Source organism: Sylvia atricapilla, chromosome 3 (assembly GCF_009819655.1).
Source record: "Sylvia atricapilla isolate bSylAtr1 chromosome 3, bSylAtr1.pri, whole genome shotgun sequence".
Classification (NCBI taxonomy): Eukaryota; Metazoa; Chordata; class Aves; order Passeriformes; family Sylviidae; genus Sylvia; species Sylvia atricapilla.
The window spans coordinates 42,378,842-42,450,930 of NC_089142.1; positions in this window are offsets into that span (position 1 = coordinate 42,378,842).

A 72,089-nucleotide genomic window follows, 5' to 3' on the forward strand; every position below is an offset into this window, starting at 1 on the left:
ATCTGTCTCATCATGTCAAATCAAAAGTCTAAAGTGTGTATTGAGAAATTTGAGCACTTTTCAGCTCAGTGCTGATTAAACAACTGCACAAGACACATCATACATAAGACACTGAAATCAGCAAAACTAGTCATAAAACACAGTGAGAAAACTCGTTTTATTAGTTATACAGAAATTCAGTCTGGCTAGTTAAAATGCTCAACAGGTCAAAGAAACGTGGAAATGCGCAAGGCAACCCTTTTTCAGTATATTTTCCTTTTTAAAAATTATGGGTAGAGTTCAAGAAAGGGGGCACAATGGGTGCAACATAAAAACGTATAAGAATTTCCCAATAGAAACATTGAACATATTTCTTTATTTGCCCTAGGCTAAAATTTATGGAACATCAGCAGTATGTTTGAGTGTTCTATAAAGAGTTTCCTTTATAAAGTTCTGAAGTAACATTATGGTAGAATATTTTAGGACATTAAATATAAATGTAAACATAAAACACAAATATCTCCTGCTTGTTCCCATTTAAATGAGATCTTGAGGAGCTCTATAGCAGAGCTGAAGACCAGATCCAATCTACCTTTTTGAAATTCTCATAGATGCACAGTGAAGGCCATATTCCCTCCACTTTAGATAAGAGGAATATTTTTAGGAAGTGTTAAACTTTCAAGATTTTATAATCACACAGTAACCTTGAAATGTTTTTCCCTCTAGGGTCCCTGACTGAAATACAGATTTCTCTGAAAGTCATGTGTGAGTTAATTAATACATTATCCTGCAATACTTTAAAAAGTAGGTATGCACATTTCTAAGACAATCTAGCTTCATTTTTATTTTTCTTAAAGCTAGACTAGACAACAGTTCAGTTTCTGGTCTGTCCTTATTTCAAGTGTAACAAAGAAAGCCATAAAGTATTTTTAAAATTTCTTTTCGTTTAAGAAATTCCTTTAATGCACTCAATACTTTTATAATGAGGAGAGGAAGGGAGAGGAGAGGATTTTGGAATTTGGCCTTTGCCACAACATTTGACTCTCCTATCAAAACCAAAAATATAGACTCACAACAGGCAATAAACAAATCCATTTTTCTACTAATCCAGTCTGTTTCCATGCTTAAGACCAAAAAGTACTCTCTGTGTATTCATTTGCACATTTTTCATGCTATTCACTCCACAGGACCAAGCCCTCTTTCCTGGGCTTGTATAGCCTGTATAAATAGTGTGCAATTAAGTGGCAGCTGTTCAGATTTCACATTGTCCTTTTATTAAGTGTACAGGTTCACATTCCATATAGCAAAAATATTCCCTTCTGCAGTCACAGACTCTCTTATATTACCCCTTCTGTGATACTGTTTTCTGCTACTACATTTGAGAATTTCACAATAATAATAAGTATGTGAGGTGGTTTTTATTATTTTAATATTCTGTTTAGAGAATGAATCTGCTCTATGTCATCATCTATATTCTGATCACGATTTTCATTTATGTCAGTTTCATATTTGAATACTGAATATTTATGTTAGGGTATAGGCAGACACTTCAGGCATACTTTAAGGCACTGCCCCATTCTTTTCCTTGATCTGAGTTCAGCTCCTGAGCAATTCTGCTTGCCTCTGCCTGTCTCATACAACTGTGAAAGAACAGGGAAGGAGTACCTGTGTGTGAATGTGCATGTGTTTGTGTGTGTGTGTGTGTACTGAGAGGAAAGAGGAAAAGAGGTCTGGCTTGAGAGTCCTGCTCAGCATTTCATAGGAAATTTACATCCTATTCTCAAGGATAATAGTATGTAATCACAGAATCACCAAATAATGAAATCATACAGGTTGGAAAAGGCCTTTAAGATTACCAAGTTCAACCCTTGTCCTAACACTGGCAAGTCCACCATTAAACCCTGTCCCTAAGTTCTACATCAACATGTATTTCAAACACCTTCAGGAATGGTCACTCAACCACTTCCCTGACAAACTTTTTCTCTTGGTTTAAGAGAATTATATGGGGTGGAGAGTCCAAAAATTATTATCTCCCCTTTTAGTTTTTAACCACTCCTCTTCACCAATAAGGAGACGAATGCAAGAAGATATAAATAAAAAAAAGTAGGAGCCACAACCAAACTAACAGTAATAACCACTAGATAGGAAGGTGCTGAATCTCAGGGACACCCTGGCAACAAAGAAAACCAGCTGGCAGAGAAGCCCCTCCCCCAGGATTGTGGCCTCCATAGGCAATTCTGTGGACCAGAAGACAAAAAGATATGGCTTTCTCTCTGGCAGAGAAGCCCAGACCACATGGTAGAGAGAGATAACAAAGGAAAAACAACACAAGAAATTACAAAACTGCATTCTTCCTCAGACAATACCCAAAAGGGACCAGGTGCAAAACAAAACCTGGAGACCAATTATCCTTCCCAAGAACAAGAGTCAATGCTGCCTGCTGTCTCACCTGACAGGGGCTCTCCTGGTGAGGGCAGATCCAGCAGCAGTTGGATTATGAAATACTGTTTAAGAAGGGTGTGATAGTCAGCAGGAGTGGCTGGAACTGGCACCGCAGCTGAAAAACTCATAGGGAGTTTGATATCCTGGTGTAGCTACCCCAAGCAACAACAGCAGTGAAAAAGGTCTGAAGGAAACCTTTTCCCTGCTTGCAGAAATGGGATTACTATGGCAAGAGTGACCAGAAAGGTGTCACAAAATTTGCTCATGGGCAACTGAAATGTAATGCTGCTGCCTCCCCCAGCAAGGCATAGTAAACATTTTTTTCACTTATATATTCTCCCATTAGTCTCCTTATTGGTTAAAGGGAAGCAGCAAAATACTAAAAAGGGAGGTAATTCACTTTGGAGTTTCCACCCTATATAATCCTCTTAAACAAATACACCTTTCCACAAATAAATATTCTCTAATATTGAATCTAAACTGACACAAGCCCATTTGGTCTTGTCCCATCCTTTGTTACTTGGTAAAAGAGACTGAGCCCCACTTGTCCACAACATCCTTTCAGGTAGCTGTAGACAGAAATAAAATCCTACTGAACTTCCTTTTCTCCAGGCACTACCCACTACTCTCAGCTGCTCCTCATAAGATTTGTGCTCCAGACCCTACACTAGCTTCATGGCCCTTCTCTGGATTTGCTCCAGCACCTCAATGACTTTCTTGTAGTGAGGAGCCCAGAACTGAACACAGGATTTGAGGTGCAGCCTCATCAGTGCCAAGTACAGGGAGACAATAATTCCCCAAGTCCTGCTGGCCCCTATTTCTGATACAAGCCAGGATCTTTGACTCTTTTGGCCACCTGGGCACACAGCTGTCTTATGCTCAGCTGCTGTTGATCAACACCTCCAGGTCCTTTTCAGCAGCTTTCCAGCCACTTTTCCTCACACCTGTGGCAATGTATGGGGCTATTGTGACCAGAGTGCAGCAGCACCTGACACTTGGTCATGTTTAATCTCTTACAGCTGGACTCTCTCCATTGATTCAGCCTGCCCAGATCCCTCCGCAGAATCTTCCTACCCTCCAACTGATCGATATTCATGTGCAATTTGGTGTTGTCTGCAAACTTGATAAAAGTGGACTCAATTCCTTTGTCCGGATCATCCAGCTTGTACAGTAGAGGTAACAGAGATAAGAATCTGCTTTATCTGCTTCATTGCTGTTGAAGGAGCATGTTGTGTATCAAATAACAATGAGAACTGCTGCATAAAAGAAGAAAAATGTCATCAGAGTAGGTGCATTCTGTATCATGACACAAGGATAAGGGAAATATATAAGGATTCAATAATGTCAACATGTCATTAAATATTATAAGCATTTAATATGTGAACAATGATAACACAGATTACTTGTGTGTGGCATTTATCTACTAATTGATATCACTACTGGATTTTCTTTCTCTGCATAGACAAGTTAGAATGGGTATACATATCAATAAGCAAACTGTAAAGGAACACTAGATCAGAGCTGTATTTTATGTCCTAGAGATCAGGCTATAGTAACTGTTCCTTTTTTTTCACCTGACCCTGAAATAATAATTTTTTTTAATGCCTATCTTACCTTCAGGCCTAGCTTTCTTACTAAGGTTTCATATTATATCTAAAATCCTTTTTGTCACTTCAAGTTCTGGCTCACACCTTATCTCCAGCTTGCACTGAATCATGCCCTACCTCTCTCAGGCCTCTGGTTTCATGCACTTATGTTCTCCATATACGAAATACTTTGTTTTGTCACCTCTGCATGACAATCTTAGTGGTGATGGGCCACAGGGGAATGTTAAAACTGCATATTCAAAATTTTAATTTTCCTTTCTGTTACCCTATAGATCAGAGCAACAGAAATAACAGTTATGAAAAAATTCCTATGCAACTACTTGCTTCTCTCATATGGAGTAAGTAATATGTGAAAATAAATCCTGGATTTTCCTCTGAAAATAAGTTTCCACTGAAGAAATGCAACCTGTATTTTTCTTGAACAGAATGTAATTATATAAACCAGATAGATTATTCAGATTAATGGAAAAGAGGATTACTAAAATGTTTTCAATTATTTTTTTTCAAAGTATGAAGAGTATTTTCTCCCTTTCAAACAGGTTATTTTATTTTCTTTTACTTTAATCTGGTTCACAGGTATAAACCTTATTTTCCTGAAATTTGAAGAGATGAAGCATCTGTAAATAGTATGAAAAGATTTTGGTTTTTCAGGACTGAATATTTGAACAGAGGCACAGTGAAAGAAATAAAAAAGTTAGACACTGCCAAAAACATCTTGGAGTAGGGGGTTCTACAACACAAACCCACAGTACAATTATTGATAAGCAAAGTATCTCTACACATATATTGAAGTTCATTATAAATGTCATGATTTTAACTGAAAACCTAAAGAGCAAATTAAAAAGCTGTATCTTTTTTGGTTATAATGGGAATTACACACATCACAAAAAGAACACCATCCAATGTGTCTCATAGCAATGGAAGTAATAGAAGTTAGTTCTCCTCACAATAGTTTTCCTGCTTCCTTCTTCAGCCCCCTCATGCACTCCTTCCTTCCTCTAGTTCTGTTGAAATCTCCAGTTCTACTCTGATTCAAGGGTACATTTCCATTGCAGTGGTGCTTCTGCAAGTTTTTCACCAAAGGGACTCCTTGGGAAGTATTCCCACACCCCACCTTTGCTATCACATATCTGCTGTATTGGGGATGGTTTGCAGTAGGCCAAAACTGGAAATTATTCTGGCACAAAAGCAGCCAGGATCATCAGGATTGGTGAGCTACAGTTGTACTTTTTAGTGCAGCATTAAACTATTCTGATGTTAAATACAGCTTATTCAGAGCCAAGTCGTATCCAGCTGAAGTCAGCAGGAGTCTTGCATGGATTTCAATGATCTTCATGAAAAGTCCAGAGAAAGCAAAACCTTTTTTTTTTCTTGTGTGAGCAAGATAACAAAAAGTGAAAGTGGCAATGATTGATTATGTAGGTCATTGTCAGTTCTGTGAGCTATGTGTTATGTATAATGTATTAGGCTAACCCTAAGGAAAAGTAGCTTATGATGGGGAGTAAAAATGACTAAATTCTAGGTCCTAGGCTACTTGTTTTGTTCATCTTGATGTGAATAGATCTTGTGTTTCACTGGGTCTTGGTAGGACAGAGATAAATTTAGAAGCAAATTTTGCCTTAGACCTTTACTCACAGTGTCTATTGACTTAAATTAAAACTGATTTGACTTAGCTAGGCCAGAATTTCATATGCATACTTTTGAATTTTAGTAGAATATATATCTATGTCCTAAGGTACTATGTTCACTTTTCTGATGTTGTTTTTAGTTGCCATTTGTTATTTTTAATGTTATTTAAAATAAATACGCAGTGCCAGAAACAAAATAAATTTAAAAATGCTTATTTTCACTGTTCTTCATTTTTTATAAGTATGCCTGGACTACTCTATAGTGCATGATTAGACAAACAAGGATTGGTTACTAGAACTTGTGGCTCTTGAAGTCATTAGGAATAAGGTTCACAAAAACAACTTGGAAGTGCACCTCAAATGACTATCAAAGCATTAGGCACAAATCACACAAATATATCTCTGTTGCATTCCTGAAAGATACAATACTCAAACAGCCGAGGAGAAACTAAAAAAAGCCAAAAGCCTGGAGTTACTGTAGAGTTTAATAATTCACTTGTGACTTTTTTGTTTTTAAATCTGCTTCTAGCAGTTGGAAGAAGTAAAGCGCAGAGTGAGGAAAATAGTCTTCCAAGCATTTAGGAGAACTTATATCCTCTCCAGAAATGTTTGCTGTATTTGTGGTAGCACAATGAGCTGTTCCTTTGGCAAGAGGAGGTACACTAAGTGGCTGAGGCCACACAATTTATTTACAAACTGCAACAGCTGCGAATCCTTTTTTTTTTTTGTTCTGAAAGATAGAGGGAATGCAGCCGAGTGTAACATAAATATGCAGCTCTGATGTGTCTGTGTCAGATACCAGCCTCAAAGACATTTCACTTGGAAAGAGTGAATTGAAATCTCCAGATTCTACTTCACACTGAGAAAAATATAAAAACAATGCATTTAAAAAATAGAGGGTCTGATTATTTATTTGATTATTTATTTATTGTGGAATGTAGCAGTGTAATATGCTAAACCACCTTTTGATGGATATAAATAAAAATCTTTGGAACTTTTATTTCTTTATCAAAAATTGTATCCTTTCTGTTTTGCATGGCACCAGTTATGCAGTCAACATCATTTTTTTAATGAAAGGCAAATTGTATATGACTGAGATTACTGAATATTTGTTTCATTTTAATGGTACTTAATTATCAAATATGTATTCCCTCATGACTAGGTTGATTCCAAATGCATCTCAAGGAGTTCTTACATGTTAAGCTGTTTTGGCCAGTCATGTTGGGATGAAACATGGCAAATTTTATATCTCTCACAAGAGATATGCAAAAGGAGCACAGTTTCTTTATGATACTTTAGTAAATCCCATCTTAGAGCTAGAAATGGGAAATTGCTTTGGTTCCATTCAGTGCCCCATCCCACAAATTAACATTTTTCAAGATAAAGGATTTGGCAAGATTATCACCCATTAAGCAGCTGCCAATATAACCAGAGCCATGAAATGCTCTTTCTGAATAAAGTAATGGGATGGGCTCAGCTGTGCAACCTCAGATTTCCCCCTTCACTTTTCTCTTGGTGAGCAGATTTTTGGAGTAGGGGTGTTTCCAGCATTCCTTTTTCCCCATAAAGAGTAGTCAATTAAGGAATCATCCTTACAGTAAAATTTAAACAGTGTTAATCAATGAGTAGATGAGAGTTATAGAAACAAATGTGATAAGTAATTATTAATTTAATATTTTCCTCTTTTGAATTGCTCAGTTAATGGAAAGAAGGTGACAGATTGTGGGGATTGTTGAGAAGCATTTCAAGATTTCATCTCTTGTTGTAAAAATAAGAAAAAAAAAGATGTGTCACATAAATATTCATGCTAATAAATGCAAAGCTGTTTTATAGAAATATTTAATAAAATTCTTTCAAACTTTGAGTATCTAGGAGAATATTCCTCTTGCAACTTTATCAAATATTCATGTACTCCCAGTTTACAGTAAAAAATATAATTAAAATTTGGAACAAATATTTGAAGAAAACCTCTGGCAGCATTTTTGCGGCTCAAGTTATTTGTGATGATAATTGAATAGAGCTAGAGTGAACTGATAAGTGGAATATCCACAAGAGAGTGGGAAAGATGCAGCAGAGGAAAAATGTAAGAAAATATGTCTTACATGTATATTGTACTTGCTTGATAACATAAGAAAATGCGTCTAACTTGTATATTCTACTTGTTGGAAAGTTTTGCCTGCAAATTGCACATTAGCAAAAAATTATTAATTAATAAAGAAGTTCTGTTGATATTTATCAATGTTTCATGTAAACTGAGTGTGTTGTAGCTATTTAAATTTAGTAATTTTTTTCCATTCTTTCCACTTCATTGTTTGGTGCCTATGCCATTCAGAATTAATTTTATGTCAAGCTGTCATTCTCTATGCATATCTATGTAACTAAAGAATTTGTAGTATTCATGATCCAGAACCAGAAAAAAAGCAAATACCTCCCCTGAAACAAAACAAAAAAAAAAAAAAAAAAAAAACAAAACAAAACAAAAATAAAAAAAAAAACAAAAAAAAAAAAACAAAAAACCACCAAAGAAGATAGGTACTATCACAACATTTTTAAAAATAGCATTATATTACCTATAATGGGCTATATCCAATAATGCAATAGTATTATGCACTCTATATCATTTTTTTCACACAGGTTTAGAGGTGTGGAGAGATATAATTCATGTACCTACTGATGTATCAGTTAAAAAAAAAAAAAAAAGGAAAAAATTACTTTCACAGATTTCGAAATTCAGAAAACCATAATTACAGCTATAAAACATGGTGTGAGTCTATGCTGGCACAGACAGGCTCTTCATGTCATCTCCCCATGGACCTGATCCCCCACGTGGCCCTGGTGGAGCAGAGAGTTTGGGGAGGCTCACTACCCATCACCATTCTGCCTGCCCTGAAACACAAAGACCTGATGCTGGGGCAGAGGCTGAAAGTGAAACAGGACATTGTGGAGCAGAGAGGAACTGACTGAGAGAGCCAAGCCCCAAGGCCTTTGGGGAGTTATTCTGACCCCTGATACCCAGCAATGGCCTTTCCCAGCCACTCTTCCCTCCTACCCACAACACAAGTCAGTGCCTGGTACAATACACGTTCCTACAATGTCCCTTTCCTCTCCAAAGCTACAAAGCTCCCTTCCAGCATCACCATCCCTGCCTGCCATCCAACCTGCCACCCAGAGTGGGTCCACTTGGGGAGTCTCTCAAGGACACATCCCCAGGGCCCAGAAAGGTGCTTGGCAGGTGACACACACCCTCTGCTCTCCAGCAGACATTCTGTGCCTATGGGTAGACATTGACCCGGATATTTATGGAAGAAGAAGCCAAAAGAATCATATTCTCACCCACAAGGAGGGTGGTCATTATAGCTGGGCAAGGGGCCACAGCCAGATGGCAGTTAGCCCTCTGTTTGCCAGTTCCACCCCAAGTTTAGCTATCCTCTGAGAGTCAGGCATTTGGGGAGGTGTTTTGCCAAAGGGCCACCACTTCCTCAAATTATTGCTTCCTAATTTAGCTTGTTGGCATAAGCCACAGATAAATGGCTAATTTATCTCAGAGCCTCAGGCTGATCTCTGATTTTCTCCCTACCAGGTCACTTATCCACTGTTACCTGGCCATTACTAGGCTAGATGGATGCTGATTTTATGCCTACATACTAAATTAGATTTTCTCTTTGAAAAGCAGATAATATTTCCTTATTTATATATATATATTTAATCTGTCATGTATACTTTTGAGGTATACAAATTAAAGATAGGCAAAATATACCTAGTTAACAATTTTCTCTTTTCAAAACATCTGTCAAAGTCACAGTAGCAATTATTCTCAGGGAAGTAAGGCAGTGTTTTTAAAAGGACATTAGCCTTAATTTGTATGCCACATCTGGCTTTCAAAAATCAAGGTATTGCTTTGAGTAAACTATTTTTTAAATGTGGAAAAAGATGCCACAATGGATTTGTCCTTGTGTTGATACTTTATGTGCAGGTTAACCAAAATAAATTTCTCCCCTTTGGTTCGTCTAATACCTACTTTGGAAAGAAGACCCCCCAGCCAGTTGTAGAAATTAACAATGAAATCCTTCCTTGATGTAAAACAAGTTAAGTAACTGAAAATTCAAAACGTATTTAGAAACAAAAATGGTTACAGTTATTATTTCTAGGTCAATCATTTCTGTTTCAAGAATTGGATGCTGTACTGAAAAAAACAAACCAGAACACTCTTTAATGCATGCTCTGGTCTTCTAACAGCATGCAGAAAACTTACGGCCTCAGATAACGATGTTCTAAGGCAGTAGTGCTCAAATTATAGCTCTTAAGGGACCTGAATATGGCTCTCATGGAACCAATGTGTCTCATTTGTGTTCCTTCTGGTGTATTTTAGTCCTGGAGACAGAAGAACAATGATAATGGGAAAAAAAAACAACCTGTGCAAAAACACATCTGCAAGGGAATATTGGAACAGTAGACAACCACCTTGTAACCCTTTTAATTAAGTGGAAGATGAAGGCAGGAAAAAAAGAAGCATGAGGTAGTAACTTCTCAGAACAGAAAAAAAATACACCTTTTCAGGTATTAAAGCTCTTCTGCTTCATGACTAGGATATTCAAAATTCTTGAAATAGAAAGTCAAACTGAGTCAAGCAAGCAGACAGTTTTAAAAAAAAACCCACAGATTTTTCTGGTTTAAAAATTAAGGTTCTACTTGTACAAGACTTTCTGTTTGTACACTTGAAAACCAACCTGAGTTTCTATTTCCATCTCAGCAATTTTTTTCATTTATTTACATTTCTCCCAAATATGAGTTCAAAGGCTGACAAAGAACAGAATGACAGAAAAGTCTTCCCTCATGAATATACTTGGGTCATTTTTAGTCCTGTCTTACAGACTTGAATTTCTATGACTCTATGAACCTTCAGTACAGACTACATAGAAATAGTCTTTGAATACTATATCAAACCAATTTTTTTTCCAGAGGCAGAAAGATACTTCAGTGAGGTTCACGTAAGTTTGTTCTGAAACCGCTGCTATACCCCTTCTCCTATGTCATTGTTGGTATTTCTAGATCCTTATGCATACAAACTTTATGATTTAATTCCAAAACACAACTCCATCTAAACTGGGAAAAAATTATAATGATTCCTATGTGTTCTCAGGATGGATGAATAAAAAATAGAAAATATTAAATATGTGTTTTGTTACATACATTTTAAATCCATACATTTCTATACATTTGTATCCTTTCTATTTGCTTTTCCAAAATATCTTGGCAATTTTTTTGGACTGTCTATTTTCTGTGGAAAAAGAAGTTTTAATCTCTCAGTGTTATATCAGAAATAAAATTGTTTATAACATACTGTAGAACCATGTATCAAATTCAGGATCAAAGCTATGGACAGTGAAAACTAACTTCAATGAATTGTTCTTATTTCCTCTGAGAGTTTGAAGGGAAGCCCAGTCCAAGAACAGAATGTGCATCAGTGCTGTGTTGCATATAAAGAGATGTCAGCAGTACCTTAGAGCTGAGCCCTTTGGGAGAAATGCAGCCAGACAGATATGCATGTGCTTAGCTTAAAGTAAACGAGCAATGGGAAAAAAAAAAAAAAAAAAAAAAAAAAAAAAAAAAAAAAACAAAAAAAAAAAAACCACAACGACAAAAAAACACCCAGGAAAAAAAGGAAAAGAGGAAGAGAGGAAGGATGGGAGGAAGAGAGGGAGGGAGTTAGGAAGGAAGGAAGAAGGAAGGAAGATGCCATCAGACAGCTATGCCTGTTTTTAGTTCAGTGTACGTGAGCAGATCACCAGGGACACATGGTAAGTTCTGATCGTTTGGCTCATTTCCTGGAGCAGAGAACAAGAGAAGAAAGATTTTTAATGAGCTCTAGGTCAGTAGAGCTTGTTCTGCGAATATACTGGCTTCAGAAAAACAAAAATCATGGAGATTCTTTTTTATTGCTAAATAACAGAAATAGTAATCTTCTAAGCAAACATATGAACCAACAAACAAAGAGCTAAGAAACAGAATGACCCTTGGAAAAGTGCAGTCTTTTAATGCTATACTGGCAAAATTGAGTAGGACTAATCATGTCAGGCTGATTGCACTCTATGAAATCTTTGTAGGCAATTTCTAATTCAAAAGTTATTTGAAAACCTTCACATAACAAATATATACCCTTTAAGAGGCCAGATTTTTCTATCACTCTTCTACTACTAGGTAGCACTGCAAATAGATTACTGAAATAATTTTGATTTAGGATAGCTGATTAAAGTTGGGGTCCCTTTTGAGAGGTTGGGCTGAGCTACGACACTCACACCGAGGCAGTGTTTTGTGCTGCACTGATGTTTATTGTTTACACATCCATATTTAATCCCTTACAACTTTATTGACATTACAAGGCACCTAAAGAATTGTACACATTTGCTGCCTTAAGGAGGCTTCCATATTAACACTATAGATCTACATGTGAGCACCCATTAGAACCCGGAATACCTTGAGAGAGAGGTGAATTTTTTGCTGCACCACAACTTGAATTTTCACTGCGCCACAAAGGCCCACAGGTTTTGCAGGCCAAGGGCCCAGTCTGGAATTGCTCACACCTCATTCCAAATATATTAAAAACTCTGCAACAGCTGATCTTGTGTTTGAAGATTTTGTTCATAAAACATATAAACATATTTTTTTCAGAAGTATCATTTAGATAATTTGTGAAAAAATCTGCTATGTTATGCAACATACAGGGCATGAGAAAACGAAACTGTAAAGTTGCTCTGTATTTTGAGAAATCTTTTCAATGCCTTTGGTGCATCTGGAGTATCTAGATTCCTTGTGGTCATGTTGCTACATGTGACTGATGTAAAAGGATGAAACAATGTGATAAAAGCTATTGTGCACAATTTACGGTTTTCATATGTAAGGGCTACAAGGATCCTTGCCTTTCAAGTAAGATCATTAGCCAAAAGTTGTGGTTAGACTTTGGATTTACAAAAATGACACTGACAGTCCAGAGCTCCTGATATCTACGTGAGTCCCATAATCCTATCTGGTTGCACAAGGAATAGGGAAGTCATCTGTACTTTCATTTCTGTCAAAAGAAGTGACTTAAAAGGAATAGTGAGGTTGGACTTCAAAGTTTTGATGGTTAGCCCAGTACTATCCCACAGTGGAGCAAAAAAATGCTTTAACACACCCAAAGTGTCTCATGTGACCAGTTTGTAGAGTTCCTTCTTGCTCATGGCTTCCTGAGATAGGTAGAGTGAGCCTTTCTGCCATCAGCAGTTTTAGTGATTTTTAGATGATGAGGAAGTCAGGTGAGAGAAAACCTATTTATTGGGGTTTTTTTCACATTAGAATATGAGTGTGCTTTCTCTGGAGACGAAAGATTAAGGTATGCAAAATTGTGTACACATCAGAAAATGTTGGCCCTTTCAGTCTTTAAAGTCTCTGAACTGCAAAACTTGTATTTTTGCTTAAAACAGATTTTTTACAGGATTTGCATACCAGAAGAAAGAAAGAAAAAAAAATTCAAGTCCTAAAGAAAAACAGACAATAGTAGCAACACTACGCAGTCTTAAACTTTTCTGAAATGGAATATCATTCAGCAATTTCTACTGGGGGAAAAATATACAAAATAAATAATTTTAGAAATTAGAAAAATCCCACTTGTCCTATATGCATATTTATATTGATTTAAAATTCTGAACAGAAACATGCTCTACATTAAAACAACAAACTTTTTCTTTCCTTATAAGCATGTCTGGGTACCTAATGTAGTAATTTAAATAAAATTATGATTTTTCTGTACTGAAATGCTTGACAGCAGTTAAAAATTCTAATTTTCTTTAAGACACAGACTTGTCCTTGTAAAATATAGTTTTATAAATTGACAGACAGTTCAGATAATGTCACATTTTGTGAATCAGAACAAAAACGTGTATCCCTTCTCAACACATTATCATAGGCTCCATAGACTCAATAGTCCACTCTGCCCACACCAAACACACACAAGATACACCTCACCCTAGATTTACTATATCTCCCTGATCTTATGGAGGGAGGAAAATGTTCTTTACATTGGTGAAATAGATTCATTGTATTCATTCCTTTCAAAGTTCATTTCTGGATGGATAATTACCTCTTCTGTAAAGGAAACTAAAATCTGCTGTGATGGTTATGCTAATTAACTATAGAAATAATCTGAAATTTGTTGTCACTGCCTTGTACTATAAAATGTCTGCAGTGCAAGGCAGCTTAATGTTTTCTTTCAAACCTCAGCAGTGTGAGAGAAAAAGAAAGCTTTGGGGCTTCAACTGAATAATTTCATGTTGCAGTGAGTGGTAGAAGGCAGGTATTTAAACTGAGATATAAGCATTTATAGCTGCCTCCTGCTGCACACTCAGCATTGTTTGCTGTTTCAGAGGTAGATCACTGCTTAACATGTTTGGTTTAGTTTACAGTTAAGTGTGATGTCTTTGCTGTGTTGCAGTGCTGAAATCTCCCTTATAAGGCATCAATTCATAGGCTTTAAAAGTGTCAGTAAACTATCATGTAGCTGTACTGGCATTTTGTTGTGTACAGGTTAAATGGTTACTGCCATTTGTTGTTTTAAAACTGTGCTATTTCCATCATTTTATCAACTTCTTATTGGCATTTTCAGAAGCTTCTCATCAAGTTCAGTAACGCAGAAATAAACCCATAAAAATCAAATTAAAGCCTAGCACACTATTTTTGCAGAAAAACCCACTGTTAAGTGGTGTACTAAAAGTAAACCAGGAGGATTTGAACTGCAGGTTCTTCTTACACCTAATTATCTTCAGTTAAACAGTCAAAATATTTTTTCAAAGACCCAATGCTTTAAGAATGAAAGATATTTTATAGTATAGTTTTCAAGTCACAAGATTAAATAGAACTGAAGATAGCTCATTAAACAAAAAATGGCACCATTTACTCAGAGTCATATCATTTAAACCTATGACCAGAGTGGATTCTCCCCAGTGAATGAGAAAGCAAATAATTTATACTCATTCCTTTCTTAATTTCTTTCAACCAAAACAATACTCTGTTGGGTGGAAGAGAGTAGGACACATCCTTGTATTGTACCTTTAATTCCACTACTTTCATGAAAAAGCAGAACTGATCTCTATTACTGGTTAATTAAAAACTAAATTTCTCTGACTCATACTATAGCTTGCCACTTAAAAATTAATTATGGACAATAACAAATCGCAAAGTATTCCTTTTCCAGAATAAGTTCCCCATTGGGATACAACAAAAATGTTAATAATTAATTAAATAGTTTAACTTGGTATTATTTTTTGCTACCTCGCTTATATACAAAACCCTACTGATGTTAGGTGACTTTTTTGTTTCATAAATATTTATATATAATTTCATTTTCCTTGTAAATTGCACTTTTTCACCCCAAAGGGAGGAAAAAACAATTTGTGTGTTAATTTTATCTCACTGGTTTTGTTCAGCTTCAGCAGTTCTGTATATAAAATAAGAGATTAGATAAAAAGGAATGCATTCAACTTGTGTTTTATAATTTAAAGAATAATAATTAGGCAATGTTGCTAATTTTGCAGTAGTTCAGCTACATTGCTGCTTCCCAGCACAAAATGAAAAGCAGGCAATTCAGTGTTCCTGTTCCCCCTACTGCCCGACTTTGGTACTAATTTTGTTTAGATTCTGCTACCCCTACAGAATATTTAAATATTCAGCATTTTAGAAACCTGAGGGCTGGTGCCCGATATTTTTTAATATTACCTGGACAAGTTAATGCACATTTTCCATGGAAGGAAGCAGAGCTTTATTTTCTGCCATTACAATTTTTTAATATGTTCTGTGTGACCTGTACTAAAAAAAAAAAATAAAACAAAAACAAACAAAAAAAAAACCCCACAACTCACCACTCTGTGGTATATTGATAAAATAAAATAATAAAATTAAAAAAAAGTGACGTGCACTGTTATTGAACCACTGAAATAAGGCAAAACATATTTAACATCCTCCAAGAAAGCAGAAAGCAAGTTTACTAACCTTTGAATCTCAGAAAGTAAGCTAATGATGTACTTTATCAGCCGCTACCTATACTACTGTCCTTTTCAGATTCCACTATCTGTAACAAACAGCAGCAGTTAAATGCAATGATGCACTTCAGATTCTAATGGAAAACAGACTGTGAATAGTATAGAGAGGAATAGATAATACTGTAAATGTAAAGTATATATTTCTAATTGCATTTCAAAAATATAACATGCTCTTTGAAAAGTAGTATTTGTACTAGTTGGTATTCCTACAAAGTAATATTTGAAATAAAAAGAAGACCTAGGTTATGCTTCCTGTGGCAAACCTCAAATTAAGCAGGAAAGTTTGTTCTCTATAGATATGCCCTGGCTGTCTCATATTGCACTATATAAGTACATCATTTAAGGGATTATGCATGAAGGAGAGAAGTCCAAGGAATCTTCCATCATATTTAGTCCTTGCTACTGTGTGGAGAGAGAAAATAGGCAGGAGATTTCATACGGCCTGGATTAGCTCCCTTTGGTGTTCCCTAGAAACCAGGCATTAGAGGAAAGAAGTGCCATGAATGTGCTTGAGTTTCCCTTAATAAGTTCTTCCCAGAACTCATAGCACAGAAACTCACATGCCCTTGGCTTGCTGATATTAGCAGGAAGTTTGGACACTGCAGTAACAACACCCCTAAAATGTCTTCATTTTTCTGAGTGTTTCCCCAGATGCTCAAAGACACTAGTCTTGAGGAGACAGGTACAGGTTATGCCTTCCAAGGCATATGGCGAATCAACCACAGAGAAAAAGTGGTTTGAACATGGCTGGTTTTGCTTACTAAATAATTTTGTAGAGATGGTAGCAAACCCAAAAAAACTTACAGGCATTTTGATGTCTTAGGTCCTTTATATGTTGGAAACAAATCCAAATATTTAATGAAGACTTTATAAGAGTTGTCTGCAATGGGGAAGGGAATCCATGAAGACAGACTCAAACACATCAATGGGTCATCCCCTGTAAATAAACACAGTAAAAATGTCCTCAAAAAACCCCAAAGATCTTTCTCAGATAAAAGAAATGTTATTCAGATCACACTGTTATGGTGACAACCTCTGCATCAGTAAATGCAATAAAGACAATCCTACCTGTGTATAAAACAGCTTGTCCAGGAAAGTTTCTGGATGTTATTACTTTCAAATAAACTATTTGCTTTTGAAATATATTTCAGTGTTTTCTCACCTTCATGTTTGAAGAATGAATGTATTTTCTGGAGGTAGAAAAAAAGCAGAAAGATGAAAAAGCATCAGAAATTAGGTGGGTTTTTTCTTCCCAGAGTAAACAGATATATTAAAGGCAGGGGAAAGGCCCCTGTAAAAGTACCTATTAAAAGTATTTTCCAACTTTCATCCATTCTCTTACTCTCTATAAGAACCTGTCATTCACTCAAATGGTGCATTTATTTCCTATGTATGACAGGAGCATATATGTTCACTGCTTCACAAAAAACTATAATTTAAAATACAACGCTGAGCTATTAAAGCTAAAAGCTTTCAGAACAAATCACACATCTGACACTTTTTTTATAGTTTTAACTTGACTAGGTTGGGAGAGGAACTGAATAAAAGAACAGCTTTGCAAGCTTCAACTAATACTTCAAATAGACTAAGTGCAGATTTTGTAGATTTAAATATTCACATTAATATTGATTTGCAGGAGTATCAGAGAAGAAAAACAACACCATTAAAATGATAGAGACATAATTCCAATTATAGTTGTTGGTAATGGAACTGCTGCATTACTAAAATCTACAGTCTTAGATTAGAGAGGTACAGCAGTGATTCAAACCCAGAGAAAAGATAAAAGAACAAGAAACATGTCACTGCTAGAATACCAGAACCAATAAAGAAAGTAAAGCATTTAAACAGCAAGATATTTTTCATCACAATAAAACTGTGCCACTATATGGAAGAAGAACTCTCCTATGTTTATTAAACAAAGGTCAGAAAATCTGTAGACTCTGAAGAAGTCCTGGATTCCAGTTCAGATTTTCAAGATTATTTCTGCATTTTAAAGGTTTGATATTTAATTTAAGTAATAAAGATGTTGTTGTTACAGGAGCAGAGTGTGGAAACCATGAACTGCCCTGTGAGTTCTTTGACTACTCTGATACAATCAGGCTTGTGTTCCTCTTCACCCTTCTCCTTCACTTTTGGTCTGCTTGGCCCCAGTCTGAATCTTTTATACCATACTACGTTTCTTTAATATAACCCCAAAAGAGGAAAGTTCTACCTCACCCAACTGACATTGCAGCTTTCTCAGAGAGGAAGAAAAAAAAACCAAAAAAACATGTGAATACATATCAGAAAACTCCTTAGGATATAGATTCTGGTATGTTTTACGTATTAATAATGTGGTCTTGCAAATCAGGTGATCTCATGGTCAATGTGATGTGTTAAGAGGAAGGGAGATGAAGCATGGGTGAAAGTCATATTTGGGGTACAGATGTAAATTTTTGCAAAAACAACTTTTCTTTATTACAGTGTATATTCCCTCTTGTGTTTCTGTCAATGAGACATTTTCATTGTCTTTATAGCGCACAACATTACTCCTCAGTTAAACACAGTGTTAAAACAATTTCTTTTTCCTTGATGCAATTTAGCATTTTAGAATTTTACTGGGAGACAGAAGCTAAGGAAATGATTTTGCTCTCCAGCTGATGAAGAGTTGCAGAATTTCAGAATTCAATGTTCTTTTTCCAATGAGCTCAGCAAGGAACATTTTTTTAGACAGGTTCAAAACTGTCCTTGATATTGCCAGGTACAAAATAATATAGAATTTACACAGTTTTCTCTAAACTCAGGATTGTTTAAACTGACTGTCTTAATCACACTAGAGTGATTCCTTAAACTTGAATGACCCTAACTCTGGCTTTGAAAGATCTTAAAAACATTGGCCACATTGTGTCATTTAAGCCCCAGCGGACACTTCCTATGTCTTAAGATCAGATCTGCCTGTGCCTCAAGTGTCTGTTCAGGGTTAGAAATAAAGGTGTGCAAAACAAAATTCATCACATTTTCAGGTCTTAACTTCTTTCTGTCTACAACCATTATCTGCACAAAATAAGAATAAGGTTTTCCCACACTAGAGACAAGGAAAAAAACAACCACAGAACTGGCTTCCTGTGTGATGTTTATATTTTACATTTTAATTTTTGGTTTGCATTCTTTTAATTCAGGTTTGTCAGTTTTGTTTACTTCACTGCCTTTTTTTTTTCCCCATTGCTTTCATGCCATTAGTACGTTTCTTAAATGATGTGGCTCATTTATAAGTCCTAGCATGCAAATTGTAATCTAACCTAAATTTTTCAGCGTTGCTCATATTTGCTTCTCAACTTCCTTTGTGCAGCATTACCTTTCTTTAGATCAGTTATTTTAATAGTAATTCTTTTCTGGTGAGATATTTATAGAAATAATTCTGTACAATGAAAATATTTCTCTTTCTAATTTGTCTTATCATATGTTTAAATGCATCATAGGAAATTTAGAACACACAGCTAAGTATCAAAACATATTTTTAATTTAAGCTACAACTCTCTCTGTCAGCATAACATATTTAATTACCTGATATATGTATAGAGCATTCCCTATATTTTTATGAATTTCTACACAATTGAAGTAACAGTGCGAATAGCATAAGAGTTGTTAAACAACATGCACAAAAGATGCGGACTTCTTAACATGAATGGTCTAAAAACCCATTCCTCTCCTTTCATCATTCAGCTTTACAAAGTGAAATCCTAAGCTTTGGAATGAGTGCAATAACAGTAGGGATAATATTTCCTTAACAGAAAGGATTATTTATGGCACTGTGCCACAGAGAGGAATACGGTTCCCTCTATTTCCTTAATGAACCCAGTTGTGGTTCCTAATTTTAGCCAATCGCTGCTCCACTGTATTATCTCTTACATTTAGACCTGCAGTTTGACAGACAGCCACCTTGATAACAAAACAAAATTATTCTCTATTGAATTTGTATACAACGTAAACTAGTGGTAGAGATTGAATGATTGCCTTTAGCATATGGCAGACCCCAGAATTTCCTGTCTTGTGAAGATACTGACCCACTATTCTTTCTGCAGAAGGTAAAAAAACAAACAAACAAACAAAAAACAAAAACAAAAAAAACCCAAACAAACAAAAAAACCCCAAAATAATAATAATAAAAAAAAACCAAAACAACAAAAACGAAAAGATCAGCTAGTATTAACCAGAAAAAAAGGGTTAACCAATAAAAGGAACATACATCCACTCCTGCTGAAAGTAAAGGCTCTTGTTCTGTGTACACACAAGAGAAAACACTCCTTGGTTGTACTGTTTTGATCTGAGAAATAAGACAAGTGCTGGGTGTTACTGCCACTTGTCCTGGCAGCAATTGGTAGCCTTCTCTGAACTTCCCTGAACAGTTTGGTCTGTTTGACTGTGCTTTAATAGTTCTCCATTATTTCAATGACTTAATATGGTATTGTCTTGAAATTTTTTATTTTTGTCATAAAAGCCATCCTACCACAGTGAGAAACAGAATGCAAGTTTACATCATGTGATAAATAGACATTTAGTTTTTGTCTTATTTATTTTGATTTTAAAATAAATTAAGTGCACTGTACATCTTGTCACATGAGAAATGTTAATCAACTTTTATCTATAGATATTTTTTCCTATATTTACTTTATCTACATCTCTTCTACCCCTCCTATTTTTTTCCTTCCCATAGGGAAAATTCCTAGTCTAAAATAAATGTTCTTGGACATGCTGTATAAGCTGTCTTTTTATAATTATATAATGTATTATATACAAGTGTGTACTTATTTTTTGTGATGGTCTGTTGAGTAAAAATATGATTTTGATAATCTTCATTGCCCTGCCCTTCATTCTTTGTTTAGCCATCTTTTTTCTTGTATATTTTAACTACAACTACCATCATTATCAAGGATACAACAGTTTTTTTACCCATTCTTCTCTATTAAATTCTAAGACACAATTTACATCATAGAGTATTGCTAAATGATGTTTCTACAGGATTTGATGCCATGCTCATCGGTTATTTGTGAGGTAGTTGTTAATTTTGATTTCACCACTGCATATCATTGGTTACGGTTGCACTTCTTGTACACTTGCTTTTATTTATTAATGTTATTTTTTATTTTAAAATTTATTTATATATATATATATATATTATATATATATATATTATTATATATATATATATAATAATTTCCAATCAGACTCATGATTAGACCTCTGAGATATTCACAGTCTGTGCCATTTTTTAATAACCTTAATAATTACTCAACATCCACCTCCACTATCAGTCGCTGGTCACACCTGATCCTAAAAAATCAAGAATTCAATGAGCAACACAGATACAGTACAGACCCTTCTGGGATTCTTATCATTACCCTCCATCCACTACAGGAGTTGATAATTTTTCCCTGCTTTTGTTTTCCAGTCTTTAAATTAATTATTTAACTGTGACAGGACTTTTCCACTTTCAGAAAAAAAAAAAAAAAGCCTGTTAAAGACTTCTTTTTGAAGCTGATATATACTCTTATGAGACTTATTGACAAGTTCACTGACATCACTAAATACCTCTTCAAAACTTTCAGGTTGTGGCTTTATTCTACAGAAGCTGTATTGACTTTCACCACAATATCATATATTCACTTAATTCCATTCTTTTTACAGTTTTGGTTTCTTTGCTTGGTACAAAAGTCAAATGAACTCAGACCAGTGTATATTTGTACAGAAATTTTCTAAAAAAACCTTTGTGAAAATGACACTGCATTTACTGTCTTCCTTTCCTGTGATAACATGACTAAATGAAATGTAAGATTTTATACCATAGTCACCACTGTGTCAACTTCATACTAAGCTTCAGAGTTTACACATAAAGAGAATCTAGTCTTGGCTGGTGAGGAATTCTGGTGACGACCTGTCTTGTGCATCACTTTTTTTTCTTGGGTTTTATTCCTTACTTTTTCTCCTCTTGGTTGCTATTATCATTTTTATTATTAGGTTTTCATTGGGGGTTTTTTCCTTCATTTGAATTTTTAAAGTGATCTTATCTCAACCCAGAATTTTTAACATTTTCTTCTGATTCTCCTCCCCATCCTACCAGGGTTGGAAGGAAGAGTGAGCTTCAAGTTCTATCATGAAGACTAAATTTTTCTAGGAAAAATGGAGATACAGCATAGACTCTCTGATCCAAACACTCTTGCTAAGCAAGGCCAACTATAACTGTTGTCCACATCTGTGTCCAGGTGACTTCTGAATACCCACAAGGAAGGAAGACACAATTTCTGGACTTTCTCCCTCTGTCCTCCATTGAAGGCAGGGAGGGATTGATTGGCTTGGTTGGCACGTGACAGCTCACCAAGGTAGTCCCATCACATTTAAATACTAAAACCAAAACCAAAATAGTCAAAATAATATAGAAATTTAATTTAATGGCCTTTTTCTGGTCTTATCTATGTTGGTTATTTTCTCTTGCAATTTCACTTATTTAAAAGAGTTGCTCATGGATACACTGTTTGCAACCATGTACTTTATGTAACTATGCTTATTATGCCTGTAAAAAAAGCAATTTGTCATCTCTCTATGCTGATAACCATGCTGTGTTCTGCAGAAAACTGAGTGTTTTCTCTGGGAACCTCCACATGTCCTCTCCTACATCCAGAAATAAAATGTCTCTTTGTTTTTAAAAATAATGTATGGGTAATACAAAATCACAGGTGTGATTTATAAACTCAAATGGGCTTTCTTCAGACTATACAGTCCAATTCCATGTAAGTAGAGTAAAATACCAATTCTATCTCTGTAATTCCATCAGTACTTCAATGTGGTTAGAATGTATTTCTAGAAAGAAACAAATACAGAGTAGTATAACTCTAACGATTTGAAAGGACTGGTGGTGGTGGGGTGTGTGTTCATTTTTAGTGTTCTCCTTGTCTTCTCTACAGAAGAAAGACCCTGTTCTATTTTCCCTTCAATAAAACCACATGGAATTAAATTGAGAGGGAGAGCAGCATCTATGTAGTTAATATTGCCCTCAAAATAGCATATGAAATAACACTGAACACTAAAAGAGCATTGAACTTTGAAAGAAAAAATGTCAAATAACTAATTTTGTCTCTCTTTCCTAATGACTCTATTGCTGGAAACAAAGTTATACTTGATAGCTGTGGCTGGACAGTGATTTCCTATACCTCATCATAATTTATAAATCATGTGTTCAGCCACTTCTCTGAAATGGTAACTGTCAGCAGTAATAATTTGTGACTGAGAAATAATCAGCATGGAATTTAGCATAAAAGGTAGGAAGGTCCAGGTGCAGAATGAGTTGCAGTGGCTGGAAGAAGGAATGCTAGAGATAGAAGGAGTCTCTGTGAAGGAGTGAATTTTCCCTTGGTAATAAGAAACAACTGCAACATTATCTCATAGCCAACCTGGAATCTATATGCTCAGGGGTCACATTTAGGTAACAGGGCTGGGCATAGGAGCCTCATGCAGCTGCTCAAAGGACTGGTGCAGATGAAAGTGCACACAAGGTATCTGCTTGTGACACATTTTTGCAGGTTCTTTATGGGACCACCTCTAGCAGTAAGACTCTGCCCACTACATTGTTCCTTATTTTATATTCATCTTTAAGCACAAACATATGTTCCATGTCATTGTCCACTGGATCTGACTCCACAAGCACCACAGTGAGGACTGTATTTCTTAACAAAGCACCACCATAGGAGCCTTGTCCTCAGACAAGTCCACCCATTCCATTTAAGCGCAAGCAAAACTACTGCTGTGCAACCAGAGCTGCTGCCACTCAGTCTGAGAGAGAAAGCCCTCATGCTACATACCTTCAAGGTAGCTTTACAGGTTATGATTATCAAGGGGAAGGAAATACCTTAAAATATTGCTGGAAAATGAGGGTTTAAGTAAAAAACACCTGCTTTTAAGTAGGCCTTAAGTACTTGTATATATGAACACCTTTGTCACTTTTAGTTTTTTTGGTTGGGTAGCTATAGTGGGTGGGGTTTTTTAATATATATTTGCTCAGGTCTATGATGAAATGGCTTCATATATGATAAAAAAATTAAGACAAATGGCATATTTCATGCCTGGAATCTTCTTAAACAGTGTCTCTAAAACTGGATTGAGGAAAAACTTCATTAAATACTGTGCATTCATAAAGTTGTTAAAGAGTAGCATCTGACTGATACAGGTAAAATGAGATACAATCATTTCTGTGGGCAGATTTGCACAGAAAAAGATGTGCACGACAACAGATACAGCTACTGGCATAGTCTTCCTTGATTAATAAGCTGTAGTAGATACAGTGTTTTTAACAAGACAGGTCTGAAATGCAGCTAATATGACTTATTATTAAGCATTCAGCCATGTGACTATGATCTCTGCTTCTTTAGGTAGCCCTGCTAGATAGTCACAGTTCCCATGAGCACCAATGTGAGATAGAGAGTTCTTCCTTTCACCACAGAGGCACCTTTTCTACTTCATTGTTCCCCTTATAGAACTAAGGTAAGCCAGGATGATGTCCTGTCTGAGGTTTTGGAGTAGGGACATACACAATATAATGACTTTTGTCATTTGTAAAGTTGGCACACCCACAAAACTATTCAGCTGTCCTGACAGGGAGTGCAACAATAATTATTTGCCCAAAAAGGACTTTTGTTGCTTCTTACATAACTAGAGATCTGGCTGCAATAGAAATTCTCCTGAGAACAGAGCTAACTGGCTGCTCTTCACAGTTTTCATACTCATCAGAAAAAAAAATCCAGACCAGATCATTAGCCTTATCTAAATATGCCTTAAAATCTGACATTTAAGAGTTTAAATTCTCATTAAAAGCTACAGGAAGGTAATAAAAATTGAAATTAGACAGTACTGTCAGCACACCACATCTTTGCAAGAAAGTAATCTCAAGGTTGAGTAACGATGGGATGAGTTTATGTTAAAAAAATACACTCATGTAGCCTTAGGAAAAAATTATTTTCCATTGCTTCACACTGACACCGAATGCCAAATGTAGTATTAAAATCCCACATTTTCCAGTGTACTGGATCTGGCTGAAACAGTGTTAATTTTCCCCACAGCAGCCCTCACAGGGCTGTGCTGTGTGTTGGGAGCTAAAAGGGTGCTGATAACACACTGGTGTTTTGGCTACTGCTGAGCAGCACTGGCACAGCACCACAGCTGTCTCTCCAACATCCCTCCTCCCCATCAGGAGGCTTAGGGTTTGGCCAGATCTTGGGATGGGACACAAACAGCTGACCCAAACTGACCAAAGATATCTACTCAGACAATAAAAGATAAGAAAAAGGAGGAAGGAGGCTGAGCAACCATTCCACTTGGTGAAGCTCTATTTCTTAGGAAGTAGATGAACATTTCTTGCACACAGGAAGTTGTGAATAAAATATTTAGGGGTTTTTCCTTTGCTTGCACATGCAATACATTCTGGTTTTGCTTTAGCAAACTGCCTTATATCAACCTATAAATTTTTACATCTTATTTTCTCTCCCTTGCCCAGCTGTGGAGGAAAGAGTGGCTTGCTGGGCACCTGGCATCCAGCCAAGTCAACCCACCACATCAACATATAGACAGACTTTTTTCTGGTTAAAAGTAAATCAGACATTTAAAACTTCTTGCCTTTATGACCAGTGGAAAAATCTCATTGCATTGAGCATTTCCTTGTGGAGGTTTAATAATTCCCCAACTACCGCTTGAAAAAATAATCTCAACATCACTCAGGAACTGATGTCATACATCAAATAAGAATGCTGTTGATGACTTAAATGTTTTAGAGTCCAGAGTAATTCACTAGTGGTCACAGATACTGAGTGGATCTCAGGTAATTATGTGTTTGCAGTGTAGGCATCTACATCAAGACATTATAAGCTTATTTTGTAGCCAACAAGTAAAAATAAGCAATCCTAGACCATGAGTCTTTTGAATTCTTTTAGTTGTCGGTTTTAGAGCAAGGTAAATCAAGCCAACAAAGTGCCTACTGACTTTGCTGACTGCCTGGGAAGAGAGGCCAAATGAAGCCCCACATTTGGTGGATTAATAATGCCTTCTGAGAGACACAGTGTGACAGCACAGGGTTCATGTACACTGTTTCATGCGTGGCATCATAGTAAAATAACAGACCTAGAGTAAGTGCTCAAAGGCAGCGTGTGTGTGAGGCTACCACTGCAATTGCAGCTAATACAGACAATTTGTATCTTGGGATGAGGGAAAGAATGGAAGAAAAAGAAAAGAAGGAAAGATGAAATAATCTCAAAGCAGTGAGCTGATGCAAATGGCAGAGAGTAGCAATCAATATACACAGCTGTGATCCCACTCAGATTTTTGTGAATGCATACAGAGTATTAATGTTGTAAAATCAGCAACCAGAAAAAGCATCAGCTTGTGAAAGTAGAATGGTTGAAATATAGGAAAGAAATGTATCAAAATGGAAGGCAGAGGCATAAGTTTATAGCAACATATAGTGACAACAGCAAATACTGTCTTCTTGACCCATCACTAAGAGGAATTATTTCTCTCAATTTGGCTGTTTGTCAGGCACACAATTTCTGGGGTTGACAGCATCATTTCTGCCTTTTTTTTGATCTGGTTGACAGCGTTTTCAGCTGTTTTGCAAGAAGCATTTGAATTGCCCATTTAGAACTTTGAATCCAATTATTTATTTATTCTGAAAAATAGACTCATGGATGCATCATCAATCATCTCCTATGATCTTGAGTCAGCTGGATCCTGAGCTGAGCAGCTGACTTATACTGACACGTAACAGAGGGATTGTATTACTGTTAGGTGTTCTCACTGATGTTAGTAGTGTCATGGGGACAGAGTGGGCAGACTGAACTTGGGGCATTTGAACCTTAAAGCGAAAGCTGAATCATGTAGACATTCCATGTCTGCACGTAACAAGACTCCCTTGGTCAGAGGAGATAATAAAAGCAGTAGTTTGGGGATTATTATTGTGACAATTCATCGATTTTAAAAGCTATGACAAGGGGCATATAGCAATGAGTCAGAAGAGACAAAATCATGAGTTAGCCTTACAGTACCAGCTGATCTCTGTAGAAACTCTTAGTCTTGCAACATATGTAGGATTGATGGGATAGTTGAGAAGCAGGGAGTGCCTCCAACATGTCATTTTACTCTGTGCTTCTTGGTCTGGTCTAAACTATCCCACCTGTGTAATGTACCTCTGACTTTTGATAGTAATTCATGATGCTGGCAAGAAGAACCTAAAATGGAATTTGGTGGTGCTGTACAAATCCTGGATGAATATCAAAATAAAAGGAGTTTAGGGTCCTGGCAGACAACAAGATGAACATGAGTCAGGTACTACTGGTCTGGTAAATCTCACCAAAAAAACTGGTATATGACCATACTGGGCTAATGACAAGAGTAGACAAAAAAGTTGAAGGAAGTGTTTTTTCCCTGATCTTTTATGTCCCACAATACAAGGCAAGCTGGAAATTATCCTTGTGATGGTTATAGACCAGAGCAAACAATACATAGATTGAGGCCAAATGAAATATATTTCTTTACCCTGGAGAAAAGAAGTCTGAAGAAGGGCTTACTGCACACTTCCATTAAAGGGAGACTACAGAGGTGGAGCCAGACTTGCAGCAGCAGCACACTGTGAACGACACAATACAGGAACCACAACTCTCAGGAACGGAAATTCTGGCTGGACAAAAGAAAAAAGAACCTCTTTGTTCAGAGAGTATTTAATCACTGAAGCAAGTTATGCAGAATAGTTGTAGAAAAGCACCCTCAGACATATTTATGACTGGACTAAACAAGACTCAGAGAAACCTGTTTTTTTGTAAACCTGGTTTAACCTAGAAACCAGCACTGCTTGGAACAGCAAGTTGTTTTGAAAGATCTGTAGAGTTCCATTCCAAACGTCCTTTCTTTTTATAATGCTTTGCTGCCTTTTCACCCTGGAATTAAACAACTCTCCCTCTGACAGCTGTGGCCATTAGCATTTACACAAAATCCTGCAAGAGTTCTTGGCCAGCTACCTTCATGATTGGGCTGCTGAAATCAGTCATACAGACCACTGGTGACTAGAATATGTTGAAACAGACAGATATAATATAATGCAAATGAGAGGAAATGATGAAAATTACTTGTATCCTGTATTAGTTTGGGGGAAATAAATGATGCACATCATGCTAGCTATTCACTGAAAACATCTGTTCAGGAGAAACTAAAAACAACTAAGATTCTTTTACTTAATTAAAAGAAATAGAGATCATTGGGAGTCTGACACTGAGGCACTAGATCCTCCTATGAGCTGGCCAGTACCTATTTAATTTATTCTGGTTTTCATAGCAAGGTTAAAGTAATGTTACTATTAACTTACTCAGTTAAGAAATATTTTGAAGAGAAGTTTTCTATCTGCAGAGATTTATGATGTCTTAATGAACTCAGTAAATAACCTGACTCAGTACATAATGGTCCAAGTATCAGAATTATAGGTTGTTGACTGCCTTGATAATGAGATGGGGTTTTGTTCCAAATGTCAAATGTATATATTCTGCCTTTTCACCGCATTTATCCATAAGTGCTATAAGCCCTGAATTTCACAAACTGTCAGACATATTTATTGTGGGAGTATAGCTTTCTGCTTCCAGTTCCCTTTTCGTTTTGAATTGCTAATTAGTTACCTCAGAGTTTAAGATGATATGGCTTAGACTGCAAATTATTTCAGGGTAGTTATATGCTAGATGAAGAGCAGCTGAAAAACAGGTGTCTGCCTTATGATTGGATACTGTGTTAGAAATGAAGAGAAAGTAATGATTGCTGAAGAAGGAAGTTGGACAGAAATCTTTACCTCAACATGCAAGTGCACAGAATATGTTTGACATTTTATGAAGTAAGTACAGACATTACCTCATTTCAGAGGTTTAATGACAAAAGTAGAATATGTCAGTGAAAGGGTAGAATACTAGCAGACAGATGAGGATTTGCATTGAAAAGTGTACAGAAGATATCCTTCATGCTGTTTAAAATTTGTGCACTGTGGGAGAAGCAGAGGTCTGAATTACATGGTCAGTTTTAATCCCAGTCTTGCAGATGAACTATGTCCAAATGGATAGTAATTCATTATGCTATGCTTTTCTATTGTTTTCATGTGTAGTTTTAATCAGTTTAAAATACGTTATGCTTAGCAATATGGATTAAAGCTCTTTATTCTAGGACAAATGACACTCTCCTCCAAGTCAAGAAGAGTCTTATACTTCCGACAAGCAAAATCCTTTGGCATCCAATAATTTTAGTAAGATTTAGAGCTTTTTTAAGGGTATTACATATTAGGGCCAAAGAGAATTTGCTGATTTTCGAATATCCTTCCTTTAATGTTACAGCAGCCCTCTTGTTAGAGGGTAGAAACGAGCTGAGACACAGACTTCTTATTTACCACAGCATGAAAAGGATTCTGGTTTATTCCTCTTTACAGCTTAGCCATCCTGACTCCAACTATTCACTGGCTCTGGCTGCAGCAAGCTCCTGCTCTAAGTTCCCCTTGCAGCCTCTGACTGCTGGTTATTTCCTGCTAAACCATGACCGCAAGTAGCTTACAGACTCTGACTGCAGGCTTTCACCTGGCTAGACTGTGACTGCTGGTTCCAACAACAGGCTCTAACTGCAAACCCAGACTGACCTCACAGCAGCAATTCTCTCTCCCCAGGATCCTCCTTCTTCATGATCCTCTTCTTCCTCAAGGTTCCTCCTCTTTCATTTCCTCCCCTCACCAGCTAACTCACTCCCTTTTATCACACTTATCTTTATTGGCTACAGCTGTGACTCATCAGGGGTGAGGCTCTATTGGGTAATTAACACAGCTGTTACTTACCACACATGAGATCACCTGTATTTCCTCATCCTCCTTTGTAACTGCAATGACTGCCCAAAGCCCTGTTGGGAACCCTTCCTGAAAAAATGCACCCTATCAAGTGAAAATAAAGAGGACAAGCAGTAACTTTTAACCCTCATTGAACTATTTCAGTCTCCTCTAAAAGTAGCCAGCATAAAATAGTATAAAATTACCTTTTCTCTAGTCAATTATGACTCCTTGAAATTTCCCAGATATAAAAAACCAAAACAGTCTCATACTTAAAAACAAGCAAACAAAAATTATATAATAGTTTGAACATGATGCAACTTTTCAGCTTTCATGAGTGCAAAACATAAAACTGCAGATTTTGCAGGCTGCATCTGCCCTGTCTGTTTTTACAGAATATTGCTAAGGAAAGAGGGAGTCTAAAAAGCACATAAGGCTGGGAGTTTAGCTGAAATTGGACTGCTCTGAAAGCCACAGGATGTCTGGCTTGAAGAGCACATTTCCATGACATTTTCAGTATTGAAATCTTGAGTTTGCTTTTCCATTCTGAGTAAAATATTATTTTTTTACAAAATAAACAAACACATTAAAATTCAATTTCTTTATCACTTCTTGCAAAACATTTTTAGAACTCTGTGCCAGATAAAAGTGGGTTTAGTGATACCTTTAAACACCATAGTGTTGACGGAAATTGATAGAATCAAAATTATCTGCTAACAAGGAAATCTTGGCACACACATTCAGAAATCAAGCATGAATTTGAGCCATTCTGAAGGACTGAAGAGAGAGCTACTATTGTCTGGTATGTGCAAAGATTATCCAAAGTACCTATGGAAAGAATAATTTTTCCAGCTAGGAGCTATAACTTTATAGAATCAGATTTTCTTTATTAAGAAATAAAATTTGTAGGCGAACTCTTGACAAGGCATGAGACAGTCATTAATATAAGGCAATGCAATCAGATGAGCCCTTTCCTCTATGCTGGCAAGCCTTGCTAGAACAAAGAATTGTCAGTTTGTATCTTGCAGTCTGCCATATAATGTGATATGTACCAAATTCAGCTTCAAGCTTCAGTACTTTGAATAAGATAACATTTGAGATTATGACATCCAAGTAAAGATGTCTTCATCATAACATCTTTAGGTCCTGTGGATGTCCATACAATAGGGGTGTGGGACTTGATTCAGTTAACTGAAGGGAATGCTTTGAGATGCCCTGCAATATTTCATCCAGATTCTAGCTGCCACTCCAGCATATTGTGGGTGCCCTGTAGGTCTTGTCTCAGACCTACTAGTCACGTAGGAAGGTCTCAGAAAGATTCACATGCTTGTTAGGCAGCTGAATTTGAAGTCACAAGGGAGGCTAAGGTGGACAGCTAGAGCACAGGCACAAGTTATAGTGCCTCAAAGTATCACACAGTAAATGATATACAGAAAACTCATGTCTTTTTAAAGTGACAGCTGGAGACCTATGAAAATGTCTTAGGACATCATTAATCATACTATGTCATATGTATGGGCACTTGAATTCCACAAATACATTCCACAGCACCAATGTAAGCTATAGATTTATGCAAGTGGTAAATTTTAACCCTGGATGGCAAGTATGGACCACATAGCTAGTCCTTCATTTCTTCCCCCCTCCCTCCTCATGTGGGATGATAAGAAAAATAAGAAAAAGGTAAAACCCATGGGCTGAGATAAAAATAGTAAAAATCAAAATTACGTGGCTGCTGCTGCTGATGATGATGATGATAATGACTGCAGTGATGATGATGATAGTAATAATACCAAAAAAGAAGATAACAAAGAAAGAGAAAGAGAAAGAAACCACAAGAAAAACAGGTGACTCACAATACAGTTGCTCACTATCTTCTGGCTGATGTCCGTCTTGTTCCCAAGCAGTGATTGGCCCCTCTTGGGCAACTCTGCACAATTTATATACTGAGTGAATTCTCTGTGGTATGGAATATCCCTTTGGCCAGTGTGAGTCATTTGTCCTGGCTGTGGTCCCTCCTGGCTTCTTGTGCACCTGCTCACTGGCAGGGCAGGAGGAACTGAAAGTCTTTTATTTAGAGTAAGCACTGCTCAGCAACTACTAAAACATCAGTGCGTTATCAACACTACAATTCACTTACATGAGAATTCAAAACACAGAAATTAAATAAATTCCCAGCCAAAACCAGGACAGCAAGATACAAGCACCAATAAATTTTACAAACTCATTTTTTAAAAAGATTGTTGTCTAAGGATATATTCTCAATACTAAAAATCCCCTCTTCCCTGTCCTGATAAATATATGCTAATTTTGATTATTTTTTACCAAATCTTAGAGAAATGAATGTTACAAAATATATATCAACTATGATTTAACATACAAAGTAAAATGAAAAATATTTGATTAATATATACTGATTCCATATAAATATCACAGATTATCAGTTTATTTTAAACTGTGGTCACAGTTTCGTAGAGTTTGATGGAATTTCCTCAATTAAAACATATCAAAGAGTAAACAACATGGCATTTGCTGAATGTGTTTCTTCCTTCCTGATACCATATTTAATAACTTTGGACCAACAAACTAAAATTACAGTGCAACTTTTGCCTTCATCATAACATTTTATTTGAGCAACAACCTTAATCATGTTCACTCTTAATTACAGTTCAAGTCTTATTAATAAATTGTAGCAGTAGGAGTTCTCATGATTTATTAATAGACAATACTTTCTCTTTTCTAATCCATCCTCTAAATGACAGAAGATATTTGAAAGTAGCAGTCTCCAAGAGTTCTAGATAAATTAATATTAACAAAGATGCTAGAGCAGTCTCACTAGGAACTGATTTTTATGTATAATATTCTCTATCAAATTCATTATTTGCTTATTCAACAATTTATTTGAAAATGTAATGATTAAATGAGAAGACTCTCCAATAGTTTTGGAAAACTGATTGAGGAACAGAGTAACAGAAACAGATGGAACACATAATTGTTCAAAATTGTATTATGTTGTTGCTCAAAATTAGAAACAACCCACCCAGGAAAAGACAGCTATTCAAGGAGATTATAAACATACTACACTTATCCCCCAGAATACAATTATACCTTCTGTTCTGGTTTGGTTGGTTTGGGTTTTCCTTCTTTTTTTCCTTTTTTTTTTTTTTTCCATCTAGTCTTTCCATCTGCTGATTGGTCACATTAGAAATAGCATATAATTACATATGTAAATAATTACTGATGTTCAGTTAGTCTAAATATGTAATTTCCACAGTAGGACTAAAGTGAACATCTATTTTTTGCAGGTTTAACACGGGAATAATTATTGAAATATGACACAGTAAAATTTGTTTTTGTTTTGTTTTGACTTTTTAAATAATGGCTTTAAAGCAATTTATATAACATACTTATTTAAGTCTTAAATACACTAGCTAATTTAAAAAGTTAAACGAGTCTGAAGTAAGTTTCTTGACGGCTTTTTTTTTCTCCTAATATATCTGTGAGTCCTACCTGAAACATGTAAAGAAAGTAATCATTAGGTTAATGCTATAACTTATTTCTCCAGTAAAAAAAAAAATGAAGAGACCAAATTTCATACCCTTTTTTCACTCCCCAGAGAATACTATACCCTCTCTGGGTGCAAGACAAGAAATTAAGAAAATTTAAATATGTTGTTAAGTACAGTTTATCCTCAACATGAGGATTTATATTCTGTAAAAGGAATAAGATAAATTGATTTTTTTTTCCTACAATTTGGGTATTCATAATGGTTTTTAAAAAATTACAAGCTCCATTTTAAGGTTTGGAGCAATGTATGTATTCCCTGAAATGAAGGTAAAAATGTTAGTGCTGCTTTAAATGAGAAAATAGGATGCAAAATGCAATGGAATATAATTTAAAGAAAAAGAACATAATCAGCTGCCTCTCAAAAGTAGGGAGAGGAAGCATCACCAATAAAATGATTGGATAAGAAATAACATTTCTGCAATGCATGGGAGTTGACTGGATCTGCAGGGAAGATTTAGCAAGAAAGAATGTCTGTAAATCCTAAGGCTAAATAGAGAGGGAACTGGAGCATTGTCGTAAACTCTAAAAGGATACATAATCAAATGACCACTAATGCAGCTAGTGTAAATGCTGAACGATGTGCCTTACTCAGTAATAGTTTAATACAGGTAAATCTCTCAAAAAAAGGTGTAATAGAGCATGCTCCTAATTAGATCATGACCTATGGCTTTAACCTCTCAGACATTACTGAATTTCAGCTAAATATTATCTGTTTCCTTTTTTAATACCAATACATGTGTAATATAATATCTGATTTCTTGCAAACCTAAACAGGCATCTGTGAGGAACTATAACCAGATTCTCAAAGAACACATTCCACAAAAAAAAGTTGTCTTAGAAAGATTACTAAAAGCAGTATTATCTTGCTTTTGATGCTTTAAATTTATGATCATATCAGTTTCATACAATGAATTTCAGAGGTAAAATAGTTCAAAAATATATTAGAGTTGTGGTATTCACTGAAGTACTGAGTGAATCTGGATTGTTGAATTAAACACTGCACAACTCATTGTCATAAAATGATGGAAAAAAAAAATCCAGCACCTAAAAGAAAATCGGAGACTTACTGACATCGTAGATGTTTCATGAATTACTCAAACCAATTAAACACATGAGCAGACCTCCACAAATGGAGCTGTAATGAGTGGAAATGGAAAAGAAAAGAGATTCATTATAAAAGGGACTGCCAGAAAGATGAAAAGAAGCTACAAGATTTACTATACATTCTTGCTTCTTGCAGTAAGGTATTTCTTTGCTACAATGTTCCTGATTATGACATTAGATTTCTTTAAAAATCATATCTAAAATTTAACTGTAAGGTATATAATATTTATAGAAACAAACTGTCTATGTTTTATTACAATACTAGCTATGCATGCTTTCTATAGCTATGCTTGCTTTCTATTCTTGTTTTTTTATATCTCTCTCTGTTTTTTGTTTTTGTTTTTGTTTTTGTTTTTGTTTTTGGTTTTGTTTTGTTTTGTTTTTGTTTTTGTTTTTGTTTTCTTCCCTTCAGCATAAACATCTCTTTCTGGTAAGGTTGGAGAGATAGGTGACAGCAGATCTGAAGAAATGCAGCCTGGAATCTAACTAAATTGACTAGTGCAATGTTGTACCATTGCCAGTTTGTATTTGTTAGAAGTAGTTAAAACAATGAGGTCTAAAATATCTTTGTAAGAAAGACTACAAACTAAATGATGTGGAAACTGGAAACTGGAAAGGGAAAGGAGGAATCCTCCTTGGAATGCCTTGAATGGCAAAAAATATGTTACTATTAAAATGATTAAGGCAAATATTTAAAAACTCAAGCATTCAAAAATAAAAGTAAATAGAAGGTTGTGAAAAAATTTTAGCTTTTATTGTTATTATTTTATTTTACTTAGACACTTCTGTGATTTTTCAGTAACATTCCATCATATTTAACATTTTTTCCTCAACATATCATAGTCTGTGGGCATCTAGTAAATTTTTGTTTAAATCGATGTAAATATTTTCTTATGCACTTGAACATGCCCTGAACCTGAATATTTGAAGATATATTAATTGCAGTAACCTTGAAAGTACAGAACCAGTGAGGTTTGTCACAGCTTCACTTACATTTACATTTTCAAAATATTCTCAAATGATCAAATAGTAACAAAACTTACATCCTCACAAGTTTTTGATGATGCTATTCCCATGTTCTAATGTAAAAATAATGCATCATTTTTCCAAAAAAATTAACATTTCTAGCATATTTTTTACCACTTGCCAAAGTCTGTATTGCACCTTCCAATGGAGTTAGAGGTGCTCATAAACGTAAAGCTGTCAAATTATTTATGAGAGGTGTTAACAATTCATAGACACCATAAACTGAAACAAGACCAAACTCAGAAACCTTGCACCTACTTCCTATGAGTCAAACAGATTAAAATCAAGTCAGGATTGAAATTTTCAAAAGCAAGCATCATTAAATGAATATTACTATTTCAACCAATTTCAGATCATACTTTCAATCAGAAAACAAATTCAAAGGTCAGTAAAACAGCCAGGAGCACAGGGTACAATATAGATGAATACTGTCTAAAAAAACCCAACATCCACTGAGGTCTTGAGTAAAAGCTTTTCAGGATGTAGTAAAGTAGGCAGAATAATCTCACTGGGCACAGAAATATTCAACCTGTCCTTGGGAGAGACTGACCAGTCGAAGAGTAGGCACTTGTACAAATTTTGCTCTGGAAGGTTTCCATTTGGTATATTCTATACTTTCTTCTCCCCCTTTAACTTCTTTTTGAAAAATTCAGAAGCTGAATGATCTTCCTACCGTGAAAGACACACACTTTTCTCCTCTTCTTTTCTTCCTTGTAATTTTGTACTAAAAATCATATATATTTACTGATATACTGATAGTGCATATCTGCTTAGTCCAGAATGGTTTATTTTCCCTTTCAAACTCCATACTGATGAAAAGATAACATTTTAACCAGTTTCAGCAACCTGTGACTATTTTCCTAAAGGAATCTTATTGTCAAGTTTACAAATTTAAAGTCAATAGAATACTCAATCACCCTATACTCACTCTATTTTTGGTCTATAATTATCACATGAATTTAACATTATTCAGTACTTGTCTAAAATGACTAAGTGGGTAGAAGAGTGTTATCCAAAATTCCTCATTGTTCTTTATAGGAAAAATTATCCTTTAAGGCATCAGCAAGTTGTAGCAACCTTCATCTAAGAGCCAATGAGATACTTTTTCTGTATTCCCTGTACTCCACAACTGACTTCACATTAGGATGACAAATAACCATCCTACGCTTCCAATACCTACTCTTCCTCCTGTATTCTCAAGATCTCCAGAACTAATCATTATACACTACACTACAGAAGTTTCTCTGGTTTTGTGTATTAATCCATTACTTAAAATAAATCAAAAATCAAGAACCAGTTTCTTCCTCCAGGAAAGAAAGGACCTCTAATTTGTGTATACACAGCATCAACTGTGAAAAGCAGAAGCACTATCACCACACATACTGTCTCTTTTAAATTATTTCCTAGTTTTAGGGAACTCAAAGAAGCTTTTGATAACTTAGTTTCAGTAACTTCTGCTATTTAACAATTTCAGTGAATAGTTGTACAGGAAAATATAATTAAACAGTAAGATTTACTTAATTATAGCAATGTAAATCTGCTATTAATTTCCAGTTTTGGATGCAGATTTTGTTCTGATTATATGATGTTCTGTTTCTGTTCTGAAATGTGATGTATCCTGTTCTGGTTTCTGGCTGTTGTCTCTCATTAGTCTTAACAAGCAATTTCATTTTGTAATTTTGCATCCACAAACAGTATTCAAGTTTGGAAAACATTGCAACTAAATGACAAAAAAATTGGTAGATGAGTACATGTTAAAAAAAAGTTCATATTCTCTGGATATTTTGTTGTCTCACACATTTTCCCCAAATAAATTTTGACATTTCAATGAATTATTGAACATCCTTTACATATCTTCAGTGAAATAACTCATTTAAGTCTAATGAAATAGAATAGATGACAGGTTGGGTTTTTTTTTTCCTGTTAGTCCTGGCATTTGTCCAAGATGTTTTGACTTAAATGGGAAATATTTTCAATAGATTTTATAATGTCTATGATTATTTATAAAATAATCATAACTTCACTTAACAAATCTGTTAAATTTAGAGTAATTACCACACCTGCCCATTAAGGTTTGAAACACATCTTTAGGACATGGAATTTCTGTACTGGATTCAAAGAGATTATTTATGCAGTTACAGTTTCACATTTTTATTTGAAAAAAAAAAAAAAAAAGAGCTTATAATTTAGCAATATGTATAATTTTATTAATATTGCTTTATTGTTCTTCATTTTGTTATTTGGGATATTATCTAAGAGTTTCTTCCCTATATTCAAAAGGAAAATTCCAAAATATATACCAATAGTAAAAAAAAAAAAAAATCCAACTAGGTTACTTTTCCCTAGCAGACACCTATTAAAATACTGATGAAGATGGAAGGATGGATCCTTATGTACAAAGGTCTGTGGGAAATATTGAATGTAGTAGCAAAGGTAAATTTCAAGGTTTTGTAAAGAGAATCAGAGGGAATTTTTGAAAATATGAGATGAATGGTGAAATTCAACACACCCTTCAAACTTTATCCAAACCTTCCTACATCTTCAGAGGTTATGAAATTCTCTAAATGCTGTACATAACAGAGGCATAGAAGAAAGAAGCACAGAACTCCTCTCACCTATTCACTTTAGGATAAGTCTCTCCAAGGTAGAAACTACAGTGACTGCAAAGACTGGAAGAGCACCACTTACTACCTGCCACTTACAGATAAATTTTAGTTGCAAACTAAAATATACATCAGCTGAAACTCTATTAGACAACAGACCTACTTTAGCAGAGGCCTCTGAAGCTTCCTCCCTTATGCTGCCATTCAGCAGTTTCCATGATCCCTCAAGATGGAAAAAAAGTAACATTAAATGAAATTATTGTTTCATTACCTGGGCAACTGTGAGATGAGCCTTCTGCATTCTAGATTATTTTTAGTTTCTTGTCATATGTTAGAGCTGGAGGGTCTTGTTGATTGATTATCCCGTTGCTGTAAAGTATGACAAGTCTATTTCTCTCAGTTCAGGGCAATCCATTACAGGTTCTGGAAAAAAGTGTAAGCTTTGTACATCCATCCTATGGGAAGGATGATATTAAAAAACAAAAATAATACAGCTTTACAGGGCCACTGTAGATAGAATTGATCTCATAATAAAAAAATTATCTTACATTAAAACATTACTACTTTGCTAAAGAATATATATTAATATAGGGAACAGTGCTACATGGCTTTTCTAATAAAAAATCCTTCTTTTGCTATATGTGTGTATATATATATATATATTTCATAGGGTGTGAGAATCAATTATTAATTTCAAAGTATTTTCAATCACTTAATTGAATACGTGGGTCTTTTGTTTTGACATCTAAGCACTAAACCAGGTTTTGAAGTTAACTGCCAGTTTTTCTCCTTCCTTAATGATATTATTGAAAATCTCTAGAGACCAGATATGACAAATATCAGTATCAGTTCTTCCTACATTTTATTAGAACTTGATGCTGTTAACTTACGAGCTTTTCTGCTGACATCAGATTTTGTTTTTATGGTCTCATGAAACTAAACATGACACTTTTCTTCTAATATTGTCTCAAATGTCCAAGGGTATTTAAATGGGGGAAATAGATCAGTTACAATTTAGTTTTCCTTATTGGTATATGTTGCTAAATAAAATGTTATTGACATGACAGATAACCCATCTTCATAAATTGTGTATAGATTAATTTGACGTTTGGGAGTCATACATTGCAGGAATGTACTGATGTTGACTTGTCTGTAGAATTACTATATAAATAATATAGACATTTTACTGATATGGAAAAAGCATCCAACTTTTAAGACCCCTTTATAATCATAAATACTATTGAGAAAAGTTCCATAAACACTATCAGCTTAAACATTGATTTGATTTTTAATATTTCCAGCTTTTCTCATTCCTGGTTTATTTATTTTATCTATTTATCATTCATTTTTATGATATTGACTGTTTTTTCATTGGGCAAAATGAAGCAGAAGAAAATCAATCATTCCTCATTGTGTATGATGCCTTGCGCATATCATCCTACTGGGAATACTCTACAGTTTTAAGCTACTCTTGCTTGTACTTTATTTGCAGGACAAATGAGCTTCCACATCATATGTACTTATTTACTTTTTTTAGAGTCCATAAAAAATATTTATTGCATAAAAAGTTCAAAGGTCTCAGTCACATATTGCAAACTGAATATAAGTATAATGGCTTCCATTAAACAGAGAAAGAAAAGAAAATATAAAATATCCAGTTGTCTGTTCACACACCCTTGTCCTCAGGATAAGCATGGGTAGCACATTGTGATGAACAGGTGATTCAGATCACTTAGAGAACCACTGTCAAAGGTATGAGCAAAAGTGGAACAGGGGAAGAGTGTGAGGAGTCCTCCCCCTGAGGAGGAACGAGCAGCAGAGACAACATGTAAGGAACTGACCACAGCCCCTGTTCCTCATCCTCCTGAGCTACTGGTGAGAGGAGGAAGAAAATTCAGAACTGAAGTTGAGCCCAGGAATAAGGGCAATGGGGAAGTGTGCTTTAAGATCTGGATTTTATTTGCTCATTGCCCTACTCTGGTTTCCATTAGTAATAACTTAATCCAATTTTCCCATTTAGAGTCATTTTTGCCTGTGGTGGTAATTGCTGAGAGACCTCACTGTCGTTTCCTTGACCCTTCCTTCTCCTCTGTCCAGCTGAGGAGGGGTGTGACAGAGTGGCTTGGGTGGGCACCTGGCATCCAGCCAGAGTTAACCCACCACACTAATAGATAATAATTGATTCAATTTGCAGACCATGCAATAATACAGGAGTAGGAGTTTGGGAGTAATATTTTGATCTACGAGGGCTATTCAAAAGGTACCTGTAACATGTTAAAACAGCCAAATTTTTCTGTGTCATCAGCGCTTTTCAGGAACTTTTATTTCTCAACATATGTCTCCTTTCCAAGCCCTTACCCACATCTACTTTGACATCTTTACATTAGAGAACAGCAGAAACAACAAAACTATATTTTTAGAAGCTTTGTAGTTCATGGAAGAGTAATTCTCTGTCCAGGGAAAGGAGAAGACATGCTATTCCCTTTACACGAAAGCATTAGTACAAAACAAAAAGAAAGGATCCAGGTAAACTTGGTAATGGGTCCAAATTTGCATGAAAGATTTAAAGGATTTGGATAAATACCACAGTCATGCCACTTCTACTATTCTCTGTTTTTCTTAAGGGGAGGCACACCTGGAGCCATCTCTGCAAGTAAACACTGATGTACTCACCAACCAGGTTTCGTAATCTATTCAGGATAATGAGGCCTGATGATATAAAATTTGATACTACATTGTGTAGCAAAAGCCAAAGATCCAAGTGAGTATTTTTTTTTCCTTCAGAAATGAAGTGAAAATACCTAAGCAGTTTAGGAAGAAGGATAGATAGATGTGACTGTGCAAATGAAAAACACCAAATAAATAATAGCTCTGGTTTTACACTATTTGTGGTAGTCTGTCACTGAGTCATTTGGTTTAGCAACCTTAAATCAAAACTAACAATGATTTTTGCATGAAGGGTTTGTAAAAAATATATGCCATCCAACAATAAAATGTAATATAATGAAAGCAGGATATTGAATTGATTTATTGTATCCAAGATGAATTCAGTAACAATACTGGATTTAAAGCTGTTAGGCTCTGTGCTGTAATATAATTGTCTCTTCAGAAAGGGATTAATTTTTTACTGTGTCATGACAATTTTTTGATCATGAATAAAATTCCTTTGTTCTTACGCTGTTCCTTCATCTGATGTCAACCACTGGTATTCAGTTAGCAGAAACAGCCAGAGTGAAGTATTATTGATTTATAAATATGATATACACATGTATATTATATTTATGCAATGTCATTGTCCATGAGTGCAATATTATTTGTCATGTTTATTGGCTAAAAGCAATATCAATTACAATTTAAAGATGAAGAAAAGTAATTCCTTTCTAAATAAAATTAACTTTATGTTTTCCAATTATGTGTTCCAGTCTCTCTGATTAAACAAAACTTCACTAAATTGCCTATGACAGTTTAGAGACTAAAAAGTTGTTATTTTTGTCATTGACTTCACCTCCCCCGAATACAATTCTTCAGAAACTGGCTTCTCAAATCATTCTAGGTTTTAAATAGATTTTATGATTTTTATTGTATGTATATAGGCTGATGAATTAAATAATAAGAAAGACATTGAATGTAAATTAAAAGCTGAGTTTAAATTAAATTGCAATGAAAGAAAAGCCCATAACAGGGCCCATGAGGGTGAATTCACATTATTATCACATGAACAGTTTTGCTGGAAGAAACAGCAGATGCATTTAAATTGCTGACGCCATTAATTCATGTTTTTACTGAGAGGAGTATGAATCTGACATACATTCAGCTTAATAACATTAAAGTAAGAAGGAAGATGACCAAGGGTTGGGATAAGGTTTCGTTAAATGAACAAATCATGGGAAACCACTGAATATCACAGGAAAAACTGCTGGACACAACAAATAACCAGCAGGTGTTAGAAGAACTCTGCCTGTGGGACCAGATGCTTCAACCCAGATGGTGGACGCAGTACTCTAAGCCCCAGGCTTTAGGAAGTGCCTGGGGCCTCTCTTTAATGCCAGGAGAGATGGCTTTTCATCCCACAAGATCTGTGCTTCTGTGAGTAGCTAAGTGGTTGGAGGAGTTACAGGAGGTAATGAGAAGCTACACAGCACATCAGAGAACATGAAAAGGAAGCTGACAGCATCTTCTCAGAGACTCACAACTGCAGTTCTGATTCACCTCACCTAAATTTGAAAAGGAATCAGATGTGCTCTTAAGCTGAACATCTGAGCCACCTCAGCCTAAGACATGCAAGAACACCAGGAGGAAGCAGGATACAGTACTGTGAGGTGGCTGGATTTCACTAACACTGAAAGTTCTGTGAGAGACACACAGGCAGTGAAGGGGAGTATTGATGCCTTTTCAGGAGCAGTCTTGCAAGGCCAGCAATATCTTGTTGACCATATCCATGATATTATTTAAGACTGAAGTAGTAAAAGACCAAGTGAGCAATATCAGAAGTACCACAACATTGCTTTCATGTCTGGATATTTAGGAACCTAAATTTCTCACTTTTTAGAATCTAAAATTTGTAATAGTCTACCAGTTCCTTCATTTTTAGTTTTCTAGAAATAATTTATTACTCATAAGGTTGGACAGGAAAATGTAGCCACATTTGCCTTCTAAAGTAAGTAATGTCAGACGTGGATGATTCAGTGTTTGGTCTTCTGTATGTCTAAACTGAAAAATCTCAAATTCATTTCTAAATGTTTCTTTCCATGGAAAATAGTGATTTATAATAACATAAATTTTGGTTATCTATAATTTTAAAAGCTTGCATTTTGTGGCTCAAGGAAAGTTCCAGATTTTCTATTTCTTTAAAAATTCTTGCCTGTTTGCTCAGAAGTCAGGCCTCTATCTATTTGCAAAATTTTTGGCATTTTCTTTAAAGCAAAATAAAACAGTAAGATAAAAAGAAATAAAAAAAATCTTCTCTAAAAAATAAATAAAATCATATAAGTATTCACAGCTTACAGACATTCTATACTGTTTTCTGAGAGTTTTAAAAACTACAAATATTAATTTTGAAATTTCTTGGCTTTAAAAGAGATAACTTATGTGCACCTTGGTGCTTAAAGTGAAAACTCACAGAGCTTATTGTATTCTGACAGTGACTAATTTGGACAGTCATCCACCTGCTCTTAAAGCCGACTTATTGCAGAAAAATGAGGTCAAGTCAAAATGCCAATTTTTCTGTTCATCTATCAATGCCATATCTTCTGAGAAGTGCTGAAAAAATCACAACCTAGTTCACTGGAATGAATGTACAGTGAGAGGCAGGAGACCAGGTGTGTACCTACCATTTTGTATGAAAATATGTAAGCATATAGATATCTACCAAGAAAGAAAACATTTAATCTAAATAGCAATAATTTTTTAACTTTCTAAATGAGCTAGTTAAATAATTCCCTATGTTTTTCACAAAATTTAAAACTATTAAGGAATGTTCTGTCTTATTTAAATAGATTCCTACAAAAGGAAGCATATCTACAATCACCTAGCTGGGTATGGAAGTTTCTAAATTTCTCTATGTAGAATTTCTGCATTGGTTCTGCTGTTTCAGTGCTAAGCAAACAGTTTTCCATAAATGTTGCCAAAATGAAATACCTAGATTTTCTCATGCCATGAGCTACCCACCGTCAGAATGTGGACTGTTATGTCCTTGTCATATGAAAGGTTGTTTTAATGATGGAAGGTGAGAACATTTTTTTCTTTTATCTCAAATATATTTTCATCCTAAGCTAGGCAATAGCAAATTGCTTGATGAAAATTAATGATTATCTATCCTTTTTTTAGAAGTGACTTAATTATAAGTTTTATAAATAATGGATTAGTAATTCATTACATAACAAGCTGTTGAAATTAGCTCATTATTGTACCTTCTGTCATGGTTATAGGAGCCTGCCATACATAGCAATCCAATTTACTGAAATATATCCCAGGTTGGTGCAGTACTGACTAGAACCATGATGATTAAGCTAAGGTGCCTTTAGCATTTCAATTATAAACCATGTTTTTAGCTTCTAATTTTTCACCTGTTTATGTCAAACTTGGTATAAAAATTTAACACTCAATCTTCTTACCTTTTCTTGCCAGAGCCAAAATAGACAAAATGTGAAATTTAAAAAAAAAAAAAAAGAAAACTACATTCTCAAATCTTATTGAATGTTCTTGAAAAAGGTTTAGTTGGTTTGAAATGAGTATGTATATACTGATATACTTGAGATTAACACAGTGATTTATTTGATATGAAATAAAGTAAGAAACTTCTTAACTATTACCCTGTGTAGTTTAAAGCTTTGCTACCAGGGATGTACAGTTATATTTTTACATCTCATATCGAAAGTCCAATCTCTATCATGATATTTCTATTAGAAATCAAAATTTCACTTATACTGTTCTGTCCTACAGAATTTTGCATTAGCTAATGAGACATGATTCGACAACTGTGGGGTTTTGTTTTTTTTTTTTTTGTCGCATGAAAGATTTAATACAAGAAATCTAATCCTTTTGGAGATAAGCTTTTGTAACTTGCTAAAAAAAGATAAAAAAGAGGAGGAAAAAGACCTGAAGAAATGGAAACAAAAAGGAAAAAGGTAAATAAAGTTCAGGTTGTTAATTCATTTCAACCTTCTAATTTATAGTCAATTTGGATTACCATTAATTACATGGCTAAACAGAAACTCTTTCAAATTACAAACAATTGTTCACATCTAATCAAGGAGGCAATCCATCCTCAGTTGGGAAATCTGTAACTTTTGGGTTTTTTTTACTTTAAATAGATTTTGAGTGACTTTGAAAGTCTCCTGCAAATATCTGAGCCACAGTTGAAGCAGAAATGGCGAGAATTGAAATGCTGAAAATTACTCATTTTTGGTGAAGAGAAGAATGTTATATTATTTTCATCACAGCGAAACTCCTGTATATCTTTAAATTCTGCTGTCAGTCAGGAGTTGGAAAGCCCATCCAAGTATTTCTCATCCAGCTGGAATAGGAATTTATTTGAGAATGCTAAGGTTGTAGGCCTAAGTGGCATGTTAATTTTTCAGAGTATGAGGATATTTGATTCAAACTTTTTGTATATATGGACAAACACATAGATTAAAACTAGAGACATAAGATTCATCCTCACTTTTGCATCACTGTATAAATTTGGTCAGAAATCAACATTCTACAGATTTCATCTTAAAACTGCTGAGATAATTGATAATTTTTTTTAAAAATCCAGTAATTTTGAGGACTATATGAAAAAAAGAGTATAGTACACAGTTCAGAGACAATCTGCTCTGAAAAATAATGTGCAGGATTTAAAATCCATATTTATAATTTTTTTTTTGTTGTTTTCAGAAGCTGTTTTATCTAGGCGTTTATGGGGGTGATTCCTTTGATTAGTTCACTCATTGTGGGAGGAGGAGTGGTTAGTGAAGAAAAAACCAGAACTTTCAGGTGAATAAACCCGGATATTTGTTAAGTGCAATGGGAACATGAGCAAAATAAATTAATTTCCTTTAAGAAGCATTGTGAGATTGGGTGTTGCTGGGTTCTGGGTTGTTTGAAGTTTCTTGTTGTTTTTCAGTAATTATGTATTTGTTCTCTCAAATACATAATTAATCATTATACTATCAAATAAATATATATCATTACTCACAGAGAGAAACACACTATTTATGGAGCAATTATGTGAATTGCTTTCAAATACCTGAAAATTCTAGCTGCAATTTTATTTTTATTGACAATCATATTCTTCCAACAGTGTTTGGTGATGGACTTTTTACGAGCTCAGTGGATTATGACTAATGGTTTCATAACAAAATATTTAATACTAACTCCTACATAAAAATGGTCACAGACTTATGTTTGTACTGTATTTTTTCATGTATGATCAGATCCATATTTTGACTGTGTTTCATTATTATCAAAGAATTGCAGTTATAAAAAATTGAGTTACACTGTGAAAATACAAAATTCTTGGTCTATGTTTTCCTATTTTGATTTAAACAAATTATCAGGTTTTCTTAATGTTGCACTAGTGATTAAAGACAGGCAACATCTTCACTACCTGCTGTTCCAGTTACAGTCACTCATCCAAGAGCAGGGAATTTGATTTTGATCATTCCTAGCCACCTCAATTGACCAGGTCCATTGATAATTCGGTAAAAGTGACCAAAACTCAGATACCACCTCAGACACTTGAAGAAAGTGCCATTGATACCAAAATACCTCATACAGTGCATACACTGACAGGAGTTCCTGGACACATTTGATGTTTAACTCCATATATACAAATAAAAAGGGAGAACACCTTATGTTTGTAATTCTTCCCTTCCTTACTCTGACATTTCAACTGGATGATAAATTGTACATGCAATTCATTCCATGTTGATCAAATCAATATGAATAGAAGACAATATTTTATTTCCCTGCTACTGTGTTTGAAGTAAATTTTTGGCTGTCCTGTGAAGTCATAATCTGAAAGAGAAAGATTTCAAAGATTATCTGAAGTACTTTCTCCTCAATGCATCTTTGCACGGGCATCTTGAATAGAAATTAAATGCTTGCATTCATCAGCGTTCACCTTTGGAATTCTGCATATGTGATAAGGAGAAATATTAGAAGTGATTCTGTAGGCTTCCCCTTTGCTGCAATAACAGAAAAAACTTAATAATGCTCAGGAAGCTAGGAAGTGTATTGCTGTCTCTCATGTAAATAAATATTGGTTTACAGGTTTATTTGAAAAATGAAAGTGCATTCCAGATGCTTGGGTTGCTTAAATGCCATAGATTCTCCTAACTGAAGGATATTTGGAGTTTCCTCATAAAATTATGAGGAAATTTAGCTAAGGTATTCATAAATATTGTTTGCTTGCTTTCTCAGCTAGGCTTTTCTTCACATTAGGGTGTCTAAATGTTGAAAGAATCCAGATCTGAACTCACTGAAAGTTCTGTCATCTGCAACTTCTCTGCTATAACCTGACATTAATTTGGTGAAACAATGTATAAGTCAGAATAAGATAATTTCACATAGGGGGGTCTAGTGAGGGCAGAACTCTTAGAAATCTTCCACTCTGTGCAAAGCCACACTCAATTCAAAGCAAGGCAAGCAAAAAATACTGCCATAGACAATCTCAAATACGCTTTTAACTGAGTTTTGGATAACGAAAGACAGAAAGTAACTTTCTGACTCCAGCTTGAAAAATTAAGTCGTAGTGTAAATAGTTTCACAATATCCCTAAGTTATCTTTTTAGTCATTGAATCTCTTAATAATTAGATAGAAGTGTCTTGAAAACTTTCTATATTTTGACTCACTTTTCATGCATTAATCAGTTTCGGCTGATTTTGAAAAATTTGGTTTTCATTTCTTCTGTGTCTCATCCAAAACACCAAGAAATTTTGAGGTGCAACAAAACTGTGAGTTATTGCACAGTTTTACAAGCTGGCAATGTATTGACTATTATACCCTTACCTACAAGACCCTGTAAAATGAAAGATTCACTCTTGTCAAGAGCCCTGTCTTTTGCAACAGAATTTACATAGCGCTCTTATGAAATTCTGCTTCAAAAGAAAAGAGGAAAATCAATTCACATTTTACACTTCAGCTTACAAATTCAGAGCTTTACCTATCTTGAAGCATCAAGGAATAAAAATTAAATTTCATGTAAAAAATACACGGAGGGAAAATATTAATATTTCCTGGCAGTAATTTTTCTTACTCTTACAGGCATTTCTATTATGATGTGATGAGCCACTAAGGAACATATTAAACTGTAGAAGTTGGTAGGATAAATGATGCATCTATTGGAGGGCTAATGATGTAAACTAGTGTTTTCACAATTGTTCCAAATTATTTCCAGAATCTCATTGTGTACAACAATATTTGATGAAAGTACTTGAATTAAGATAAATGGGTCATCACTGACCTTTGTCTGTAAAGCATAACGGTGAAACACTTACACATTTTTTCTGAGTTTTTTGTTTGTTTGTGGTGAAGTGATGGTGAGTTTTGCTTGTTTCTTTCTTTTTGTGAATGAAGGTTTGGTTTGAGTTTGGGCATAGAGTTTTATCTTTAATTTGGTTTATGGGGGCCTTATACGTATACGTATGTATATGTATGTTCTTAAGTGAAACTTTTTTATGATTTTATCTTATATATCTTAATCTAGAAAGTTACTCAGATATCCTGATGAAATGCGTTTGTTCCATCTAAATTTCGTTCAACTAACATGTGTGATCAGTTTTGCCTTCATAAATCAAGCATTTATAATTCCTACCCAGTCATGAAGAGAAGTAAAATCTATACCAACAGGGATGATCTCGTCCATCTACATTACCTCTGTCTCCTTTACATGCCCTGAGCCCTTGTTTTAAGGTAAGTTCACATATACTCGGTTGTCAAAACAGTTTTCATAGCAATTTTAGTTTTTTGTACTATAACAAAGACACTTGTATTTTGTAAAAGATTTATGGTAATTTCAATTTAATTACAGTTTTACATTAATATCTTTGTAGTTTTTATAGCTCACTTGAGCATTTTCATGGTGTTTTATTTTCTTGGGAAGGAATTATGTTATAAATGTCTTCTTATCAAAATTAATAGCCCATTCTTGTTTGATGTGGAGGGTAATTATATGGTGTTAAATTAATCTTAGTAGTATCAAATATAATTTTTTCCCCACATCCATCTGTATAACTTCCTAATTACCATGTCATGTGATGTTTCTGGAGGATAAGGAAAAAATTGCCTGTTTCAGTCTACTGGCATTTTAAGTAAATATTTATATCAGATAGCACATTCAATAACAAAAAGATTATCATTGTCCATACAGTGTTACACGGAGTTTTTCAGTAACAGCTTCAAAAATGGAAATCTTTATGAAAGGGCTATGGAGAACTCTAAAGTCTTCCAAGGCTCTTTACCTTCATTCATAAGGTGTATTCCATAAGCATGTTTATGTTAACTAGGAGATTTTAATCTGTTCCCTGCGTCCTTCTGTCTACTTTTTTTTGCTTTGGTGCTCCTAAATAGGACAAATGCAAACTCAGTCCTTCTTAACAAATGTTGAACACGAAACTTATTCAGTGCCTTTCTTATTTTGACATTTCTAAGAGTTACATACCATGAAATTAAAACATCTTCAGCATCTTTCTGCTTAGAAGCACTTAAACATTTTGTGAAAGGAAATAGATGGAGAAAGACAGCAAATATCAATAAATAAATATTACAAAAAAAAAAAACCCTAGGCTTTGCCCAAGCTGTGTTTTACATTTCATTTCACTACATCTCACTTAACATGCTGAGAAATAAGACTCAAAAAAGAAAGAGTTTTGAATAGAGACATTAAGTTTTTTCATTTGAAAAAAAAAAAAATAAAAAGGCTTTATGGCTTCATATATGCATAATGATAAACAGAAGTCCCTGGAACCTCATGGAAACAGGAGGCCAAGTTTGGTTATGGTATTACTATATTGATTACCATTACTTCTGTTCTGTTAAAAGAGAAAGAAAGCTTCCTCTAAAGAACTTTCCAGTTGATAATAAAAGAAGAAGCCCTATGAAAGTTAAGAGCTTTTCAAAATGTAGTAATTAATTAATTAATTATGTAGTATCAAAATTAGCTTACTGGTAGGTTTTCAATTTTAGTTCCATAACTGCTTCTACTGCAAAAAAGACATACCTTACTGTCAAGCCTAACCTTTCAAAAGTCAAATTGCCTAATTTTCAGATGATTTCTGATTCAATTAATTTCTGTTTCAATTCAGGGAACAATTTTTCAATGAACAAAAAACCTTTAGAATGGATAACCAAACTAATGGACTCAGAAATGCTTGCACTAATATGCCAGGCAGTACTAATGATGTGAAAGTAAACAAAGAATTGTAGAATGGTCCAAATAGAAGTTAATAACCTTGGGATGAATATTATTTCCATTATTTTCCTTTGTTTTGAATAATGTTATTTACATCTCCATAAAACAAAAGCTCAATAGGCTTGTACAAGCTGGGAAAGAAAATAGAATTTTAAAAGCAGTTTTTCAAAACTATGTATTATTCCAAAACATAACAAATTAAAGCAAAGTAATGCAACGGAAAGTTCTGAATTATTTTAGTGTATTGTTTCTGTATTTTTGTCCTAATTTTGTGATTTTTCTCATGAATCAATTATGCTTATTTACTTTTAGCAAAAGAAGTTGCATGAAAGATCTGCCTGCAAAACAAAATATTTCTATCTTGATTTTTAACATAAGCTTTAGTAAGAAATCAAACATAAACTGAAGTATTACTCTTAAAAGTTCTAAAAGTCTAATAATCTGTGGGACTATCAGAACAGAATATGAACATCCTAGACTCCATATGATGTAAATTGTATCTGCTCGTTGAAGAAAGGTTTAAGATAATTCCTCCTGAATTTGAAAAGGCCTCAAAGTGCATATATATGGCCCCAAAACTTGTTCCACAAGGCTTTTAAAAGGCTTTTTTACACTGTTCATGTACTCTGAGTTGGACACACAAGAGAAATACTTACAAGATATTCCCAAGAGGTCAAAATAAAAACAAAAAATACTTTTCTGGAAAGTTTAGAAAACTAAAGAACCTTGGCAAAAGTTTTAAAGCAGCCTTTAATCTACATAAAACACTTCCCAGAGCATTAGCTTAGCCCATTCAACTAAGCAATCTCTAACCCTGTCCAATTTTCAGTTACTCAAAAATTCCAAGAAGGCAGAATTTGAAGACAAAAGAGAAAGACAGAAGAGATACAGAAAATAATAGGTATAGCTACCACTCCTGCTTCCAATGGTGTTCAGCTGACAAAAATTCCAAGAGGATGTAGAGTCAAGACGTGTTTTCCTTTTGTCCAGGTCTAAATACACATTGGCCTTCCTGAGCCCTTCCCTCGAGGGCAACTTCTGGTCATTCGGGCTCTCAGGAGCTGGATTAGGGGTTCCAGGATCAGGTGTGGAGTGTTGCCACCATTGTGCCAGGAACTGGTGGACACTGCAGGCTGGGACACAGGCCCAGAGAGATGGGCTATGTGGGGTAGGGAATCCCCTGAGCAGAGAAAGGCTCTGCCTCTTCCCCCACACACACACGAAGTGATTTTAGCCACCAATCCTTCCAATCCCTCACAGCAGATAAAGTGTCTGAACTCAAGCCTTAGTTATGTAACCAGATAGGAGGCAAAATACAGTAAATAATTAATGAGATTTTATTATTTAGCATAATGCTTATGTGCATTAAATACAAACTAAATTTTGTATATGTAAGATTAAAAGATTTAATAGCAAAGTTTCCTCTGTTTGACATCTTCCCTATCCCAGCTTAGAGAATTTTGTGCAAAAGTAGGGTTCATAAAATTTTGGTGAACTATTATTTTAGTATTTTTTGTACATAACTCTAAAATGATGATCATCACAGCTTTTATTTTTCTCACCCATATGGGCAGCCATGACAGGAATGGGGCCCTAAATGGAAAGATGAAAACAGTACTGAAGAATTCCTAGCAGATTTAAATTGTCTAACATTCCCTTAGGAATACTCCCCTTCCTCCTTTTGTCACCAGAAATTTGAAAGAAGTTTCAGAGCAAAAGCGTACCACTTATTTAGGCTAGTTTTCAAAAACCATGAAGAAAAATTTGTCCTTCAAGCTATAAATGAAAGAAGCAGATGTCTAAACTTCTTTTACAGATGAGAATTTTTAAGCATAAGATTGATTTCTTTGAGTTCACCTAGCAACTAACTTTCAGATTCTGTACTGAAAAATTAAACCTTTACTTAACATTTTACAAAAGCATTAAGAGTATATGTCAGGAAGAAGAGCCCCTACATTAAATGTAACACAAGAACTTTAGAATTCTTATTATTCCTTGATGCTCACTATGGTGCCGGAAACTATTTGAGCCAATAGTTAATCTTCAGGATTTTCAAGAGTTATAGTATAATACAGGATAGGATAGCATGCATTATAATTTTAATTGTTCTGGCTCTCTAGCATTTGTACTACACATTCTTATCATATTTTGGCATGATTTAATAATAAACTCAGGTGATTTTCAAATTATAAGATGCTTATTTTTAAAGATTACATGTATTTATGGATATATATCAGCAAAGCAACCTACACATCAGTGATTTTCAAAAGACTGTTTCACACAGTAATGCAGAAAAGATATCATTTTTCCTAGTAGATATCTCTGAGGAAAACACTAAAATACATTTAAACAAATGCATTATTTCTTTACTCCCTTGGGTGTATGCGTGGGTTTTGCTTACACTTTAGAAAAATTACATTACAGTACACCTTGCCAATTAATGGGCATGCAGTTGTCTGAAAGAACTTGGTATTCTTTTCTTGCAGCTGTATGAGTTCTTGCTTCTTATATTCAGTGCAAATGTTTTTCTAAGAAGTGTCATAACTTTAAAGTTTAATTTACAATGAATTAGAACCTGATATACAAGATCTCCATGAAAAAAAAGTTAAACCCACTTTTTATTATGAATAGTCATTTGGGGGGCAAGATATTAGACAATAAAACTATAGTGGAACATTAACCATACTAATTTGTTAAATTATATTTCAAGAAGTCAGACTGATTATATTTCACCATTTCTATTGAACTTGTAGCAATTGTCTTTTGTTTTTAGTACGCAAAATATTTCATGTTCTACCTGTTTTCTTCTGACATGGTGTGGATTAGACATAACTGTTGTACTTAATACTGTATCCCAGATTCTTAGATTAGGGTATCTCTCACAAAGTCTAGAAGGAGGAAGGGAAGGAAGGCAGGAAAGAAATAAATTGAAACGAGTGAAAGGTCTTTATAAGACAGTCAATGATAAAATGTTCTTCTCTAAGCTCATATGCTTTCTCCTGATGAAAATTTCTTTTAGATGTTAATATAGAGACAACCACATGTATAATTTTAATAATTTCAATAATTAATTTTCTGCAATGCATTTGTTTAGCAGAAACTAATCTGCTAAATTATTTCATTAGCAACATACTTAAGGTGTATGGGGGTGCAATTGCTATACAACTTATATGAAATATTTTCCAAAATTTAATTATATCAACTACATTAATATTAGTAATTGTAGCTAAAAGTAATAGAATCAAAGAATAGGGCAGAATCATGTCCCTTGACCTGCTGCTGTTCATGCTATTTTTAATTGAGATCAAGATACAATTTCCCTTCAGGGCTGCAAACTCACTTTGCTGAGTCACTTCCAAATTTGCATTGACCAGTGTCCCAAAGGCCTTCTCCACCGGGCTGTTGCCAATCAGCAAATACTATTGTCGTTCTATACTACTTGAATTGTGCCTTGAACTTAGTTCCCATTGGACATAAATGCTACAACTACATATTTGTGTTCTTGTCCAGTAGCAACTTCAATCACATTAAAACATTAACGAATATATGCAATTATAACTAACAGAAATACCTTAATATGAATTCCCATATTTCATTTGAATAATGCAGGTCTATAATGTGTACTTTTCTGCAGCTTAATATTGGGGTTTTTTTTAAGGACAAACTTATAATATGCTTTTCAGAAGTAATTAAAATTTAATTGGATAGATTAAGCTATGTAGGTGAATATATTTTTTTCCTTATGTATATCTATCTCTTTGTTTGTTTCCTCCCCCAGGCATCTTAAAACAATTTAGCAGAACTAATGCTTGCATTCTGTTCTATAAACCCAGCCAGGTAGAAAGAAGAGATTATACATTTTATTTGCAAAATCAAATTATGTTCTTATAATGTCGGGAGTTTCCAGTATCGATTGTACAGTAGATTATACTAGGAAAAGAAAATAACACCACAAATTTAGTTAAAATATTTTAGAACTTTTAAAAACTGATAGCCCCTTGCATATCAAACAGCTTCATATTTACAAAGAAGGTGTTCACAACAATCCGACTCTTTGGGAGATGAAAGCCATAAACTTCTCTTTCTGCAGTCTGCATGTATCTGTCTTAATATTAGATATGGGCAGCATAACCCCTTCCAGGGCTAAAGTACACAGATTAAATGGTGAAGAAATGCTCCAAGACCAAGAGTGAAGTAGAAAGCTAGTTTAATTCCCATTAAAATGCATAAAGTAAGGAAGAAACCTATTCATTTTCACTTAAATTTAAAAACATTAAAACTTCTGTCTAAGTATTATGACTCTTTCTATCTAGCCCTTCAGGAAATAGAAGAAGTTTTGTACAAATCCTGAGACAGTAAATTAACAAGAACAGTCTTAAGCTATTCTGGGGGAGGTATGGGTCAGATATTAGGAAGAAGTTATTCACAGGAAAGGTGATCAGGCATTGGAGTGTGCTGCCCAGCAAGGTGGTGGAGTCTGTCCCTGGAGGTGTTTAAGAAAAGACTGGATGTGGAACCCAGTGCCATGGTCTAGCTGACATGATGGTGTTTGGTCATAGGTTGGACTCGATGATCTCAAAGGTCTTTTCCAACTTAGTTGATTCTGTAATTATGCGAAGAATGAGACATAATAACCTACTTAACTGGTGCAAGTTTTACAGAGTTGTGAAAAAAGGAGGGCTTTTTCTAAGTAGGAATTTATAGACAATAGCTTATTTCCACTTAGGGCTTTCAACTTAAAACAAATGAAAATGAAATCAAAAAAGAAAACAAAATCTGAAAGAAAAACAGTTCAAAAATCACTACACAATAACTAAAATCAATGCATCTGTAGTGTTTCTGTAACAAGCCAAAGCTACGGCGAGCTTTGCATAACTTCTATACCCATGACTAGAGAGCTGCAGATTACAAAAAATGCTGACCACTAGCCAGCTATACTTCCAGAGTGCTTTTCTGACCTTAACCTTAAACCTGCTACAGTTAAACATGACCCCCTAAAAACAGATGACTGTATGAAATGGGATGAGTACATCACAAATTTCAAATCTTCTTCTTCAGCCCTGCAAGCAACAGCATGACATTTACCCTTCCAATAGACAAAACTCACATCTTGTGAAAAGTAGTTCAGACCAAAATAACATCGCTTCTTAATGGATCTGCAGAATAATAAGGAATGTCTGATCAGGGTTATTTGACTAAGGAGCATAACTGCTTCCAATTTTTGACAGGCCTTCTATTGCTATATCAAGCCAGCATACATGAAAATACCATTTCCTATACTTGTTTGCCTGTGTGAGGAAATATTGTAGAACAGAGCCTATCACAACAGTTGCTGAGAGAATGCATTAACATTCAAACAGTGTCTTCAAAACATTAAGTGTTCTAAGTACTAGAATATTTATTCAAATTCAAATAAGTTTCAAAAATAAATTAATTGAGAGAAGAAAAACTTATTGAGTAGCTCCAGCTACAAGACTAAAATGAACTCTCTTCCTACTGATTGTACCTCTTGACATTTCTTCTTCAACTTGCAGTGATGAATTTTCAATACTCTGGGAATTAATGCTGAAATACTGGTGAAGTTCAAGTTGGATGAAATTCACTATGAGTCCAAGCAGCTAAGCTTACGTTCATTGCAGTGGGATGCAGATTCATGGCTGTGAGACAGGGTGAAAGACAGTACTCTAGAAAGAGTGCTCTGTCAGTATTCTGGCAAACCACCAGATATTAAACAGTCTTCCTAAACTTTTCTTCATTGTGATGAACCACAATTTTTCATTTCAATCTTGGAAAAAAATCTCCGCATTTCTGGATGTCTATGCAAGTTTATTTGTAACACAGATATTTAAAGGAGGTGATACTTCCAGAAGACCTAAACTTAGTGCTACAGGTTGTTCTGCTGTGGAGATTTCAGCATTCTTAGATTTACATTCTTATTTGTAAGGCTAGTGCTGCTATCAGAAGAGAGCACTGGGTTCAGAAGAAGCTGAATCAGTTCTTTTATGAATAGCATTTCACATGGTTATTTACATTTTTTATTACTGTAGTACAACTATCACATTAATTTCATCTCTTAGCTAAATCTTTAATTTCATAATTATTTGGTGCTCAGCAGCTAATTGATGTTTTGAGATCTAATAATGCTAAAGAACTTTTACTTTACTTTTGATTGCTAATACTAGAGATTTAGAAGATTCCAAACAATTCAATTACTATATTAGAACCATTAATTGCTTCAAAAGACAAGGTCAAAGGAAAAAAAAAGCTTTTTAACAAAACAATATGCTTATTCCATGGATACCAATAGAAAAAATTCCTGCATTTCATTTAAAGTTACTATATTTCAGTTAAAAATATGCAATTTTAACTCTAAAAATTGGTTGTGAAATGAGTAGAGATAGATGGAGAAGTTAGACACTAAAGTAAAAATTTCTGTACTGGAAAATAATACTAAGTTTTTAAGTTATTTACTCTTGATTGTCACAATACCTTAGAACCCTGGAGCAGTTTGGATTAGAAAGGAACTTTGAAAGCCATCTAATTCCAAACCCATTGCAGGGGCATCTTCCACTGCACCAGTTTGCTTATTTCACTTCAAATGTGAATTCTTCCGAAGTACCCTAAGTAAAGAAAGGAATGCTATAGGTTGTTTTTTTTCTTCCGCCACTGGGAGGAATATCTGGTATTCTACAACCCTGAGAATTTGCTATTTCTTACCTGTTGTGGAGTGGTTTAATGGCTGTAAATTGAGACACTGCAAAGAAAATCAAAAAACTTGACAACTGCATTTGTTTCCAAGATGCATTAGTATATTTTCTTCTTTATTTTTTTCCAATCTTCTAATTTGTATTTAAATATTGTAATTTAAGGTGTATCATAGTTAAAGCTATGATCTAGAAACTGGTTGGGATTTCAAAAATTTAAATGCAAATATGTTCTTGTAGTAACTATCTTGTCCAAGTACAAGTTATTGCACCTTTAGTAATATTTGGCAGATACCTGAGGACATCATGAAACACTAAAATTCGAGACCAGCTTCTAGTATGTTCTCCAAGCCACCTGTAAACTCAGAAGTGAGCAGAGCTGTTCTTGGAAAGGCCTGTGGCTACCAGCAAGGTTCAGTCCTGCAAGGCTGAATACCATGCTCTTTTTATGTCCTTACTCTGTACGACATAATGATGGATCATGGTTATTTGGGAGTGGTCCCTAGCCTGAGCCCAAAAGAATTTTTGGGAGGGGAATAAGATTCCCTATTTAACAGTATCTAATGTCATGTTGTTAAAATGCTCAAGACCATTTTCACTCACTATTTCATTTACTGATACAGAAACACCTATACCTCCATTTATTAAGTCAACTGCGTCATTATTTCAACAATACTGAGCCTGACAAAAGGAACATTCCTTGCACAAGACAGAATGATTGCCCTGTCATATTCTTCATGAAAAGATATTAGGTAAGTTGCCAGAATTCGAAACAGAAGATGCTATGATTCCAAGGGGACCAAAAAATAAATGAGACCATGGGATGGGAGCCACAACACTGCTACCTCCTCCAAGCATTCCTCTTACCTAGATAGCCATCATTCCTTGTGTACATAGCAGCTTTTTCATTGCCAGGCATGATATTGGCCAGCCTTACCTGTGTGTACACATAGTAAAAATTATTGGGGTTGGGTGGGTTATTCTTAGGAGGAATGCTTGCTTTAAGGGTCAAGCAATTTTGTACTGATCTTGTCCTTTCTTTCTGTGGTGACCTGGGCATATAACAGGTTCCATCTCTGCTGTGAGCTGACCCACCCACACATTGGCTCTTTGCATAGTCTTTCTCCCATGTAATGCATACTTAGTCAGGAGGAATCTATCACCCATCTGACATTTTCTTATGAGAATGCTTAATGGAGAAACAAAGTACAAGGGAAATAGAGAAATCTGCGCCAGTCAAGGAAAAGAAGAGAAAGGCTTGGTGCAGATCATATGATTAAAAACTTCCAGCCACTCCTCTCATGATTTAACCCTAGTTGGCAACAAAGGATGCACAATCACTCACTCACTCCCACCCCAGTGGGATGTGGGAGAGGATCATACATGTGTGGGTTGAGATAAAGACAATTTTTCAAGTAAAGCAAAGGCCACATACAAGCAGATCAAAACAAGAAATTAACTCAAAACTTCCCAAGGGCAGGCAGGTATTCAGCCATCTCCAGTAAAGCAGGACTTCATCATCCTTAACAGTGACTTGGGAAGACAAACATCATCACTCCAAACATTGTCCCTTTCTCCTTCTTTACCAGCTTTATTTGCTAAGCGTGATGCCATAGAGTATGGAATATCCCTGGAGTACATTGCAGTCATCTTTCCTATCTGTGTGTCCTCCCAGCCCCTTGAGAACCCCAGCCTTCTTGCTGATGAAGTGGGAAAGCAGAAAAGCCTTGACACCATGACAGGCACTGCTCAACGATAACAAAAATGCTTCATTTTCAACATTGTTTTCATCACAAATCTAAACCATAACCCCATATCAGCTACTATGAAGAAAATTAACTCTGTCCCAGACAAAACCATATTCCTAATCATAAAATCATATAGATTGGAAAAGACTTTTTAATTCATTTTTTTTAATTCATTAAAAAAATCATTAACCTCACACTGCAAAGTCCATTAGTAAATAATCAAGTCACAGACTGGGTTTTCTCAAGCCTTGATTCGAGTTTTCCCATGAAAGACTTAGGGGAAAAATAATCTTAAAACATTGGTAGTTGGATGAACTCACATTCCTGCACAAATAATCTGGAGAGAACTCACCATGTTGTTTCTAAAGTCCACATCTGACATTTTCAAGACCTTACATAATGTGGAAGGATAGTATTTTTAATCAAACAGAGGCTCTCTAATTTTATTGGTTAGACATAGCAAGGGTTTTGCAGCATGGGAGGCCTACTAGGGTGGTATCTGTGAGAAGCAGCCAGAAGCTTCCCCAAGGTCAGGTAGAGCCAATGCCTTTCAGCTCTGAGATGGACCCACAGCTGGCCAAGACTGAGCCCACCAGTGGTAGTGGCAGTGGGAGTGACTCTGGGGTAATGTACTTTAAAAGGGGGAAAAGCCCGTAAGATTACAGTCAGAGACAGGAATGAGAATATGGGGAAGAAACAGCCCTACAGACACTGAGGTGAGCAAAGAAGGAGGGGGAGGATATGCTCTGCAGACTGTGGTAGACCATGGTGAGGCAGAAGGTCTCCCTGCAGCCCACAGAGGACCTCATGCCTGAGCAGGTGAATGCCTCAAGGAGGATGTGACCTGGTGGGGAGCCCGTGTTGAAGCAGGGTCCTGGCAGGACCCCTGGACCCATGGGAAGAAGATATCACATTGGAGCAGATTTGCTGTCAGGATTTCTGACCCCATGGGGAACCCATGCCAGAGATGTCTCTTTTCTTCTCCCCCCCAACTGTTGGGGCGGGGGGGGGGGGGGGGGGGCGGTTTGTGGGGGGTTTTTTTGGTTTTGCTTTGGTTTGGTTTTTTGTTTTGGGTTTTTTGGGGGATTTTTTTTGGGGTTTTTTTTTTTTTTTTTTTTAATATACAGTAGGGGAAAGTAAATTTACAGTAATTTTATTAGAGAAAGGTAAAGATTGTCTTCAAAATAATATTGCCTAATAAAGTGTATGCAATTCCCAGGCTGAGAATTGAGATATAGTAAAAAAAGAGTAGAGACTTTACATAAAATTATCATTGAGAACTGCAAAGCAAATAAAATATGTAAGAAAGGAATAATTGTTCTAGAGAGCTGTCTTTTCTTCAGAGTCATAGCAATTTTAAAAATAGAATTCATGCTCACCCAATTTTAATAAACCTAAGACAAATGCTAAAATTTCACGTTTCTTAATTGTACCATAAAGGTATTTAATCAAACTGCTGGACAGCCTGGTGAGAGGGCTTATGCTTTGACAATTCAAAATCATCTTTCACTAGAAGCATGTAAGCCCCCAACAGAAACAGTGAAATTTGCCTGACAAAGCCCCTTTCCAGAGCACACAGTTTGGGATCCTCAGCCTACCATAGACCCTGGAGGTGCCCAGAGGCTCTCTGGAGACAGCTCTTAGCCATTCTGTTAGCACTGCTATTCAGGGCTCCTGGTGCTCCAGTGATTATATGGTATCCATGGTGAAAGAATTCTTTACAGTTTTACACCTCCCTTTTGCTCTAACTTGGTCTGAAGATTTTACCTGATACTGAACTTATGAAAGTCCAAGGAAAACTCCTAAAGGATGTTAGCAGGTTTTTCAGTTTTACTGAGCTAATTAATTAGATTCTCTAGACTTTTCTTACAGGTGATTATCATAATCTGTAATGGAAAAATGTGTTTTATTCTCAGACACCATTGAATAATTTTCTACTGCAATGTCATAGTCAGTTCAACTCCAATGTCTAGAACCGAATATATTTCAGCTTGTTTCTGAAAATCTTTGGTGAAACTGTTGAATCATTGTATTAGAATAAAAATAATTTTCAGGAATGACTTTGCTAGAGAATAATTCCATAAATAGTCATCCATTAAAATTTGAAATCAGAAATATAGAGATTTACGTGGTTTAGGAAAAAAAATAGATCAAATCTGGCTCTTTATCTAGTACATACTGGTGAAAAAGACAGGATTAATTAAAAGCACATTCTCTAATGACAAGCTGGGCAAAGTAGGTGGGAAAAAACCCCAAAGAGCTGTTTAACTCTTTTGAAACCAATGGTTTTCCAAAAGCACATTCATACAAGGACAGAATTTTAGCTTTAGTTAAAAAACCATTAAGAGGGTGCCTGCTTATTCAGTTCACTGAAGTAAAAGGTTGATAAAGTTAACTTGAGGTCAGGCAAACCTGTAACAAACTGCTGTGCTACTGCATTATTGTGCTTCTGATGGTTAAGATAAATTATTTTGAATCAGCTTGGCCATGGGTTTATGCCCTTTAAGCAGGCTGTAAAAGAAATGGATAGCAAAGGAAGTAAAACAGTTTGCATTATGTACAAAATTACATGTTGTTATACAGAGCAAGAGAGCAATATTCTGGATAAGGAGAATATTGATATAAAACATGGATATCTACCCTGAAAAAGCAGAGCAGCAAAAAGCAAAAGAGGTATTAAAAATAATACATACAAGGCAAATGGAAGAAGTACAAGAAGTCCCACAGTGTAAGAACTTGCTTTTGAGCACTTTTGTCCTGTTTTAAATGGGCTTCTGGATTCATTTGAGAGGCAATATTTGTCAACTTAATATTTTCCTTGAAAAACCCACAGAGAAAGATGGAACACTGTACTTGTTTTAGTAAGGTGATTTTGTTTGTCATTTTGTGGGGGTCTTCATGTGATGCAGAAGGCAAAGGAAAGCAAGGAGACATATAAAATCATCTCATTGAATCCTATGCAGACACCCCAAAATATTTAAAATTGACACTAGAATATAAATAAAAATTATATATGACAGGAACTATAGGAACAAATTTAGGGGAAAATAAAAATTGTTTGTATGGGCAAGCTGTAAGTTTGGTTTGTATTGTAGCATATTCTAGGAAAGAAAATTCCAGGACTGAAAAATCTTGAGTCAGAACACTCAACAAAAGTCCTAGACAAGATTTTCACGTATTTACACTCAGTACAAAAGATCATATTATTAATTTTACCTGTATTTTTGAACATCCATGTACAAATCTCAGTTCACCCCTCTGAAGTCTTTTTATAGTCAGTGAGAGGATATAGAGCATTTGCCTCAACCTAAAATGTGTGTCTAAAACTGAAAAAGTAAATTATCATCTTTAACAGTTCTAACCACTTTCATCCTAGTCAAATTCTGAATTGTAATGCTCACATGAATCCTATTAGACAATGCTTGCAAGATACTGATATGAAAAAAGGTATCTACAGAAGCACTATTACCAGTAAGAAAAAAAATGAAGATAGAATTGCATTATGGGGCATAAATAGCTGAAATTGAAAAAATAGAAGAACCTTCAAACTAAATTAGTTTCAGCATTATAGAAGAAGATAATTAATTTGGATATGCAGATGGATAAATAAAAAGAACAAAATACAGTCATGATGGAAAAACAGTTCAATCTTTTCAAGGAAGATGCATCACCTATATATCTCCTCAGCAACTTTATTCAATATATTAGATTCTCTCTCTGACTACAAACAGATTAGATATATCAAAACAATCAACAAGTTAATCACTTGAAGTGCAGTATGGAAGAATAATGCATCATGAGTCTTTCTAGAGGACAAATCACTCTAGTACATCCTTTCCCTAATAATTGTTTTAGGAGGAAGATGAACTATATACCAAAAAACCAGATTGGCACTGAAGACTTTCCAGTGTCAGTGTGCATTTTTTTTTTTAACATGTAGCTATACCAGAGAGAGACACAACAGAAACTTATGGAAGAGGGATAGACAAATTTAGAATACAACCTGAAATCAGATTCAACAAAGTACCAGTTGGATTTAAAATAATGGATTCTATTTGTCAATTCTTTGAAAAAGGAGGCATCAAATTGATCTAAAAAAATAGAGTACTAAAGGGTTTTCAAGCACAAATCTCCAAGGGAGAACTGGGCAGGACATAGTGTAAAACCCTTGATAGGGATTGTAACATTTATGTAGCTCAAAGTTGCCCTCTAAAAAAAAGTCTCCTGGAAGAGATTCAAGTGCTACATCTTGGCAGATAACGCTTTGCTTGATGCGATTGTGGATGATGTGGGCATTTGGTAGCAACTATGGGCCATATGTTCCCTTCAGCTGGGCCTTGCCACCCTCCTGCAGGATCTCACAGGAGATATTCAGCCAGCTGGCTGCTCAGCAGTGAACATGCACAGGCAGGCTTGATACCAGAGCTCAGTGCCACAGTGCCATGCCTGCCCTCTGTGCCTCATACAGCTTGAACAAAGAGCAGTCATCTGCTCCAGTAGGAGCAGTCAGACTCAAATCAGGTCTTCCAATGCCTTGGTGGCCACATCACCTTCCTGACCCCATAGGACCTCCTGACAGAGAAGTGTGTGAGACCATCTGTGCCTGTCTGCCTGGAGGCCAGTTCCATTTGAGCAACAAACACTGTAGCTTTTTTTGTACCTCAACAGCAGCTAAAAATAGATCTGATTTTCCTCTCCTCCTTTGCTGATCAACCGTATTTTATCCCTACCCTCTTCTCTCCATCTCTTTGTCTGTTTGCTCTGCACACTACAGTGACAGTCACAGCTCCTCCTTCCTGGGAGATGTAGCTTCATGTCTTGTTTTCAGGTGTCCTTCCTCTCTTGGCTATCTCTTTGTTCTTTTTCATTTAAATCTCTGTCCTTTTTCATTTATATCTTTTGTTCTTTTTTCATTTATATCTTTGTTCTTTTCTTCTCTGTGCTCTACACAGGAAGATATTTTCACAAGAATTCATTCCCTTTTTACAGTCAGATCACACTTAGGATTTCATAAACTCTAGTCATATTGGTTATTCTTTCCCAATATTTCATTCTCCTCTGTACTCATGATGTCTACATGGGCACTTAAATATCCTTTAGTCACCAGGCAACAACATTAGCAGAAAACATAAACCTATTACAAAATTTACTGCATGAAACTTTACTGTAAGAGATATATTTAAGAGGAAAGAGAAACAGATACAAGCACAGAGGGAAACTATCAGGGAACAATAATTAACTGAGTAAATAAAAAGGTGCTCTGTTGCTTCACAGTCCTTGCCACCACAGGCGTTGTGGAGGCAATGGAACATGTAGAGCTGCAGCAAATACCAGTGTAAGAGAAGGTTTACTTCCAGTGGATTAAACGGTCAAGACCTGTGGGTCCTCATTGTTCCTCTATTACTTTGACCCACTCCTGCATGTGGAGGAAGTGGATAGCCCTACGCAAGAAGGGCAGATGAGGGTTGCATTGGGTCAGTGTCTGGTTCTAAATTAAAGGACTTCTAACCTTTACTGATGGCTGCCCTCACTTAGGACAGCCTCTGTGCTTCCTGAGATGTTTTCCAGACCTTATCACAAGACCTATCTGTGAAGTCCTTTCTAGGATCTGGAAACATATGGCATAATGCACAGTCTCCCGTGGTATCATTCCTGATAATCACATTCCTCAAAAGACCAGATGCACATTGGTGGTAAGACAGACAAATAGTACTAAAGGCAATCTTGCCTCAAAGACATTGCAGCTGTGTTAATTGCCAAAGGGTGGGAACAGCCTTGCCCTCAGAGCTGGGTGTGATAAAAGAGTGAGTGAGTTGGTAGAGAGTCAGTTGGAGTCTGCTGGCTGTGCTGTGAGGAGGAAGGGACAGGAGTTTGTGTGAGGGACAGATTAAGTAAGGCTTTTCAGATGGGGTTAAGTGGCCATGCTAGGGACAGGCAGCAGTAAGCCGGGACTGGAGAAGAAGGAGAGAAAGAGCCAGAGCTGTGGGGAGCTGCCTATAAGATTGCTGCAAAGAAAAGGTATGAAAGACTTCTCGATAACATGGTGCTGATATTTGAAGCCCCCTGAGGCTTTAAAGAAGCATTTTGAGTGCAGTGTCTGTCTTGACTACAACACACAGTCATATTTGAAAAGGTCTGAATTGGACCCATTGTAGAAGTTTGGGAAGAAGATGATTAAAGAATTCATAATAAAATTGCCCTAATAACTTAATGACTGTGCTCAAAGCTGTGGAATGGTAGTGTGCTGGACTCAAGCATAACAACCAGCACATCTGAATATAAACAGGAGTGAAACAAGGGAGAGGAGAGGCAGTATGAATTTGGGTCATGTTTAGTGTGCAATGGGTTTATACACATGAAGTTTCCTTTCTGTCTCTTGGTAGTCTGGTTTTTATGAGAAGGTGCTGACCAGTCTGCTGGGTGTTTTGGTTTTTTTTTTTTTTTTGTGCTATGCTACTGATCTGCCAGTGTAAAAGCAGTTAGACAGGATTTGTTGTGAGCCCAACAGGCTGCATAGCTGGCACAATTATATGGTTGCACAGTAAAGATGCCTAGTACCCCAGAGGAGCTGTGATGAGGTTTTGTAGAAATACTCCTGTCAACTGCATCATCTGATCCATAAATGTGTCCTAGGAGAGGAATTAAATAATGCTTGTTTTTACCCTGAATGTCAAAAAATTAAAAAAAAAATACATTTTGTGTCCACCAAGTAATAGATTAAACATGGTTTCTATCAAATTCTGATAGAGCTGGATTAGAAATGGAGCATACTTCAGATTTCTGCAGGGCCTCAGAGAGTTTCAGCAGATTAAAGCAGACTTGTGTCAGTAAGGGTAAGGGTTCATGGTTTAGCATTTCTTTTGAGTGGGCCCATGTTGAATTGGGTTCATGGGAAATGCAAGGAAAGAGCAAGGGTGGCAAGATCCTCCAGGTAATGCTTCATAAATGAAACAACATTTGGTGGTAAAAGATCACTAATTGCTTTTAGGAGTGTGGGAGGTGTGTTTTGAGGGGAGGAAACAGTGTGTGCAGTGTCACTTTTGTGGGCAGCACGGCCTCTTTTTCCCAGGACAAACAATCAGAGACAATACCTTGTATGGCCATGTGTGGAGTTCTGACAGGATATGTCTTGTTCGGGAATTGTGAGTGTGTGACTGTGCTATTACCACACCCTATGCCCTTTGGGGTAGTACCCTGCTCTGTGCTGTAGCTGGTTGCTAAGCACACACAATCCATCAGCTGATGATTTTTCCTTTCTTTCTTTCTTTGAGTTGCCCTGGGAGACTGTCAAGCTGCAGTGATGGCAGAGTCATCCTCCCTCAGGCATTTTCCCTCTTTCTCTGTGCCATCCTCAGTGTCACTAAGCTTGAGATTTCCCTTTTTCCCTCGCTTGTCAAGAACATAAATACAATCTACACTCACTAAATCTCTCCTTACTTCCTCCCTTCCTCCCATGTTTGACAGTGATGACAGCATGGGCAGGTGTCTGTCCTTGGCACAGACTTGGTAAAGTGCTCCAGGGTGGTGGACTATTCCTTTGACAGGAGGGCACTGCAGCATCAGACCTCAAATGCCTGTCTTGCATGGAACAGCCATAATCCAACACCTAAATGCTAATGGTAGTGTACAGTGTGACAAAGTAGGAGGGCTACATGGGTTCCCTGTGTGGGTTCCCAGCACCCACACAGGAGGGAATTTTGAATTACATTGCTAAGCACTGTGCTCTGCCATGGGCAATCTTGCCACCTCAGCCAAGACCAAACAGAAGACTTTTACAGGCAAAGTAGTCTTTACTAGCAAATTACCTTTTTTTTTTTTTTTTTTTTTTTTTTTTAATAGTTTATTTTCATTTAGCATAACATTTTGAATACAGCTTTAGCCATTCAGGGGAAAAAAGAAAATTCAGCATTTAAGGAGATACACCTTATGTCTCTCTTCCAGGGTCAGCATAGACAAAACATGTTTCCTCCTCGCTTCTCAGTCTTGTTTTCCTTGGTTTTGCTGCAGATTATGCTCAGCCAACTCAGCTCCTTTGGTGAGGTGTAGGAGACTGGGGTTTGTGCATAATGGCTTCTCTCTGGTGTAAATCCTTTACACCATAAACACAGGGTGGTGGATTTAGAATAAAGGATGGAGTGAATGAGGTTAAAGAGTGTGGGAAACAGAAAGAAATAGAAATCACCAGTCCTGACTCCAGCATTAATCCAGTTGATGGGGTTTTCAGGGGCGTGACACCCAGGCATTGTGGAGGTACCTTTTTGTAGATAAGTTTCCCTGCCTTTCAGCTAAGTTGCTCAATTTCAATGCAAATTAATTACCATGCACAGTTAGTTCTTGCAGACCTCCCTGAAAATAGGTGGAAGGAGTATGGGGGTGGTCTTGATCCTCCCCAGTGGGTCAGCCTTTGGTTGACAGTCCATGCACTCTTCTTGACCTCATTCCCATACTTGCACTGTATTGTGTTGTGCTTGTCTCCAGGAGACACAACAAGGATGTTTGTCCCAAAAAAGTGCTGCCCTATCTTCACATGGGTCCCTTCTCCCTCTACCTACTCTTCCTACCAGCAATCCTTGATTGTCTAAACAATTAGCTGACACACGAGTGTTTTGAGACACTCGCATTACCTCTTATCTTCTGGCTTCTACACTAGCTCTCTTCAGCTGAGTGCAGTTTTCCAGGGGGATCTTAAATAACTGAAAGTTTAGTCTCCTAAAATTCATTGTCCTGACTCTAGTCTTCACCTTGCCCATGGCTCTCAAGATATTGAATTCCATGAGGGCATGAACACAGCAGTCCAGGCTGCCAATGATCTTGAAATTTCTAATTAGCGTATCCATACTGGTATGCAACAGGTCAGTGACACTTCCCTCATCAGGCCACCCACCTGAATTAAGAAATTATCCTCGTCACTCACAAAATCTGGGCTCCTTACGGCTTGCTGTGCCCCTTTTACAATAGATATCAGGTTGATTGAATTCCCTCAGCAAGATCAGAGCCTGCCATCATGATGTGTCCTATAACTGAATTGAAAACACTGCATCAACAGGCTGTCCTTGGTCAGGCAGTCTGTGGTAAACATCAACCATAAGGTTTCCTAGCCTTTTACCAATAACCTACCTACTACTTTTCAAAGACAGGTCTGTGCAGTCTATTTGTTCTATTACAAAATTGGGAATTTGGTAAACCAGATAATTGTGCTGCTGCTCAACAAGCTGGAGCAAAGCATAAAAAAGAGCTTTATGTAATTCAACAAAGGTGAATGCCAAGTCCTGCACCCAGGGAGAAAGAACTCCCTGCAAAAGTACATGCTGGGTGACAATCAGCTGAAGCACCAAAGCAGCTTTTCAGAAAAGGACCTGAGGAACCCTTTGAACAAACTGAAGACAAGCCAGTGCTGTGCCTCTGCAGCCCAAGGAGAGCAATAGCACCTGGGAAACATTAGGTAGACAGCAGGGCAAGGAAAGCAATCTTTGTCCTCTTCTCAGTCCTGGTGACACCCATGTAGAATGCTGACTGAGGTTCTGGGCTCCCCAGCAGAAGAGACACAGACATATTGGAGTAAGTCCAGTGAAGGGACACGAAGATGATGAAAGGACTGGAACATGTGACATACAAAGATAGACATCTGAGGTCATTTTCCCCAAGGAAGAGAAGGCTCAAGGGGAACTGATCAATGCATATAAACACATCTTAAAGGTTATAAAGAAAATGGAGCCAGACTTTTCCCAATGAAAGCACACAAGGAAAAGGAAAAACTGAAATACAGGAATTTCCATTTAAACATAAGACATGTTGCAAGATCAAGACATGTACTTTCAGTGCAAAGCATGGGAGTACCCTTAGGCAAATTTTTAAAAGACTTGTTAAGAAAGTTCTTATTTCACTATACTTCTGCACTGAGGAGAATGTCCTATATCAGGCAATATTCCAGAAGATAATAAGAACAGGAATGATGGACAGATCTGGACATCACCAAGCTTTGAAGGATCTTCAAAGATGATAATGAATTTTTATGCAGCCTTTGAGGAAGAGAACTCAGTGTAAATTGAACAATAAAGAAATATGAGTTAAAGCTTGTCCAAACAGGATTCTATAGAAAAAGTCCCGACAGTGTGATCTTCTCATAATAGACCTTTCAAGACAAGGAAAAAAGGAATTGTGTCTCTATTATATAACCTATTTTCCCCTTTGATATTAGACACGTTTATTGGAGGAAAACTAATAGAATTTATAAAATAGTGAGATCTCCATGGGACCTGAGTTTGCACCTGGCCTGTTTCAATTATTGGGGAATATGTTGTCCTACCCCCATGGATGCTATAAAGGAGTTTAGTGACAGAATAATATACAAATAAATATCATGTTATAATAGTCTAATTTTTCACATTTTATAGTACTATTAATTTGCTGTACCTTATATTTTCCTAATTTTTAATCATCATTTGCTAAACTACTCTGAGAATTCCCATTGACACTCCATTCTTTTCATTAGAAATACCATATATAAAATAGCGTAGAATCTGTTCAAAAATTAATAAGCCTAAACCAAACACATTTTTTTCCATATCTACTCTGTACATTGGGGGGCTTTGCCGGTTCTTGCAACAATACCACTACAGTGTCTCAAAATGGAAAAGTCAAAGACTTGTGGAGGTGTGAAAGTACAGTTAAACCTATAATTTCAAGCATAGATCTGTAAAGAAGGCGTGGGGCAGGAGGGAACATTTCCCCAAAGGTCTAAAAAGGGATGTCTTGTTAATTAGTGTTTTCTGTTCTAATTGGGAGGAAATGGCTAGCAGTTTAAAGCTTTTGACCTGAAAAAGGTAAGTACAGAAAATGTAATCAAAATACAAATTAGGAGTGTGTTATTTGAGAAATAACTAGAAATTACAGTGAAAACTTTTGTTCAGATTTTTAACTTCCTAACCTAATTTTTTTACATAAAACACAGAATTTTAAAAACTGTAGGAATAAGCTCTATAATTCCCTCTACAACATAAAGTCAATTCTAAACTTTTTTCCTTTACCCTTAAAATAATGCTGGTATTAATGTAAACATTTGCACAGAATGATATTTTAAATTTATACATTTTCAATGTATTTTTTTAATCAAAAGTGTGCCTAATCATAAGAACACATCATGAAAAGAAGGTATGTTTTACTAAGATATGAAGTCATCTAAAAGCCAATGTTATTGAAGGCTTTTCTTTTTGCCAGGTGTCAGATAAACATACAGTCACAAAACAAAAATCCTTCATTCAAGAGATTACAAAAAGGGGCCTTCCTGCTTTAGCATTATTTGTTTTGAAATTCCAAATGTACTTAACTCTGTACTGGGATGAAGTTAGGTGTTAAATGGTGTAAGATAGTGTGACCTCTTCCTTCTGGTGACTTAGCCCAGGACCTCTCCAGCCTAGAGGCAGGAACCCAGTCCTATATCCCTGTGCCCAAGCTGAGGACATGGCTAAAGCTTTTGTAGTTTCAGGCTCATAGAGTAGTGTAGCTGAGAACATATCCCAGAAAGATAAATACAGAGACACACACAAGGCAATAATATTGCCAGTCCCTGGACCACAGACAAGTAGGTGGTGTTAGTCATCACTCTTCCCTAATTCACAACTCTGCAAACCAGTGTAGGGGTCACCAAATTTTACAGGCACAATTTGCCCACAATGAAGCAATGTTGGCTGTCCTCAGTTGCCTCCTCATCCTCTGCATGTCTTAGCACATTTTACAGGAGGATCTACTCTGTTGTCTTGCATAGCACTGAGTCTGGCAGGCCTGTGGTTTCCTGGTTCTTCCTTTTTTGGAAGGTACCTGGATGTTCCCACTTGAATGCCCAGGTACCTTCCAAAAATAATTTCTTTATCTTAGATAAAACTTGTGTATGGTATTAAAAGCCTCTCAGTATGAAAGATGCCTTTATTTGAAATAGTTTTGGAAAATAAGTGCAGTTTTTATACCATGTGAGGGAAAATCCATTGCTTATTCTCAAGCTGGAAAAGGGATTATTGGAGAATTGCATAACCCAGATGATTGGTAATGAAATTAATTTTTTTGTCTAAATTGCACAATCAACATAAATACATTCACTTCAATTAACATTCACGTGTCTAGTTTCATCAAGTGAGATTGTGGACATGTTTTAGGAAGACAGGAGATAAGCCTGAGACAGTTCATACCATAAAGGTGCTGTTCATCTAGCACCACCTTCTAAGTCCTTAAGAGACTGTTTTAAAACATGAGAACCTATCAACCCACATAAAAATATAATCCTTTTCTGTCTCTTTACACAATTAGTAATCACAGCTCTGCATGAAAAACAGGATAGGTGAGGAGAACATGCCCATCTGCTCACACACGAGAGGCTTGGAAGACCTACAAAAAACCTAGGTACTTCCAGAGTAACAAGAATCCTTGGCTGAGGTACATGTTCTACTGCTGACTCGAAAGTATGGCTAAATTCCAAAAAATAATCTGTTTAACCCTGCAAGCCTGTACAGATGAGTTTGGATCCAAGTGGCCACAGCATCTCCTCCAACAGTTACTCAGGAAAAATTTTCTCCAACCTAGGTGTGTATATATACAGCATTTTTACCCTGACCCACATCAACAACATCTGACAAATTTGAATCACATGAACATTTCATTCCAGCTTCTTCCCCACAAATCAGCACAAAGTTTGTAATTACTAAAAATTATAGCCCTTCGTCTTATAATTACTGTGTTCTTCTGGTTTACTTCTAGGAAGTGCGGTATGTAGCATAGAGTGAATTAAATTGTAAGAGAACTAAGATACAAATGACAAATGTTGAATTTATGCAGCTCATAACTTTAAGCTTTAATATTTTGGTATGATTTACTAAGGAAGTTTTATGAGTCATATCTGTAATGTCATTGAGTACACAATATTTAATCAAGAAAATATTTACAAGTTAAAGGCAAATGTAAATTTAATCTCACAAACCAAATATTTCTGCTAAAATTTATCATTCATGTAGCACAGAACTTAAGGTGTTTTTAAGGAGAGAAATTACTGAAAATAGCATTTAGATGTTTTAGAAAAAGAAATTACTTGTGTTGGTGCAGTGTTCTGATTTCCCCCCCCCCCCCTCATCATTTGGGATAGAATTATTTTGATTTTTGTTAGAAGGTCATTGGTTTTGAAAAATACAATTTTTAGTGATGGCAAACAACAAAAAACTATTATACATCATCCAAATATCAATTATAAAGTGACCTGTGTGTGAATTTAAAGCAGAAAAATGTGATTATGATAGAGGATTGTCTGTTGTAGAACACACTGATGCTGATTTATCAGGTACTACATGTGCTGCTGTAAGTAACTGCTTCTGAAGGACATGGAATTTCTTAAAGAATCTAGGTTAGGATGGGATCCCATAGTGGGATTGCACAAAATTTGAATGTGCCTCTACGAGTAAGAAGAGAAAATTATGTTCTATAGTAAGTTAAAAGGCAATGACTTTTTGATACAAGCTTAGGTTTAGAAAACTCCATGACTTTGAATTTGGTTGGGGGTCAAATGCATTGAGATGTCTAGCAGTTTATGGCAGCTCCTCTTTCATATAACATTTATCCAACTCAGAATGAGAATCTCTGATATTGAGATTTATCAATTAAGTGGTAATAACAATTGTTTTTACCAAACTGGATAAAACACTACTGGTCCAGATTTTCCACGTTAAATTGTTGAACAGAGCTGAAATTTTATTCTTCTGTTTTGTCACAAGTCTTCTCTGGTTCATGAAAAAGGGAAAGGAAGAGGTTCCCAAGCAATGAATGTATCCATTTAATCCACCCAATAGACACGGATGGCATCTGGGCACTTAGTGTAGTTCAATTCAGAA